Raw genomic sequence first — 54,286 nt, 5'->3', positions numbered from 1 at the left:
TTTTGCTCTGATCTTAATTATTTCTTTCCATTTACTAAATTTGGGATTAGATTGTTCTTGTTTTTCTAATTCTTTGAAGTATAGCATTAGGTTGTTTATTTGCAATCTTTCTATTCTTTTGATGTAAGTGTTTATTGCAGTAAACTTCCCTCTTAGTACGCTTTTGCAGTATCCCACAGGTTTTGCAATGATGTATCTTTATTTTCATTATTTTCAAGAAATTTTTTGATTTCTTGTTTCTTCTTGGATCCATAGGTCATTCAGGAGCATGTATTTGTATAGTTTCCAGAGTTTTGCTTGTTATTGATTTCTAGTTTTAATCTGCTGTGGTGTGAAATGATACTTGAAATGATTTCAGTTTTTCTAAATTTGCTGAGGCTTGATTTATGACCTAAAATATGGTCTATCCTAGGAAGTGTTCCATGTGCTGATGAGAAGAATATATATTCTGTAGTTTCTGGATGAAATGTTCCATAGATATCTGCCAGGTCTAATTGGTTTAAACCATAGTTTAAATCGTGTGTTTCTCTGTTGATTTGTTGCCTAGATGACCTGTCCAGTGCTTAGCGAGGGGTGTTCATGTTCCCTACTATTATTCTTTTGGGGTTTATCTTTTTCTTTAGGCCTAATATTGTTTGCTTTGTCTATCTGGTTCCTCTGGTGTTGGATGCATATATATTTATGATTATTATGTCTTCTTGCTGGATAGATCCTTTTATCATTATATAGTGGTCTTGTCTCTTTTTATGGCTTTTGGTTTAAAGTCTATTTTATCTGATATTAGAATAGCTACTCCTACTCATTTTTGGTTTCCATTTGTGTATATCTTTTTCCATCACTTCAATCTTTGTGTGTGTCTTTACAGGTGAGATGAGTCTCTTATAAACATACATAGTTGGGTCTACCTTTTTAATCCAATCAGTCTGTGTCTTTTGAGTGGGGAATTTAATCCATTTACATTTAGGGTTGTTATTGAAAGGTATTGCCTTACTCTTCACATTTTATTGATTTTAGTTTGGATGTTTTAAGTATCTTTTGTTCCTTTCTTCTCCTTTTGTTGTCTTTGATGCTTGTTGCTTTTTTGAGATGGTAAGATGTAGTTTCCTTCTCTTTCTTGTTTGTGTTTTTGTTCTACTAGTGGGTTTTGTTCTTTATGGTGTTTTTGTGGTAGTGGTTATTGTTTTTCAGATTCCAGATGCAGGACTCCCTTGAGGATTTCTTGCAGGGTTAGTTGTGTGGTGGTGAACTCCCAAAGTTTTTGTTTCTCTGGAAAATATACTATTTCTCCCTCATTTCTGAAGGATAGCCTTGCTGGGTATAGTATTCTTGGCTGGCAGTTTTTTTTCTTTTAGTATTTTGAATATATCATCCCATTTTCTTCCAGCCTGCAGAGTTTCTGTTGAGAAGTCTGCTGTTAGTCTGAGAGGGAGTCCCTTATTGGTGACTCAATGCTTTCCTCTTGCTGCTTTTAGGATTCTTTCTGTCTTTGAGCTTTGCCAGTTTGACTATAATGTATCTCAGATATGATCTTTTTGGATTGAATCTGTTTGGGGCTCTTTGAGCCTCCTGAATCTGAAGGTTCATGTTTTTCCCTATACCTGGAATGTTTTCTATTGTTATTTTGATGAGTAGATTTTCAATGCCCTTTCCTTTCTTCTCCCCTTCTATAACACCCATGATTCAAATGTTTGTTTGCTTAAGGTTGTCTGGTAGCTCACTTAGATTTTCTTCATTTTAAAAAATTAGTTTTTCCTTTTTTTTTTTTTTGTCTGCCTAGGTTACTTTGAAAAGACTATCTTTGAGATCAGAAATTCTTTCTTCTGCTTGCTGTTGTGTTTTTTTATTTCATTGAATGAATTCTTCAGTTCCATGGATTCTGCTACATTCTTTTTAAAGTATTAATCTGTTTGTAAGTTTCCTCCTTCATACCCTGGATTTTTTCCCCCTTGTTTCATTATGTTGTCTAACTGAGTCTTATCTCATTGAGTTTCCTTAAGATTGTTGCTCAGAATTCATTTTCAGTCATTTCAAGGGTTTCTCACTCTTGAAGGGTATGGTATTTGAGAATTACTGTATTCCTTTGGTTGTATCATATTTTCTTGTTTTTTCTTATTTCTATTATATCTACATTGGTGGCTGGTCATCTGGTAGAACAGTTGCTTCTTCTATTCCTCTGGAGTAGGTTTTGAGAGGAGAGACTTCCTCTCTTTTTCCAGTCTCTGCTGGTTACTCTCTTTGTGTCAATGCAGTTGAGTGGGTGGTGGGCTGCCTGCACAGCCTGCAGTGGCTATTTCTGTGGTGGTGAACCACCTTTGCAGTGACTGTGGCAGTGGCTATGGTGGACCACCCACACAGAAGTGGTGTTTTGGGCATGTCCCTGCCTTCTGCCAGGTGATGGGGACTGCCCAAGGCTCTTGCCCAGGACCCCAGGCATGGTCCTTGCCTTCTCCATTTCTTTTTAACTGTTAAAACAGGATGTTAAGTGAGACTGTTTCTGGTTCCCAGGAGTTGGTGATGGGGTTCAAAGATGAAGACAAAGAAGTGTTAACTACCTCAGGTTCTAAAGAGAGCTACCAACTGTTGGATTAGACACCTCCTTCATAAGCATTAAGCTGTGGCTTAACTGGTTCTCCTACTTGCATCCATCATTTGAGCCCTCATCCCCACCCATTTCAAGTAGTGTGAGCCATCATCCCAGTGGGCTGTGCAGTTGTTTTTGCAAGGAGCATTGCCTCAATGAAAGGGAGGGAAGGGAATGAGGGAAGGGAAGCTCAAAGATGGAAGAGGATTTCCAAGAGAGTGGAGAAGCTTAAAAAAAAATCAGGATTTGGATATTTTATTCTCTTATTGCATGCCTGGCTAGGCAATAGACATAGAATTTGTCCTGCACCTTTTTAAGCAGGGGAAATAAGAGTTGGAGGACAATGGCAGGGTCAAGAGAGGAGGGTGGAAGTGGAGCAGGATTTACTCCCACTGGTCACTGTGGCAAGGATCCCACAGGTCAAGTTGGCCCTGAGGAGGGTAAATGAAATTGAACCAAGAGGGCTGGCAGGAGCCAAGAGGGATTGGGAGAGGCTGGACCACAGCTGGAACTCATGCATGGGCAACTGTGCAGGAGGGAGGCTCCCCACTTAGAGCCCTCTGCAGAACTTATGTGCTCACAAGAGAGCCGGTGCCTACAGTCAATCAATGAGACCCAGAGAAGGACAGCCAGCAAAGAGAAGACTGCACAGTGGCCAGTTAAGTAGGAGTCTCTTGTCCCTTTCCCACTTCCTCTTCCCTGCCCAGAGGAGCTATAGTCCACAGGGGAAAGGAGGAGACAGTGTCCCAGGAGCAGACCATGCCCTAGCACCCCACTCCAGGAGAGATGGGGGAGGAGTAACAGAACCATCCATGTCATTCCTTCACTTCAGTTCCCTGGAGTCACAGCTGTCAAGTGATGAGGGAAGGGAATGCTTTCAATCAGATATGATGTTGGAACTTTAAGTTCTGTAGCCTTTTAATAACTAAAGGAGACCAGGAGGTTGAAGACACCACCCAAGATATTGTTAGGATACCTGTTATCCGATGGGCAGTGACATATATCAGGGGGCAGTGAGGGGCTAGTTGGTTAGCTCAGGGGGTTAGAGCACAGTGTTATAACATCAATGGTTTGGATCCCCATACCAGCCAGTTGCCAAAAAATAAAATAAATAAAATAAATTTTAAAAAAGGGCAGTGAGATGTATTTTAACACAGTTGGCAGCAGTGGTTGGAGAAAAATAGAACCATTTAAAATTTGTACCTGGGCTGGCCAGTTAGCTTAGGTGGTTAGAGCATGGTATATAATGTTTGGATCCCTGTACTGGCCAGCCACAAAAAGAAAAAAAAGTTTGTACCCATTGAGTTGAGATTGTTTAATAAAATGGTTACATCATGTAACTTCTGGATCATCTTTTGTTCCAGCTAACGCAGATGTTGGTATCAATTTTCTATTATTGTATTACAGACAGACTGCCACAAATTTAGCAGAAAGACACACCCATTTATTCTCTCACAGTTCTGTAGGTCAGAAGTCTGGGTGGGTTTGGCTGGACTCTTCATTTAAAGTCTCACACTCAGGATGTCAGCTGACCTGGGTTCCCATCTCGAAGCTCTGGGAAAGAATTCCCTTCCCATTCATTCAGGTTGTTGGTAAAATCCAGTTCCTTGCAGCTGTAGGTCTGAGGTCCCTATTTTCTTGTTGGCTGTTAGTGTAGGGCTGTTTTCACCTCCTTGAAATCACCAGCATTCCTTCTCATTGGTCCCCTCCATCTTCACCTTTTCCCTTTGCTATATCTCCCTGAGTTCTTCTGTGTTTTTTTTTTTTTCTTTTTTTCTTTTGTTGTTGTTGTTGTTTTGGTGGCTGGCCAATGTTCTTTTGTTTTTAAGGGCTCAAATGATGACAGTGGGTCCACTTATATAATCCAGGCTAATCTCCCTAATCTAAGGTCAACTGATTGGTCAACTTGCTGGTTAGATTATGGACAGATGGCTGGACATGGAATAGTTACTGGGGACCAGAAGGAGATCATTCCTTGGGAATGGAGACTGTGCCTGCTATGGTAAGACAGAAAGAGCCTGGATCCCTGTGAACTTTGTGGAGCAGAGCCACCATACCAGCCCTGGACTGCTCATTTCTGGACTTTTACATATAGGAGACAAAATCCTTTTTAAAGCTGCTCATTCTCTCCCTGCCCCCTCTACCTCAATCCAGTACTAACTGATATATTTCTTTAGGTACAGCTAGATCACAAATTGGAAACTTCCTTTAATGTTTGCTAGTTGAAATTTCCAAGAGCAAGATAGATCTGTCTGGCTCTATCATTTAATGCCCACAGAGGAGATGGCTGGCTCTCACCAGAGACTTTGTTCCCTCTTCATAGATCAGAGTTGTGGTTGAGAAGTAGCTGTCCAGTCTGGGACTGTATTTCCTAATCTACCTTACATACAGGTAAAACTGTGTGTGTCAGGAACCAAAGCCCATAAGAAGCACCTGTTCTCACTTCTCCATCCTTTATTTCCCTGTTAGCCAGCTGCAAGAGGACTCTATGGCCATAAGTGGTGGAGTAATATGGGAGGAGATTGGGATTCTGAATTACCAAGTAGAAAGCTGCCTGCCAAGTACCACATTGAAATGTAATGTGGAAGAGAAATAAGCATTCCTTTTGTTAACACCTGAAATTTAGAAGTTTATCTGTTACAGCAGTTATCATTATCTTCATATAGTACAAATCTATATATTGGGTTCACCTTCTCAGCCTATGGACTGGCTGCCTGTGGTAGACTGTCTAACTGTTCAACAATACCTGGTTCCCCTCCCTGAGGAAGGATTATACTTCCCTCCCCCACACCTTCACCAAGATATTCGAGGTAGGAATAACAACTTAGGTGGGGTTGTGGGCAGGTAGGTGGAGTGATCATGTTTATTGCCTCATTACCTTTTGCTTCTGACCATTGGCACCCTCCATAGTCCTTTGCAAAGACTGAGCAGCTGTATCACTTAGGATTCTTTTGATTGCAAGTGTCATAAAATCAATTCAGACTGGCTTAAATATTTCTTATACCCAGACTCTCATGGGCCCCAGAAGTGTTATCTAGGTCTGGAATGCATACACAGTGGTATAAAATACACGTGGGTCAGAGGACAGATATTCTTTGCCTAGAATGAAACTCAACATTGTTTTTCTGCTGGCTGGTGCTACTGTCTTGAATAATAATGACCTTCTGTCTTGAAGACCAATGGGTTCCAACTTTCCTCATCAGAGACTCCAGATTCCAGACCCGTCGTTTGTGCTGCCCACAGATGCCTGTAGCCCCCACCAGCCTCTGCCTCTCTGGGTGCAGATTCCTGGCTTGAGTCTTGTAGCCACAGGCTCACCCTGGCTATACCCACCTCCTGGTGCTCCCTGGCTCTCCAGAGCCACTTCCATCAGTTGTGACTAGCTGCTACCTCTACCCCACTGTGATGGGCAGCCTTCGTGGGGCTAAAACACTGTTTTTGCTCCTGCATTTGGCAGGCAAAGCAAAGTGGGTGTGATATGTCAAACCCAGGCTGGCCACAGTTGCTGGCTGAGCATGAGCTGGTCGTTTGCCCACTAGGTGGCATCCTCGGAGCCTGAGGAGAGTGGAGGGCTTTCCTGTTAAAAAAGCACAAAGGAAATGCTCTTTTGCTTTTCTTTTTCCTTTCTATTTATTCCATCTACCACCATCCCCACCCCTGCCCCCACCACAATCCTAAACATAATATTAAAACAAGGCACCTTTCTAATGCTCTCTCCCAGGAGGACTCCAGCTTCTCAGTCACCCTTGATCAGAGTAAGGCAAGAAGGCTGTCCTTTTATCTGGAGTCTGAAATGTGGCCAAGCCAGTTTCATTTGCTACTGGGTTGTAACTGGAGCCCACTGAGCACTGGTCATCCTCATCCATTCCCTCCTTTCAGCTGATTTTCTCTAGGGCCCCACAATTAAGAAGTTTAGCCACAAGGTTTTCTTTCTTTTCTTTTTCTTCTTTCCCCTTTTCTCTGTTTGACTCTTTCCTTAAGTTTGCTCCATTTTAAATTTACTTTGGAGGGAGGAGCCGTAGAAGACAATCTCTACTATCAAGTAAGCAGGATTTAACTTCAGGGACTACACAGTGCCTGTCTATGTAGCCAGAGGGCACGGCTTAATCTAAGAAGTGAGAGGTTACAGAGATTTGCTCCCACAAAGTAGAAACTAAAGCTATGCCAATAAAAGACATTGCCATTTCCAGGGAATTCAAAGCAGTTTGTAGTTTAAAAGTGAATTTCTAGATCAGCTTGAAGGGAAAAAACAGGCTGGAGTTTTGCCTTTGGCTTCCTTTTTGCCTTAGTGTCCTGCACTCTGTAACCCATCTTTTCTCAGGCCACATCTGCCTGGAGGTAAAAATAGGGTCAAGCATTAGCAGAAAAACCCTGTTTCTTCGGGGCTAGCCAACTTTGCTATCTGAGAGAATTACAGGCCTGGGGAATTCACCGTTTCCTCCAGCCAGACTGGGATGCACTCTCCAGCTCCTGCTGTGATGCCCAGTGGCCATGGCGTGGGATGTGCTCTCTGGGGTCTGCAGACCATGCCCCAATGGTGACTTCACTAGCACAGGGATGTGCCTCACACCATGGTGTAACAGAGCCATTTTCTTGATTGGACCCCCCGTAGTTTCCTTCTGCTCCTTCCTTACAAGGTGTAAGCACATAAAAAACCTAGCCAACATTCTTTGTCCTCCTCTGCTCACAAAATGGTTGAGTCTGCTTTGTGCCCTTTTCTTTGTTTTTGTTCCCTGAAATTATCTGGGGAAATAGTCATCTCTCCAGCTGGTTTGTCCCTTGTAGGAAAGTATAAGGCAGCTTGATTACTATGAGAAGAAAATAAGATCCTTGGTGCTTATTCTGCCATTATTGTGAATTAGTTGTAAACATTTTTGAGCAATCCTAACAGAATGGGGTAAAATGTGTACTCGATTTATTTATCTTCCAGTCTCTGGTCCCAATTACTGAATCCCTCTTTCGCACTAGGTAGTGGACCCCTTAGTGACAGCATAGATTCTATTACTTGTTGATCACTCTTGATTAGTAAAGACATTCCAGCTTTTCAAAGCTGCCTGCTTTCCCCCCTTGCCAGGTGTGTGACTCAGGGACCTGCAGTGGCAGGGGCAGCGCCATGAACTGCTCTGTTCCTTTTCCTCTGCCCCTTGCCTCCGAGTGGAGGGGCCTGTGCCTCCTGAGGGGTCCCTCCTCTCCTTTAGTCTCTGGGCCCTACCTGCTCTGGGGTATTGGCCTCAACTCTCAACCCTGACAAAGCTTTTCTCTCCTCTCTGAGAATGTGGCAGGGTTGGAGGGCTGGTTTGAAGCTACAGCTGGTGGTAGAAGAACCAGTTCTACCCTCCCACTGAACCATGAGCAATGTGAGTGACCCAGTGGTTGGCAGCTCTCTTCACAATGTGGGGTGCCGCCTTTTTGTCTCCAGCACTGGATCCTAAGCGCCAAATTGGGGGCAAACTGGAAACCTCATTCATCAACCTGCTAGAGTACAAAACCATCCCCCACACCCTCTTCCTCCCCTCGCCCCTGACACACACGCAGTTGCTCTGAGGACCAGGAGAGCAGGCAGACCCCGAGATGTCTCACCAAGCCATGTCCTTCTGCCACTGGGTCTGTCTGTTCCTCTGCTCACACCTGCTGCAGTGACCAGTGGGCACGATGATGGCCAGGTTGTCCTGGCACTGGAGCAGGAGACTCTGAATCACTGACATTAGGATAACTTTGTCTTTTTCACCCATTTCTCTTCCCTTGAGGCCTGGAAATATATTTATGGGTGGAGAAAGATATCTTCAAAAGTTAAACACTTTGAAGCCATCATCATTAGAGTCTTTGTTTTAGTTGAACTTAATCCAATAACTTGAGTTCCAGGTGGAAGTCGTGGCCCTTTCCACAGAGCTGTTGGACTCTGCTCCCCACACGCCCCCACTGTGGATTCCACACTGTTATGTGGTTACCAAGCCATGCCAGCTTGTACTCTAAGTTTCTCAGTATGTAGTCAAATGCCTTCTCTTCTTAACCACCTCCCCTTCACAGATTTCTGGTACTATCTTTTAGGAATAATTTAAGGTCTCCTTCAAAAAACAATCTCAGCAGGACATTTCCAGCTGAACATAACAGATTCCTGTTCACACTAACTTGTTGTCCTTGGACGATCAACTGTCTCTTCTCAGATGAGATTTTTGTCAAGAGGTACCTTGGTCCCTATGCACGTTTATTCATGTGGGTGCTACCCGTAGGCTCTTGTGGTAAACTGAATAACAGCCCCCAAAGTTGTTCATGTCCTTATCTCTGGAACCTATGAATATGTTACCTTACATGACAAAAGGGACTCTGCAGATGTGATTAAACTAAGGCTCTCGAGATGGGGAGGTTATCCTGGATTATATAGGTGGGTTCAATGTATTCATCAGGGCTCTTAAAATGGAAAGAGGGAGGCAGGAGAGTCAGAGACTGACATGTGATGGAGGCCATGAGCCAAAGGATGCAGACAGCCTCCAGAAGCTGGAAAAGGCAAGGAAACAGTCTCCTAGAGCTTCCAGAAGGAACACAGATCTGCCAACCTCTTGATTTCAGTCCACTGAGACTGATTTTGGAATTTCTTACAGAATTGTAAGAAAACACATTTGTGTTGTTCTAAGCCACTAAATTTATAGTAACGAGTTGCAGCAGCAATAGGAAACTACTACAGCCCTCCAGATGTGTTCAACTATTATTAAAGAATCTTAGGGTGACCATGATGTGGGCTTGCAAGATGGGGCTCTGCTCGAGCTGTTGTATCAAGGCCAAGACTTCTTGGGCTCTTGCATGTTGCTTTGCTTACGGACCCCTCACTGGTCTGGGGCTTTATGACCTCATGTCAGGAATCTCATCAGCCTGTCTAGGGTCAAGTGTCCATCTCTGTGGCCCAGGGGATGAAATGCCCTGATTGACCATACCTGCTGAGGCAGGTGACCACCTCTGGAATCAGAGGGTAGACTCATCCCTCCAAATTACATTGGGCAAGAATGAAGAAAGAATATTTTCTCAAAGGGAAATGAGGGTGGTGTGACCAGAAGAAGAAAGAATAGAAGCCAGGCAGGCATAAAACACAAATGTCTATTATGGAGAACAAGGGAACAAGGAAGAGTAGTTCTAAAGTGGTTTTATTGGAATATTAAAACAACCTTGCATGCCGCATTTATTCTTCAGCCCCAAATATAGTGAGATCCCCTTTATTAATTTGCTTTACATCATTTGCTCAGATTGAAAGATTTAAGATTCTGGCAGGTAAATCTGATGCATGTATGTGTGGTTTCCTTTATATGTAAGAGATAACAGAATGCCCATAATGCCTAGAAGCAGAGTCCTTTGTTGTGACTGGAACATTCCCTGTTTAACAAAGTCTGCTTTATGTAATAGGTACTTTTCCCATCCTACAGGCAGCAAATCACCTGAATCACTTTGCTTTCAAACAACCCTCCCAAACGATGCCCACAGAGCAGACAAAGTTACAGAGTTCATTCTAAGAGAAGGGCTATTAATAGGCTTCGATAAAGAAGAATTCAAACACATGCAGATCAAGAAAAAGGAAAATGATCCAAATGAAAGATCTAAGATGTGAAAAGGACTCATGCACAACTGTAGTGTTAAATACGTTAGTATATCTAAGCAAAAATCAACTGAATACAATTATTAATAATGTGCAAATTGTTGGGTTAAAAAAGAGAGATTTAAAATACTGGATAACACTGATATATATTGGAAGGAAGATGATCAGAGTAAAAGTATTCTAAGGTTCTTACATGATTCATGAAGAAAGTAAAATTACGAACTTTTGAAATGGTAAACTATTCATGCTATTATATCAAGGGTAAACAATGAAAAATAGCCAGAGGTATAACTTATAAGCAGAGGGGGAAAAAACAGAAAAACAACAGAAACACAAAAATGTAAATTAATCCAGATCTTCTAACAAGAAAGGAAAAATGGAACAAATAGCACAAAATAAGATGATAGAATTAAATCCAAATATATCAGTAGTCACAATAAATGAAATAATGACATCCTTTAGTTAAAAGACAAAGACAAAGAAATGATAAATTACAGCTATAGGCTATTTATGTGAGACAAACCTCAAACTTCAGGATACAGAAATATTATAATTCAAAGAGAAGAAAAATGTATCTCAGGCAAGACTAATCAAAAGAAATGTGGAAAGCTGTACTATCAGACAAAATACTACAGGCTATTAGACAAAAAGGCAAAAAAATTTTGGTCATTATATAGTGATAAAAACTTTAAATCACTAGAAATATATGAAAATTACAAAATTGTTTACCTAATCATAGAGCAAAAGTTAACAAACTACAAGGAAAAATGAACAAATCCAGCATATTTAGAATTGAATGATAACAAAATATTGTGTGTCAGCACTTAAAGTACATGGCTAAAGAAATTCTCTTAGGGAAATATTCTTTAAATGCTTCCATTAGAAAGGAAGAAAAGCTAAAAATTAATGACCTATGCACACAGCCTGAGAAATTAGAAAAAGGAACAGAGATGAAACTAAAAAAAATTTTTCTTTTTCTTTTTTTTCTGGCGGCTGACCAGAAAATAATTTTAAAGTAAAAGGGATGAAATATATATGGGAGGAGAAATTAATGAAGAAGTCAAAAGCAATCATATAATTGAGAGTATTGACAAAGACAAACATTTTCTGAAAAGCTTAATGATCGCTTCTCAGCCTTTTGGCTAAGATCAAATGTTGAAAAGCTTAATGAAACTGACAAACCTCTGGTAAGATTAATCAATAACCAAAGAAGACACAAATTAACTCTATTAGAGAAAAATGGGGAATGCAACTACAGATAAAACAGAAAAAAATAAGAGGATATTATAGAGAAATTACACAAATAAATCTGAAAACAAAATATATGGAAATTCATGGAAAAATATAACTAGCAAAAACTGACTCAAGAAGCCATGGAAAACTTAAAAGTTTTATGAGTAATACCACATTAACAGATAAAGAAAAACATGATCATCTCAACAAATACAGAAAAAATTCTTGATGAAATGAAGCATTCATTTAACATAGAAACTCTTAGCAAGCTAGCAGTAAAGCATTTCCTTTAATGTCAGGAATAAGTCCAGGATGCCTGCTACCAACATTTCTTTTCCACACTGTACTGGATATTCTGGCCTGTGCAGTATATAAAAGAAAAGAAAGAAAAGGTATAAGATTCAGAAATTAATAAACATAGCTGTCATTATCTATTGATAGTGTATTTGTCTATTTAGAAAACACTAAATAACCAAATTATTTGAATTTTAGGAAGTTTTCTGGGATACAAAATCATTACCAAAAAGGCAGTCACATTTCTATATATCAATAACAATCAGTTAGAGAATGTAATTTTTAAAAGATGCTATTTATAATAACCACAATATAATGCACTTAAGAATAAATCTATCAAAAGTTGTGTGTGTCTGTTATGAAATTTAATTGAAAGATATTAAAGATGACCTGTGCTTATAGTTACTATAGGCAATATTGAAAAGGTGTTAGGGTTCTTCAAATTGTTGCACAGATTTAATGAAATTCCAGTAAAAATTCCAATAGGATTTTTTTTGTGGGACTTGATTAATTGATTCTAAAATTTATATGTAAGAGAAAAGGGCTAATAATAGCCCTTTCAGTCTTAAAGAAGAACCAAACACAAAAATCAGTTCAAGGTAGATTAAAGACTTGAATGTGAAAGGCATAAAACCTTAAAACTTAGAAGCCAATATATGGGATATATGGGATACGGAAGAATTTCTTAAAGAAGACACACAAAGAAACAGAAACCATCAAGAAAAATATTGATAAATTTAAGATCTTATGTTTTCAAAAAAGATCATCAATTGAGTGAAAAGGTAAAGATATTTGCCACACATATAATCAAACAGAACTTTTATTTAGAATATGTAAAGAATACCTAAAGAATCAAAAGAAAAAGACAACTCAATTGAAAACTGAACAAAGGGCATTATTTTGGCATTTCACAGAAAACACGAATGGTTCGTAATAATTTAAAAAGATGCTAAACCTTATTTAGCATCAGGGAACCTTATTTGTAAGCAGGAAAAAATAAACTAAATACACAATAAGATACTATTTCATACCCACTAGACTGGCAAAAATTTTAGGCCAAGTGACAGTGAGATTATGGAATAGCGTACACTGCTGGTGGAAGTGCAACTTGGTATGACCACCCTGCTTTACTCAGTAAAGTGCAACAAGTACCCTATGATCCAGCAATTTCATTTCTAGGTATAAAGCTTAGAAAAACTCTTACACATGTGCACCAGGAAACAAATACAAGAATGTCCATAGCAACATTGTCCCTAAAAGTAAAAAACTGAAAAAAGTCATATGTCTATCCCCAATAGAATAAACCATCCAAGGTATATTCATGCAATGGAATAGCACTTCAGTTGCAATCCATCATCAAAGGTGATCAAAAACATGAGGGCTTCCACATAAAGCTGTGCTTGCAGGTTGTGCCAATGGGTTGAGTTGGCACTAAAATATATTCCATGCTCCACATGTCAAGCTGTACACATTGACTGGCACAGGGATGCTCATTCCTGAAGGAAGGGGTAATGTTTTTTTTTAACTGCACAAAGTCTCCCTGTGGTTTAGCTCTGGACCTACAAAATCATAATGTTGAATAGAAAGACAAGTCACAGAAGTATATCAATTCTGTATTATTCCATTTACATAAAGTAAAAAACTATTTAAAACTAAACAATAAGGATGCATGTATATGTGGTAAAACTATGTAGAAAAACAAGAGAATGGTTGAAACAAAATTCAGAATAGTGATCACCTCTTGTGGAGGGAGGCACATCGAATTTGGGAAGGGTTCATGTGGGGTTGGAGAGCTCTAAGGCAATGATAATGTTCCGTAGCTTTGGCTGAGTAGGGGTACTCAAGTATAATGTTATTGTCCTATTTTTTCCTATACATGTATGTTAAAAAAAAACCTTCCTATGTAATCCACAATAATTGGTTATAAATATAAGGGACTCTATCCAAAAGTATTGCCTGAAAGAGAAGGGATCCCAGCATAGGACTGGACAGGGTAGATAGACAGGAATTTAGGGCGAAGGGTCTGAGTATTAAGTGGTCACACAAGGAGAGACCTTGACTGCCTCCTGTGCGATGAAGTGGGAGGAACACAATGGGATCCTTCAAAAGTACTTCATGAAAATCAGCTTAAAGCCACAAGATACCACTTGGCTAAAAAATTTTTTTTCTGACAATACCAAGTGTCACCAAGAATATGGAGCAACTGGAAATTTTGTGCATTGCTAGTGAGAATACAAAATGGTATAGCCACTTTGGAAAACAGCCTATAAGTTTCTTATAAAGTTAAACACACGCTTTGCTGTAGATTGGATGCCCCCCCCAACCTCATTGAGGCTTAACCTCCACTGTAGCTGTCGAGGGTAGGAAATCCTATTATGGAAATTGCAATGTGGGGCCTTGAAGAGGTAATTAGATTGTAGGACCATGCTGTAGAGAATGGATTAATAATGGTGGTCAGGGGCTTGGTTCTGAGGGCTTTAAAAGGAAACTAAATGAGGAGGTTAGTGTCTCTCACTGTTTCCTCCATTTTGCAATGTGAGACCCTTGGGTCACTGTCACCATCAGATGTGTTCCCTGGACTTTGGACTGTCCAGCCTCAGAAACTGTAAGCAATAAATTTCACTTTCTTTATAAAATACCCAGTTCCATGTATTTTGTTATAAGCTACAGAAACGGACTAATATACCCTCACCATATGATCTAACAATCCTACCCGTAGGATTTACCCAAGTTAAATGAACTCTATGTTCACACAAAAATCTGCACGCTAATGTTTATAGTAACTTTATTTTAATAGCAAAAAACTGAAAACCCCAATTTCTCTCAATGGAAATGCATAAATTATGGTAGTTCATACAAGTGGAATGTTATGCAGTAATAAAAAGGAATGAACACTGATACAGACAATATAGATGATTTTCAAATGCATTATGAGAAAGAAGCCAGACTCAAAAGACTACATATTATATGATACCATTTAATGATGGAAAAGACAAAAGTCTAGAAACAGAAAACAGAGGAGAGGTTGCCAGGGGCTGAGGTTAAGGGGAGGAGTTGAGTACAAAGGGACATTGGGAATGTATTGGGGTGATGGAACTATTCTAGATCTTGATTGTGGTGGTGATTATATGACTGAATGGGTTTGTCAAAACTCATAGAAAACTAAAGACAGTACACTGTAAAGAGTAAATTTCATTGTATCTAAATTTTACCTTAATTTTTTTGGCAGCTGGCTCCTATGGGGATCCAAATGCTTGACCTTGCTGTTATCAACGCCGTGCTCTAACTAACTGAGCTAACCAGCCAGCCCAACCTTAACTTTTAAAATCCTCATTTCCTCCCCACAAATTGTCCCATACAAAAAAAAAAAAAAAAAAAAAATCTCATGGAGCAGGGGCCCTGATGCCAAATGGCAATTTAACAGTTATGTAAAATTGTGCCAGTTACTTTAACCCTTCACCCCCTAGGCATGACCCTGAATGAGGAAACACAGTAGCTAGGAAAATGAGCTGAAAGAGTAAAAAAAGGAAGAGGACCTCACCCCATGGCCAGCCTCACTCCCCCTGCCACTGTGTGCTTGCAGTCTGAAATGGTGCCAGATTGAGGGAGGCAAGAAACCCTACACTTTATAAAAATTTGAAGCCTTGCTTATTATGTTGAGCTGGACTTTTAATTGCTAAAATGAGACTGTTCTTGTGCCTGAGAGGCCAAAAAAGCTGTGCGATTGGCCTGAATTCAAATAGGGGCATGGAAAAAATCAGTCTGCGGAGGGGATTTGAAAGAACAGTGGGAACAAATACTGATAGTCAACTCTGTACCCCATAACTATGTATAATAAATTACATTTCAATTTAAAAAAATGAAAGAACAGTGGGAGAAAGAATAAAATGACTTTGTGATCACGAGTCCAGTTTGTTTAATATAATGGTTACACATGCAATCAATATGCAAATTACTCTTCTCTACTCCTTACATTATTTGTATTCCAAATGAGTGAGATGGTATGATTACAGCTTACTAGCATATAGTAGAAAGTGGGCCCTGTTTCCTCATGAACCGGCACCCACACATTTCCTGAGAAGTTTGTTGGGACCACTGTACAGCACAAGCAACAGGAAGGTGTGACTCTGTGATCTTAGAGGCATTCAGATACCACAGATGCCAAGTGATGTAAGATCCCTGCTAGAAGGAATATTTGTCTGCCACAAACAACACTGTAACCTCAGTGCCTAGAACAGTGCCTGAGACAGAGGGAATATTCGAGTGACAGAATGAATGGCACTCCAAGATGCAAGTAGAAAAATGAGAAACAGGGATGGCTTTTCTTTCTTAAGGGCTCAACTGAGGGCTGGCCCGTGGCTCACTCGGGAGAGTGTGGTGTTGGCAACACCAAGTCAAGGGTTAAGATCCCCTCACCGGTCATCTTTTAAAAAAAAGGGTAGAACTGAAAATTTTATTTAATTATAATCAAAATGATTTTGTAGATGAGGGGCTCAGGAACCTATAGCAGTGGGTTGAGTCTCAGCTTAAGGGGTGCTAAGCATCACCTAAAGTCAGCTCGTGGCAAGTGAATGGGCTGTGGGTGATTCAAATAACTGTAATCAGAAATCTCTCTCTCTGTATGAAACACAAACTGGAAGAAAGTTTTGTTCAAATTCTCCATCGAGAATGTTTTTATTTATTTATATTCTTCCTGCATACTCTAAAATGCACAGTGTGAACTTCCTTCCTTTAGAAACAGTTGTGAGCCTGGTCAATTTTATCTGAGATCTTCGGAAGGTCTTCGGAAACATTGCCTTAGGTTTCAGCTAAACGAGTCACAGAGATTGGTCATGAACTACTACAAAATTACAGGAGATCTAGTTATTATCCAACAGTTACTAGAAAAGCATTGAGAACACCAGTCATACAGCCAGACAGACAGGGTAGTGAAAGAGCAGATGCTATTTAAGGAATAGGATTTCCATATATATGACTCTATATACAGTATCAGAATTCTTCTACAGACAATAAACTTTATGCTTAAATCATGATTTTAAGGGCACTCTAATAAAAATACAAGTCTCACTAATATTAATCTTTTCTCTTTGGCTCACAAATGCACGAAAATACCATAAACAGTATTCAGCAATTACTTCATTAATATATAAATAAGATACATAACAAATGAGAAGAAAATACAAGATGCCTCTTTAACATGGTAAATCTCTGAATATAAATAAGCAAATATTTCACTGATCTACAATTAAATAGTCATTAAAATCATTACATGTACCTCCCTCTCCCTGCCAAGGTCAGACAACAGTAATATACACAATCTACACAAATTGATCTCTAAAAAATGGAGCAATAGTACACCTGTAACAATGACTCTGCTACTACTTTCCCCTAACAGGACACTAATGGGGAGGGTGTGACTCTTGTCATCTACTGGTGCTTTTTCTCATTCATCATTACTTTGGGAGGGAGAACACTGACAGTGAGATCAACTCCCACCAACAGCATTTCCCTTGGTCCCTAGGACACAGCATTTTGAAAAACATCTTTCTTGTGGTTGTTGGGCAAGCTGGTTCGCAGCATGTTTAACCCCTCAATAACTGCTGAAAGTAAAGTTAATTCTCTTGGGGTGGGAGACATGCTTTGATCTATGACTAAGCCACACTCACTATACATATATATATATATATATATATATATATATATATATATATATATATATGGAGAGAGAGAGAGAGAGGTATATATAACTGTACATATATACTGTGTTCCTAATGTGCAACTTTTTAAAAGGAACATTATTTCCTTGCTAGCTATAACAAACAAGCTTAAGTAAGGTTTTAACAGTATTCTTCAAAGATATTATTTTTCTTCCAATGAAATGGCCTATGTGTGTCAGCAATTTGTAGGAGTTTGTTCTAGAATGCCAGAGAGGAAAGGGAATTCCCATAAACTCATGTTTTGCCAAGGCTGATTAGAGATCCTGGCCCAGCCTTTCTATCTCCTCAATGAGGAAGTCGATGTCAGACTGGGCAGCGGCTGGGTTTGAGATGACCATCCGGAAGAAGTTGGCCTTGTCTCCCTGAGGCTGGTAGCCAACCATGGTTGTGCCTGACTCCATCATCAGGGCTTTGATTTTTGGAGCCACCTTGTGATGGAAAACACAAAACAAAACTCAAGACTGATATTAACACCGTCTCTTTTTAACAATTGCCAACTTGCTTTTTATTATTTGTGTTTACACTAACATAAACGCAAAGAAATATTTTATATCCTGGTGGCTAATATCTAATGACGATTTAAGTCTACTCGGTCATAGGTTCCCTTATAAAGTACCGTGTGACTGAATTTTGAAAGTCAGTCACAGAACAATGGTGAGAAAAGATATGAATAAAATTAAAAATACTCTTATAGGTGACAACACAAATTAAGGCTTCTATATAATCCAGAGCCCAGAATACTGTTTGGCACATAGATTATGTTAAACAAGTATTTGCTGAATGATTGGATGAACAAAATATTATGTAAATTAAATATAATACCAGTAACTCTGAATAGTATATATATGAATAATAAATAAATATAGAAATCAACAGCTAGAATGAATTAGCATTAAACTGTAACTTAATAAAATATGATAGACATGGTTTAATATAGAATGTTCCTGTAAATACATATATTATTAAATTGCCCTGCATAGAGCCCCTTTAATGAAGAACACCAACCAAAGACAGGGACGCATCCTTTAGGGGTTGCTGTGGTATCTGAACCACAGCAAGCGGACAGTGCAGACCCAAGAAGGATACAGCAAGATGGCTCCCCCCACCCCCTTACTAGAAGCCCAGGCTCCCCCCACCCCCTTACTAGAAGCCCTGGCTCCCCCGACCCCCTTACTAGAAGCCCAGGCTAACTCTTTAGTTTCTATTTCTCCCCCATTAGAAAGGCACATTGGAATGCGGATGTCCAGACCAACCAGAGAAATTGCAGAGGATTAGATGAGATAAAGAGTGAATCCATACCCTGTGTAGTTTTTCCCGTCTCTCGGGGCCATCTGGAACACCCCTTAGGCTTTGTGGAATATACCAGAAACAGACATTTGTGTGCTCAGGCTGCAGAGATTTTTAACAAACAAGCAAACAAACAAAGAAAACAAAGAAAATGATCAGAACGTGAAAGAGAGCTGTTCCCAAACCCATATGCACCGTTGGTGGAAGTCTCTCAGACCAAAGAAAGAAGCCGAATGTCCATCTTGAAGGCAATGTTAACTTCTGCACTAGGGAGGACAATGCCTTCTCTATACAATCATATTCTGGCAAGAGAGCTGTTCCCCCAATTTTCTAGATAATGAAAGTTTCCACTTTTAAACATTAAAATGTTAAACATAATTACATTTGGGTAATTTAAAAAGATGCATTACCCATCTTGCTATTTTGCAGTGCCTCACATACAGAAGATGCTTGAAACATAGTTTACTTTATTTATACTGATTATTGAGTTTATTATATTAACATTGAATCTTTTATTGATGACTCAGGGTTATCATAATGAACATTAATACTGGTTCTAAACCATAAATCAAGGCTTACTGAGATGACTGAAACCGTTTAGTGTCCCTCCCCTAAAGATTCCTGGGCTTTTAGAGTTCCTCTGTATTCTTGCCATAGTTTTCAGTTTCCTCCCTAGTTGGTGTTTGTCATCGCTGTGCTTGCCTGTAACTGGCTTCAGACATCATATTGTTTTTGGCCTGCTATCAGAATGTTTAAAGTAGTGTGTCAATGATCAGAATACTGTATCACTGATTTTAAACTGCTCAGGGCTCTTTTTTGCTCATTAGGTGACTTTCAGGTGTGTTTCTAATAGTTTAGGTTGCCTGATCAATAGACTATCATTGGATGTAGATGATGTTATATTATACTGGGTTCTGAGTGGGTTTTCTTTTATTCAACACTGGCTTCTATTCTATCTTTCTTTCTTTAACTCTGAGCTCCATTAGGCAGAAACAGTATCTACTTTGGTCAATACTATATAACCCACTCCTGGTGTGGGGTCTGGCACACAGTGGGTACTCAGTAAATTTTGGTATAACGAATACTTTACTGTGTGCAATGTGGATACGAACTCAGAGCAGAGACAACTTTATCTGGCTGACTTCATAATGAATCTACGTAAAGCCTAGGTTCTAAAAGAACCTCATTTTAGAACCAATCTTGGGAGACAAGAATATTGCCATCCTATAAGCTTGGAACTGAGAAACACTTTCTCATAGAGGTTCAACACAAGACAAACCTGAGAATGATGGAGGATTCAGACCTGACAAGGAGAGACCTTTTGTCTACATAGGGCTGGCCAAGCGCTACAAGGTCGTGGAAGAGGTGAAGGGAAAAGTCATCCCAATGCTACCAGCAGAAAAGTTCATGGACTTGAAAGGAATTTAAAAAGTGTATAAGAATAAAAATTCCGTTTCTGGCAATGTGGGAAAATATGACTTCCGGAGCTTCCGTCAATAGTTTTTCTGGAAATGCTGTATATACAGTTCTATGATGATAACCTACCTCGCCATCAAAAACCATTTCAAATCCTTCTCTGTTTTTAATCTTGGTATAGAGGTATTCAGCCAGTTCCAGGCATTTGTTGATCTGATTTTCAAATCCCACTGTGCCCTGTTTTTAAGAGAAAAGTTATGTTTGTTGATGTTAGGTTGTATTTCCCTGTAATGAGCATTTGGGAAGACTATGCTGCCCTTGTCTATGGGAAATTTACAAAAGAGTATTCGTGGAGATGGTTAGGAAGTACCATCTAATTAAATGTGTACAGCTTCTTCACAGATCTGCATGCAATAAAATAAAATAAAGTGTGCCTGCTTTCTCTTTTGAATGCACCCTTGTCTCTGGGTAGTTATTCTCAGTAGGGCTTTTAGCTCCCTGCTAGCTTTTCATAGCCTGGACCTGAAGCCTATTTCCGGTTTGCTTTAGGATACTGCTACTCAAAGTGCCTCAGTCTGTAGACTGAGGCCAGTCCACAAAGTATAAACAGTCGGCCGAGAGATAAATACAGAAATTGAGATTAAGCAATGAGACACTTTTATAGCTATTTGACAGAGTAATTTTTTGTTTATTAAATCTAATAAAGAAAATAGTGGCCTGCACTTCATATTTTTTAATTTCATTTTTGTCTTTTTTAGCAATTTATCTTTATTGTATTGGCCCATGATAGGTTAAAAAAAAAAAAAACAACTTGTTCTTCATCATAGATACTTTAGAAATACTGCTTTATAACCCATCTTGCCTGGCAATAAGTCCTGACCAAACGTTCCCCACCCTCCCGGGCAGGCTACCTTCCACATAACATTGTATTACCCCTTTTTGGTGACAGGCAGGCAGGCAGATGGGGAAACCATTAGTCTCAGAACATGCTCTGAGTTTGCAAAAGCTCCAACTACTGACAAACTGGTTGAGCATGAGTTTCAAAAGCTAGCATGGCTGGTTAATGACAGCAGCACGAGGGCTGTTGAGTGGGTCGGTGTTAATAAGGAGAGCAGATGCACAAAGCTGGCTTGAGGATTGCTAATGAGCCTGAGCCTAGTCCAACAATGGCAAAGCATGAGCCTCCCCAAGTTGTGTCACTGATGACTGAACACTCTGGCCAGTCCACCTGGGAGTGAAGCTTGCACCAGGGTCCTACTTCAGCAACCAATATACTATGGCCAAACCTCTGGCAAACAGTTCAAGAGGTTATTGTTAGGCAAAACGAAGACACATATTACTGAGACGGGCCATGTGGTCATAACATTTCAAAATGATAGGGCTCTTTATTTTGTTGCAATCTATAGCTATTCATATGCTTAAAATACCTATGATTACTTTGAGGTAGAAATCAAATTCAAACTATTTCTATACTAAGACAAAATGACTAGGAAAAAATGATTAGAAAAAATGATTAGGAAAAAACTGATAATCTGCCAAATTTTTCCTACAGAAGAAATATTTGACTAGATTATTTTACTAGAAAACCTTGTTTGTATATTAGGTAGACCCAATCTTAAACATGGAAATTGTTAAAAATTAATTTATAGTAGGTAAATAAAAACAATGAATGCAATGTGATGGTGTGAAATCAAAACTGCCTTTACTTGATTGCATAATAATACTTCTGAAACAAATAGCCAGATGGTAACCCTTTCCCTCACTCTTATTTTGGGGGAAATTCCAGTAGTTGGCTTTTTCCCTAGGTACAGAAATGCAAACCAAGAGGTTGATAAATGCAGACACAGCACGTTTCAGTCTAGTGGTAGGATTTCCCAGAATAAAGTATACATTGTCCAGAGTAGTATATAAAGTACAAATAATGGGAAAGCCATTGTTTAAATAGAACTTAAAACTGTCATATATATCCCATGATGAGAAGCCTCAAAATGGAACTTAGGATCCTACTCAGAATAATGCAGTAATTTTATCTTCTCTTTCTCTATATCTGTACTAACTAATTTCAGCTTCCCTAAAGATTGTTGTGGAAATCCTTATCTTGACATAATTTTTAGGTGTTATAAGAGAAAGCTATGAGAACACCTTATCATAATTCAAATTGGGGAGACTAAATGGAAGGAGTGAGAATTTGACATAAGGGGTAAAGTTATTCCTTTCACAAAGAAATATAGTTAACTGAATTACCTAGATATTGATTACACACATAGTGAACTATCTGTGATGTATCTTCGCCTCTCTTTTGTCGGCCTGTCTGTGAAAATTACATTTCTGCTCTATTTTCTGAATTTCCCCCTTCATACCTTTGCTTTCCACATCAACCAGAACTTGAAGATGTCCACGTGGCGGCCACACTGAATTGCCTTGTCCCCAGTGTCGTAGGAAACATCATACTGCTTGTCTGGCTGGAAGAGGTATCCTGCACACATCTGGTTGCACCCTTGGAGTATACCCTATAATGGAAACCAACATGGTGCATCTGTATTCACAGACCAGAGATGTGGATGGCTCTGAAAAGGGGCTGGCTGGAAGGAGGGATTTGGGACCACACTCAACCTTTCCCCGATGTCTTTGTGAGGCCTTGCACTTATTCTGATGTCCTTCTCTAAAACCACTCTTGAAAAAACTTTTGCCCCTTTCCCTCTGTCTCTCAGGTTAGAAAATGAACATTGGTCTCAGATGTCTAAACAAGGGCCCCACAGTCCCTCGAAGGGGCATTTGGAAATGAGTTGGTGTTTTGGGTTGTTTCGAAATTGGGAAGTGCTATGGCATTCAGTGAGCAGGGGTTAGGGATCCAAACTTCCTCAGTGGGTGGGACAGTTCCATGCTATGAAAAATTTTCCTCCCCCAACTTCCCTCACCCCGAAAGTCTTCCGACCTCTCCAGGATCTCCTACAAAGTTATTAACAGGGACTCTATGTGTGAGCTGAGTAAAGAGCCTGCGCAGATTCTGGTTCCTACGGGTTGGAGACAAACTTTTTGGAATGCTTCAGCGCACGGAAGTTTTACTGGAACGACAATGCATTGGAGGGCAGGGTGCTTTTATTAGGTGCTGAAAGGAGGGAACGTAGCACTAACCTATCTACAGAAGCTTTCTGGACAACATTCTTTTTTGCCCTAAGTTGATATTTGTAGTTTCTGTTCTGCCTAATTTATTTCAGCTCCTGGGATCACAAATTCACACTGAGAACTCAAAATATATCACAGTGGGCAATTTTGTCCTCACTGAGGACAAGATTGATTGGGTGTCTCATTAAATCACTCTCACTTCTGTTTCTGCAAACATGGAAGAATACTCAAATAATTCCCTTAAAGGTTCTGTCACTGACAGGCCCAGAGTACCGAACAGGAAAAAGGACAGTAGACAGCAAGAACCAAAAGGAGAAACTAGGTTAGCTACAAGGGACAGCAATGGCTGTCTCATCATGGGGTTGCCAATCTTGTGAGTTAGCCAACAAGGACTGTAAAAAGACTCCCACGTTTCTTTCTCTTTTTTGGGGGGGTTCGGGGGTGGGGTGCAGCTGGCCAGTACAGGGATCTGAACCCTTGACCTTGGTGTTATAACACCTCACCTTAACCAACTGAGCTAACCAGCCAGCCCTAGACCCCACATGTTTCTCTTCTTGTGCCTTCTAAAGGACGTGCAGTGTATCTCTGGAGGGAGTACAAACCTTTTCCTTGACGAGAATGGCAGAGCACTGCAACAGCACGCCCATCATCTTGTGAGGGTTCCAGGTGACTGAGTTGGCCCTGAAAGAAACACATGCTATGTGAGGAGAAGGTGCAGGAATCAGAAGACACAACAGTTCTCTTGAGGAAATCACCACCCATCTCAATTCAAGTAGGTAAATGTTTTCGACGCTTATTTCTCTAAATTGACCAATCAAGTAGAAAACAAATATTTTGCAATCAGTCTCAGAGTATTGCAGACTGTATCTTCTAAATAGCTGCTATTAAAACACTGAGTTGTAACCAATTAAGCTCTCTTTGTAACCAATTCAGCTGTTTTGTATCTTACTTCTATTATCTGTCCATATATACTGCCTGATCATGTTGCACGGTGGAGTTTTTTAAACCCAATCTGGTTTTGAGAGCTGCTCAATTCACCAATTTTTTTTTCCTTGCTCAAATAAATTCTGCTAAATTTAAAATAAATAAATAAATAAATAAATAAATAACTTCTATTAATAGTAGCTAACATTTATGAAGAACTTATTATTTGCCCTATTGTTCTGAGAGCTTTTAGGTATATCAATATGGTATCATGGTTAAGAACTCAGACTTTGAAGCCAAACTGCCCAAGTCTAAATCCTGGCTCTGACATTTGCTAGCTTGGGCATATTACATAACTCCTTTGTGCCTCAGTTTTCCCATCTGTAAAATGGGAAGTGTCTTCTACCTCACAGAATTGAATAAAGGATAAAATGAATTAATAAACATAAAATGCTTATAACAGTGCCTGGTATACATCTCACAACAACCCTATGATGCAGGTACTATTATTAATTCTGTTTTAGATGGAGAAAATGATATACAAAAAGGTTAAATATAGTACCAAAAGTCACAGAGCTGGGAAGTATTGAATAAAGATTCAAGTCTAGGGAATCTAATTGCAGAGCCAGCGCTCATAACCATTCCACTAGACTGCCTCCTTCTAGACTTTAGCTTCCTTCTTCCTTTCTGTTCTTACTTATAGAATAGGCTGGCGGTGATGATCTACCAAAGCAGTGTAAAGAGTGACACCTAAAAACAAGGATCAACTGGGCTGTTCTAGTCTTTGACTGCCTAACAGCATTGTTTAAATGCTAAATGAGCATAGTTTTGCCAGTTTGGGCTGCAATGAAAGCTTAACAAGCATGGTGTCCTAGCAACCACATCATTCTGTCAGACATGATTAAATAGTTAAGGAGCACACTAGCTAGGACATTACAGAAACAACTAGGTGTAATGTATGATGATTAAAACTTGGGTAACTTGCTTCAGGGCTTTACAGACTCCTTCTCAATGGCCTGGCCCACAGCTGGGCTCTGCATTAATTCCTGTGAAGGATCTCTTCCCCAGCATAGCAATTGGCTTGGAATTATTCTGCCTCTGCTCTCCCTAGAGCTAAACTCTTGCTGTGAATTTTTAACCTCTTCGTCTTGCTTAAGTCTTATTGGGGGAAAATAATTTAGTGTATATGTGCACTGTGTTTCAAGGGAAGAGAGGAAGGCCTGAAGTACTTTTCCCTAAGTGCATAATAAAGAAAACACTTGTGAAAGAGACCTGTGAAAAATTCCAAGGAAAGTTAACTAGGTGCTTATCTTACTAAAAAGCATCAGTGTCAAGCCATATTTAAAAGGTAGTGAATTTCACGAATTTTCCCATTGCTATCATTTACCAAGTTATGAAAAAATTATATTTAGATCTCATAAAATGTCTTGAATGGTTTTCTGAATGTCCTAAAGTTCTGAAGTAAATGATTCTTTGCTGCTACAAATGGAAAGTAATAAGACATGATATGAATTCAATTTCCTTTAGAAGACATATGTGCTTTAAAATGTTAGGAAAGTCTAGTGCAAAATATTTCAAGTATTCCCAGACTCAAAGATGGAAAATCAAAATTACCTGAGAAATCTAATGTGCAGTTGGGCTGACTCATTGACATTTAATGTATTATTCTCCAAGTTATAGGGTCATATAACTACATGTCGAAGAGCCAGTTTCACCTACCTTGACACTGACCTTTCAAGAGGGAGATAGGAATTTGAGGAAGCACAGTAGAAGTAACAAAAGCTAGAGTCCTGGTTATGAACATGTAGCCCACTGGAATGTAAACTTAGTAGGGCAAATCTCTTAATTGATAACACCTTCCATATACTGCCTGATTTTCCTGCATGTGTCAGATATGCAATTTTTAGAAAAGCGCCACAGGTGGCTGGACAGAAGGCAGGTAACCAAACATTCACATCCATGCCTGCCTGGCTCATGATAGGTGCTTAGTAAATGCATGATGAGTGAATAAGTGAATCAATGTCAGTTCTTTATGGATCAATACTTAGGAGTCTGGTCAAAATCATATTTGGCTTAGAACACCCACTGAATCTGAATGGTGAAAAGAAAATAAGTTAGGTGAGCTGAGTATCCTGCCCCTTTACCAGCAATAAGTGTAATGAGGAAGAAGAGTGGAATGAATCAGCAGCCCTTCCTGCACTCTTGAAAAAACTCTGATTTAACCTCCAATCCCTGTACTGTTAGTTTCTCTTCTCTCCTACCTGTGCACCTGCAACTTCATCTATTGTTATGCTTACCACATTGTGTTGTAACTACAGATGCTTCTCGACTTACAGTATTATATCTGATAAACCCATCATAAATTGAAAATATTATAAATTGAAAAAGCATTTAATACACCTAACCTACCGAACATCATACCTTAGCCTGGCATACCCTAAATGTGCCCAGAACACTTATATTAGCCTACAGTTGGGAAAAAACCATCTAATACAAAGCCTATTTTATAGTAAATTGTTGAACAGCTCATGTAATTGATTGAATACTGTACTGAACCTAAAAAACAGAGTGGTTGTATGGGTACTTGAAGTACGGTTTCTACCAAATGGGTATCGCTTTCACACCATCATAAAGTTGAACCATCATAACTTGGGGACGTCTGTATTTGTTTACGTGTCTTTCTTTCTAAATTACGAACTAATTGAGCACTTGTTTGACTGGGAATTTGATCATACAATACATGCTCAGTAAACACTTGCTGAACTAAAGTGAGCTTAGTCAGATTGAGATACATGGTGGGAATCAAGGCAGGGGGAGGTGCAAGCTGACTTCAGAGCACAGCACGTTTGATGTTCTGGATGGAAGGAGGCCCAGCAAAGTCCGGTCTGTACCTTTCTATGCCGCTGAGTTTATGGCGGTGCTTCCTGGACATGAGCAGCCCACCGCCCCAGGCAGCCTGTGAGGACAGAGAAAGGAGAGGGAGAGGGAGCAGTGACATTTAAGAATCCCAAATCAGTCACTCCACACCACTAGTAAAACGAGAGACTGCAAAAGGTGAAAAACATAAGCTTCTCTGACAAAATGAGCCCACACTGGTCGTTCAACCTGTGGCAGTTGTGATTATTCACTGTTTGTCATGTCCCTCCTAAAAGTGCGAGTGCCATAGATAAGTGGGTCTGAGCCTGTGGTGGCCATGGTGGCAGGACCCAAAGGCCCAAAGTACCATAGACAGGCAGAAACACTCAGTGAGGCCCTGGCATGGCTCTGGAAGCTATGCAAAGGACAGTAGAATTCTAATAGCTTCTGAAAAACTCCAAAAGCAACAGCTTCTGCTGGGTTTGCAGGTCCTACAACAGCTCCTGCAACAGCAAGGTATTTTTGTGGGTACATGATGCATGTTTACCAAAGAGTTTGAGATGCCACATGACATAACAACAGGCTTTGTTAAGTTGTTTGTTCAGTAGCAGGGCATATTACCCCACTGTCCAGCTGTGAGACGTTAAACCCATAAGAGAATGGACAGAGAGAAAGGAAAAACCACACCCAGTCACACATGTGAAAATGTACCTTTCATGTTCCTGGGAAAATTTGGGACTAAATCTCTTAGTTGATAATGCCTTCCATATACTGACTTATTTCTTCTAAATGTAGCAGATATGCATTTTTTAAAAAAAATTGTCATATATATTTGGGCTAAAGGCAGGTATCTAAGCATTTACATTTTTGGCCACTTTCTATACATTGTATCTTATATATTTTTCTCTCTGAAATCAGTTACATATTTACTCTGTGGCTATTTGCCCAAACAGAGCTACCTGGGAAGGTGATGGAGACCATATTCTAGGACGAACTACAGAAGACAGCAATTGGCCAGTAAGGAATGGGGTGAGTCCCAGAGGATGTACCAGGCCTATGGTGTGTGCCTGTCATGAACAGCCAGCTGGGGGCCAAAGAAGAGCTGGAACTAATGTGGAGTGGAGAGAGGGCTGGCTGGGGCGTCGAGAGAAACTTGAGGCAGATCATAAAGCAGAGCTGCTTCCACCCCCCCGAGAGGACTGGCCACTCTGTGAATAATCGCACTTACATCAACATGCAGCCAAAGGTTATATTTCTCACATATATCTGCAATCTCCTGTATCGGATCAAAAGCTCCGTAAACAGTCGTGCCAGCAGTTGCATTGATATAAAAAGGAACATATCCCTACAAGTTAAGAGAGAGAGGCTGATTAGTCCAAGCCGTTCTCATTTGTTCATTCCCATGTGAAGCAGAACTGCAGCAGCATTTGTCTCTAACCGTGATCAGCTAAGTGGGCATGGTATTAGATATTATGTGTGGGGTAGTATTCTTTGTTGGTTCATTCACTCATTCATTTATTTATTCAACAAATATTTTTTGAAGACTTTTGTGTGTTAGGCCTTGTGTAGATGCTGGGAATATAGCAGTGAACACACCAGCTGAAAAAGCCTGTCACTGTGGAGTTTACATTCTAGTGGGAGGGTGTGATAGACAATTAACAAAATTAAATAAGCAAAATATATAGTATGTTTGATAGTGATAAGTTCCATGGCAAAAAATAAAGCAGGAAGAACTGTTTGGAGTGATGGGCAGGTAATTCTGAATATTATCTGGACAATGTTCTTTTTAGGTGCTGTATCATTCTAAGTGCATCGATATAATAATTATACTGAAGCACGGTTTGGTTATTTAAAACAGGTCGACACATTGTGAAAGCTGATACACTAATAGTGGACACGGTGAAATTTTGACATGAACAAGAAATAAATGAGGAAGTGGAGTAATACAGCTAAGTTTGGAGAAATCTATGAGTCTTAGGTTTTTCAGAAGCTCAGCTCCACCTCTGCTCCTTGCTCATTCCTCACAATGTTTACATCCACCTCCTCTGCTGAGACCCCAGCAAACAACTGTCACTAGAGAAGGAGGTACAAGAATGTAACCAAAACAACAATGTGTTGGTAAGTTACCTGGAAGTGACTTGTGGATATTTCTGTTCTATGACATTTTTTTGTTTGTTTAATAGAGTTTGTTGAGGCTGGATTTGCCGAGTACCATGGGCCCTCTGCCAGGGTATGGAATCCTTTGCTAAACAGAATCCTAAGCTAAAATTTATTTGTTAAAATGAGATTATACCTAACAAGTAGCAAGTGAAATGCTCAATTAAGCTGTATCTTCATGATGCTCAGGTAGCTGATTTATTGAAGAACACTATAGTAACCATTAGGTACAATGAAGACAGGACAAGTGGTTAAATGACTGAATTTTTCATTAAAAAAAAAATGACACTGTGTAGACACAGCTTTAAAGCCAAATCATTTCACAAGTTAAAAATAAGCAATTATCTGAGAATAGAATTTTAGAAGCACAATAAAATGATTTTATATTATCAAAGACTTTTATTGTCTAGGGCAGAAAATAGGTATTTTTAAAAATTTGTATTCACTAGAGTTTAGATGCACAACTGAGTACATACCTTTTGCTTGGCTTCAAGAATTTTTGCCTCAAAATCAGCTGGAATTATCTTCCCCCTGTAATTATTGCAAAAGGAAAGAAATTAAAATGAAAAATCAATGAAATTGCACATGAAAAAAACTTTAGCAGCAGCATTTTCAACAGACCATTAGCAGCTTGGCACACTGTACTGAGCCAGTCCTTAAGCACAATAAAACAAATTTAACAGATGAACACATTTAATACATTGAGAACCTAATATTAACTCTTTCCTGCCTACCTTTCATTGCACTTTATCAAAATCACATTGTCGGTTCCAAAGCCAAGTGCAGCCCCAGCTTTCTTTATGGAATAGTGACTCTACAACATACAGAAGCTTAAGGTTAGAAGTTAGATAGAACCTCGGAAAACACAGGAATGCATGAGCAAGAGACCCCCCACTCACGTGTTCTGAGGTGAAGAGGACCAGTTTGGGCACGGCTGCCATGCCCTTTGTCTTAACTTCCGGGAAGTATTTGTAGCGAGCTGCCATGATGCTGTACATGTTGGATACGGCGCCCCCTATTGGCGAGTGGACACATAAGGAGGTGTCAGACCCTTTCATTATTGTTAACAACAAAGCCTGAGCTGGCCTCTCAAGGGACAAGGGAGGTCAGGATGGGGAAGGATAATATCCGGACAAGTTTTGCTGGCTTTTCTATTATTGTGGCTTCCCCCAACCCTTTGCCCTGAGAATACAAGTAGTACATTTAGTACCAGAACTAGCTTGGCGATTTGGCTGGAGCTGATTATGTCATATTCACCAGTGCCCTTCCCACCTGAGGCCTAGACAGAAATATAAGAGGAGGCCGAGGCAGTGGCTTCAAAGGGGTAGGTGAGTTACAGCCTTCTTCTACTTTCAGCTCCATCTATTTACTGAACAAAGATGAATTGTTCCCTGAGTTCAGAAAGCCAGAGAAAGAGAGGGTAATGGTGCCGACAGAAGAAACAGTGACATTGCTTGGTTACCTGGCTTGGTAATCTTCCAAGAACAGCCCAACTGAGTTATTGAGTCATTTAGGAGAGTTCTAAGGTTATTAAAATAATAATAATAAAAACTCTCATGTTTAACTTAATAAAGACACAAGGAGAACTGAGGTAGCTATTTAGTTATGCCTGGCCAACCCAAACCAATCACTTTTACATTAATTATCCTGACAATTAAACAGGCAAATTTGTGGTCTGCTTGAACTGCTCAGACAACTGCAATTCTTATTTCTTCTCTTTCCCTTGTACACAATTATACTATCTCTATCACCATCTATAATTCCTCCCTACCTCTAAGAATACCCACCTTTATTTTAAGATTCTTATTGTATCTACTTTGAACTACAAATTCAGAGTAGATTTACTACTTTGGCTGAAATCAATTAGTTAATTGATAATCTTGATTCACTAATCTATAGCATAATCAAACTGCTGTTGACAGAACGGAGTTGTTTAGCATGATCCAGACACAGCCTTTGTCAGTTTGTACAGATTTAGGTACAGCCTTTGTTAGTTAGTTCATATAGAATGTAGTTCCTGCTAGCCTTCACCCTGATAAAGATAGGAAGGCAGAATATAAAAGAAAAAATTTTTTAAGGTCATCATTCTTCCACAAACCCACACTGTATTTAGTGTTCCCAAGGGTCCATACTGCAAACCTTGAGAAGAGTCAGGGGAAGAGAGGAGAAACCTACCAGGAGAAAATATCCCATCACCATCTTTACTTGACCATCCAACTATCTCTCTCATCTTCTTAAGCGTTATTTGCTCCATGAGGACAAATACTGGGGCAATTTCATATGTAAACCTGAAAAGGTGGTGAGAAAAAGGATGAAAATAAAGAAGTCAAACCGTTTAGTTTGGGAACACAGATGACTGGCTTAGTATTTGCACTTGGGTTCTAAAAAAGATGTTCAAAACCACTAAAATGATTCATTTCCTGGAAATGCATTAAGTTACCAATCATAAAATGTCAGAAATTAGCCTAGGGTAGCAAGAGAGGTGGTGGCGGAAGTGCCTGCTCTGTGATACTTCACCAACGAAAGAGATTCTCATCTGAATGGAAGGTCTTAGGTGTGGTTCACCCAGAAGAATAGAAGGAAAGAAAATGACTCTCCTGGGTCCCTTTTACCTTTAAGATCACAGGACAACACAAATGTTAATTGAAAAAAATGTATTATAAGCTCTACATAAAATTGGTTTGAATATTTTAAAAAAACCTGACTGCCAGTTTCATACTTGTAGAATGTATAAAAGCCAGAGCCAAAGTCTATCTTTTAAAAACAATGTAAACATATGAAAGCTAACTGTGAAGATAATTGGAAATATTGACCCAGGTTTTAAAGATCTTAATATAATTATCTACATCCTTTTTCTACTGATAATCCCCAAGGCCCGCTATGTTTCTATAATTCTCTGAAGTCAATATCTGCCACGAATAATTTTAAGTGATGATTTTCTAATTACAAATTATAAATTATAAGAAGATGGTCAACTGGCATACACAGCTAACTGTGGGCATCAGACATTCTGGCGGGTTACATGTCTTCTAGAAAACTGATTTAAAAGTAGCAAGCCATGCTCTTTTCAAAGCAATTCAAAACAGAGGCCCAGCCTGATAGAGTAATCATTGGAACAAGATTGTGGTACCAAAAACAGGGACTAAAAGAAATCAAGGAAGGCCCATCCACAGAAAATTAAGCCAGAAAACAAAAAGATATTTACTAAACTTTGAGCCTTTTAGTATTTCTTGTTTTTGCTTGGCCTTCTTAAGCATTAGAGCCCTGTCTGTGGGTGGGACACAGATCATCCTTGCTGAAGAGAGATGCCTAGACACACTCTGCCGAGTGATATTGGAAGGCTTTATCATTGGTTAGGATGTTTGGGCTGAATGCCAATGTTGAAGACTAATGGGAATTCTTGCTTGCTTAATGATTTAGAAAAGCTATTTGCAAGGATGAGATAACTAGTACTGTACATAAGACACAGGTGAAGCTACTAAGTTTTAATCATGGAGGAAAAAAGCAATCACATTAATCACATGGTGATAGAAGAGGACAAAAAGATCCTGGAGGATCCTCAGGATACATCTGTTGGTAAAAGAGTTTTGTTTTCAAAAGAATATGTCCATTTTCCTTGGGAGGCCACTGGAAATTTAGGAGGAAGACCCTTGGAAACCATGTATTCAGTTACCATCACCTCTGGAGGTCACAATCATGCTTTGGTTCTGCTCTGAGCCCCAGCACCGTAGCAACCAACACTCCCTCATGTCTGATGGCCTGATAAAGGAAGAAGAAGAGAAGGATTCCTGGTTTAGCCTGTGCTGCTGAGTGTAGCAAGAGGCAAACTCATGATGGGCTTCTAACCATTCTTGAAAAAATATGTTATCAATGGTCTCACTGATTTTTAGAAATGTTGGAATGGCAAAAATGTTTGCATGGTGAAGAGGTATTGGTGGCAATGTGTGTGCTAGAATCTCACAATACCACATAAGAAAGCTCTCTCAGGTAAAGCAAGGAACAAATGGAATTATATACCAAAATACTGGAACTGTATCAAGGATCAGATAAAATTTGAGTTTGAGTCAAGTCAGTGTTAGATGTCCAGGTAGTAATTACATGGGGAAGGGAGAGGGATGGTACTGAAGACCAGGGAGTTGGTCCAACCCCATACTGCATGATTTGAATCAACTTAGGTCCCAGGTTTGCATGAATTAGCCTCCCTATCGAAGGACCAGGAACATGGCCCTTACTCTCAGGATTAGGATGAAGAGTCTACAGAGTTTGATCATGAGACTATATGATCTCCTCTATTTCAGGTTGCTTATCTATGCCAGGTACCTGGTTCCTAAACTTTTCTTTCAGTTCTGTTCAACAAATACTTATTGAGTGACTATTCTCTGCTAAGTGACATCCTACATACTGAGGAGACAAGGACATGGTAGGACACATTCCCAACATTGAGGAGGAAGCTTACTAGGATGAATCCAGCATCTGTTTCTTGGCCTTACCTGCATCCTGTTTGACAGTCCCTGCCCGGGTCTGAATGACCAATTATGCCACAGCTAACACCAAGCTTATCCTGACTCATGAGCTTAGTCCTGACATCCTCTCCTGGAAGGTGGCAGGTGTGTCCAGGGCTGTTGACTTGCAGCCAGGCCTGACAAATGGGCTAGCATGTTGTTTCCTGTTCTTGACACATCTTGTGACGTGCCTTCCCATGCTGGGCCATGTTTACAATCGGGGATCTGCCTGCACTTAAAGCCTTATAGAAGGCCTTGAAGTTTACGTACAGCAGTTGTTCTTAACTGGGGTCACAGACCCCTTTGAGAATCCTAATAAAGCTATGGTTCCTCTCTCCAGGTTAAAAAATGAGGGCAGGCACATCACTTTGTATACAATTATGGGAAATTCTCCTCTTGCAACCTGGATCCTAGTTTAGGTACCCCTTCCCTAAATGACAGACTAAACCAGATGAAGTCAAGAGATCAAAGGTCAAACATGGATTTGGAATAAGCTGGTCAGATGCCAAAGCCAGAGTATAACATTACATTTCAGAATCAGAGAATGAGAAACTAAACCTGCAAAAAGCTCTCGGGTGAAGCATCAGAACGTGGGATTGGAAGTAAGGATCTAAAACAATAAGATGGTGACATTCACGAAGTGACACTAAAGGAGAGTTCTGAGCCCTTCTATATTCTAAATAGGGAGGTGAGTCAGCCCTTCCTTAGTGGTTTGACTCACCTTCGCAGTGGGGTTCACTCAGAACTAAGGCAATTCAATTGTCAAGAAGCTGTAGTTTTCTTGTGGCAGAGTCTGCTGGTTGCTAACCATATCAATTTTCCCTTGCTTCATTAAATTTTATTTAGGGTTGCTGTTCACCCAGATCAAAGACTATATTTTCTAGCCTCCTTAGGTGTGGCCATGTGGCTAATTTCTGGCTAAAAAGGTGCTATGGGAAATGTCGTGGGAGACTCTTGAGCAGGTTTCTTAGTAGGAAGGAATATGTCCCCTTTTTGCCCTTCCTTCCCTCCCTCCTTCCTTCTTTCTTTTCTCCCTCCTCCCCTCCTCTCTCCCTCCTTCCAGAATTCTGAAACACAGAAGTGATGGCTAGAGTTCTTCAGCACCAGACTGCACCATTAGGCAACTTTGAGGGTGAGAACCATGTGCTACAATATAGATCAGAAAGGCACTAGGAAACTGGATCCCTGGTGACTGTCAAACTGGGAACTTCCTGAATGAGAGAAAGAAATAATCTATGTTGACTCTATCTTGACACTCCTCTTAGATTTCCTCTCTTTACAGGTATGGCAGGGGGAGCTTAGTGAGACCCTCTGTTGTCCAGAGATGATGAGAGACAGAAAGAACTGGGAGGCTGAAGCAAGGGGTCTCAAATAGCAATGGTGTCCTGGGGGGCGGCTGCCTTTCCTAGGTGCATACGTTGTAACTTGTATACACGAGGCATGTGGGACTGGAGCCTTTTTAACTCTTCAGAACCACTCTGAAGGACAAATATTACTATCCCCATTTTCCTGATGAATAAACTGAAGTTCAGAGAAATTCAGTGATTTGTGTAAAGATCTCACAGTTTAGAATCAGGATTCCAAGTCCCTTATATCACAGCTGCTTCTCTATGATAAGTGAGAACTGCTTACTGCAGACTCTTCTCTAACCACCTGCCCAGTAGTATAAAATGACTGATAACTCCCATAGAAAATTTCTCCTGTGTAATTTCTATGCAAATAAAATGCTAGATGCTTAAAATCATAACCTCATAACCGAGGGTTGTGATAGAGCTCACCATTAAGATTATGTATTGTCATCAGGTGTTTGAGGGCAGGCTGCATTTACAATTGGGCGCTGCTCAACCTGCCCAATTGTGTTTGGTGGCCCTGTTTTAGAAGAAAAGAGCTGTACGTGCCATGGACAACTATACATTTGTAAAGTTTTCTTTGGATCTTTATTGGGTCCTTGCTTGGAAGACTATGTCTCAAAGCTATATGCTTAAGCAGGTGTAAAAGTATGACTGTAGATGTTCTTCCTATTCTAACTTTACACTTTGCCACTGAAATCGGAATAGTGGATAGTTCTTTCAAAACGACTAAACTGAAGAATATAGTTACAATTTTCTATTACCAGTGCCACCCAAACTCAATGAGAGTGCAGGTCAAGAAAAAAAAAAAAAAAAAAGAGTACATCACTAATTAAATCCTGCTCTGCCAAAGAAAGATCCTTTTGCCATTCTTTCCTGCACCTATTTTGCACACCATTCCCAGTTGAAGAAGGAATTGTCACAAGGGAGAAAATTCTGTCTGAGCTCCTGACAGTGCTGCCACATTTCATGATCTTCCAGGGAACTGTCTTAGAACAATTTCTTGATAATAGTTATTACTTCTTCAGACAATGCCTTGTCTCTAGAACTGACAGAAACTATTTCACTATTTTAAATAACCTTCTCTATTGATCTGTTGGAATCGGATCATATTTTATAAATATCTTCTGTTGAGTACAGCTGCAATTACTGTGTGTCATTTAGTTGGACTGGCCTTGACCTCAGATGGCTGGGACATATTTTAGTGTTTCATGGCTGAGCTGAATTAAGGGAAGAGTAAGGGACTTTGATTTTATGAACACATACAAAAAAAAGGAGAATTTGTGGGATTTTTCTGGTTGAAAAAAAAGCCTTCTAGTAGAATGGCCATAAACGGTTCAAAAGGGTGAGTTCCTTTTATCTACCCTGAGATTGGCTATATAAGGAAATTGCAGCTGAGAGACCTGGAGAATACATAGTTAAAGATGCTGGGTGAGTTCAGTGCCTATATTAATATGGGTACTTGGGCCTTAATGGATATATACCTTTTACTATACTTTTCTTATTTATTTTCTAAATAGCTGAATTAAAAAGTAACTAAAACCAACTGTATTTTCTAATTCAAATTGTTCCTTACTAGTGCTAGATGCTACAATTAAGCATTAGTGTCTTTTTTCAAGTTATAATTAGTGTATTATGATGTCTATGCTTGCTGGTATATTTTTATCTCACAAATCATACAGTAAAGATTGCTTTTTTTTTTTTTGGCAGCTGGCTGGTACAGGGATCCGAACCTATAATCTTGGTGTTATAAAGCTACGCTCTAACCAACTGAGCTAACCGGCCAGCCCCACAAAGGGGAGCTTTCTGTTTGAGGAGACCATCCTAGCAATTGTGTCTTTGACCTGAATTCCTCTCAGCCCTTCAGAGTCTCACTGATCCAATGTGGACACTTGGTGAAGTTAACCATGACTTGAGAGCAGAGAGCATGAAAGCCATTTTAGTATTTCAATCAATTTAATCTTTTATGCCTTTCAGCACTAAAGGCTTTACTTGTCATGGTTGCTTTTTAAAAATTGTCATTGTTGTTTTAAATTAGCAAACAAAGCACAAATCCTTAATTAAAAGAAACTTTTCTGAAAGTAGTTAAGTATTTTGTGTCCCAGCATTAAACAGCTTTGGAACACACATAAATCAATCTATAATTTTAAAACGTCCTTCAGGTTTTGTGGCTGGTAGTAATTTGTTTAAGAAAAATAGAATACCTTGAACTTTAATAACATACATTCCATCTTGATGTCAAATGGAATTTCTCATTTTAAATAATACCACCCTTTCACTTAAATTCATTTTTCAGAATCTACTTTACCATGAATGGAAAAAGTGGGTGGCTATTTTCTGAATATTACCACAGCGTCTAATACCCATATCATTCTTATGTAGTTATTTTTGAATTATTGTAAGAAATTTGTTTCATTATTTTCCCCTGGATACTTTCATAAAATGTAGTGTCATTGTCTGGGTATATAGATAGTGGTAAAACATTGTCATTAGTGTTGAGAAAAACCTATTCTGTTGGCTATGATGACCCTTTATCAACTTGTATCCCGTCCTTGTCTTCAAAGAGGGCACATGAATATAGAGGAAACTTTGGGGTGACTGTAAGAAGACTACCTAGGTAGTACTTGCACCCCCCAGGACCTTAGAGTCAGTTTCATATACATTTACAAGAACTTAGAAACAAACAAAGGCTTTGTCTATACAAACAGGTATGGGGGGGAAATGTCAAATTCAGCAAAACAGTTATTTTGAAAGGAATACATAATGTGTCAGCAGCAGCTGAATTTTGTTTCAGAATTTTTAGTTAAGCAATAAGTTGATCAAATTGATTTAGGACTTCATGAGAGCTTTAATTATGAAGAAAATATTACTTAAATTATAAGGACCAATGTGCTTGGATGGGGAAAGGAACCAAGACCATATCGCCAAACGTGACCTCTTTAGATACACCATTAAGAGAAATGAGGTCATTTAACATGGAATTTCACAGTAAAATCTGAAAGCTATAGTTATTATTGTTCATGACCATACTCTCATTAAGTTGCATTATTCAATTCAAAAATAGTTTATCAAGCATCTGCTATTAGACCAGAACTGTGACAAACCTCAAAGACTTTAAAAGAAAAGATGACCAAGGCAATTTTATTAAAATAAAACTTTAATAAAATAGAACCACTGGAATTGGGCTTTTAAAGCAACAAGCCATAGTCATATATCATGATTTCTTATATAAAAGAATATGTGGGACTTACATATTGGTATTGGCAGTTGACGTTAGCCATTCACCTGCTAAGCCAATGATATCCAATCCAGTAGAGAGCTGGTTGAAAAATCGAGGATGACCTAGAGAGGAGAGTAACAGGCAAGCATCAAGGCAAACCCAGCTTTTCAGGCTATCTTCAAAGTAAGAACCTGCCCCATTGGGCCAGTTGTTGGGGTCCCCACCCTAGTCTAACAGGGCTCCCCATGGATACCAGAGAAGAAAGGGCAGGCTGACCCACACTATACCAACCTCTGGCATTAACAATGGCCCCCAAACTTCTGTGTATCTAAAGTATCACACTTTTAAATTAAAAAAATCCTGTATCATGAAACATCATGCTTTCCAATACCTTATTTGTTTACTTCTAGATGAACTTCTCTGTCACATTAATTGTTTTCATTACAAAAGGGGATGTGGTAATCCGGATTTTTTCCCCGTTGCAACTTTTAATTTAACATCCTAAGGATTTTAATCCCCAAATCAAGGTTTGCTGATGGAGGAGAGGCTGCCGTCTCCAGAGAAGGTTCTTGGCTCTGTGGACTAAACCAAGCTAGGGGAAAGTGCCAGCTCTGATGCTGATGCTGATGCTCAGGGCATTCCATCACTCTCTGGGTCTCTGTGACAATTATGACATTAAGTATTGGTGCGTTCTGTCCATATATAGTCAGGTGACTGTTAAAATAAGTGTATTGCTGAGATGACCTAGCATCTCTTCTGTGAAATGGGCAGACACAACTTCATTCACTCATTGAGTTGTTGGTGAAATAACTATTATTACATAACTCTAAAGCCCTGTGATGCCCACAAGGTGCTTTAACAGGCTTTGCCTTAACAAATTTGGGGTTGTTGCCAAGTTTTTCTGGCGTTCACCAGAAAACTCAACTCAACTCCAGACTTGGCTCAGTCATCACGAAGGAGTCAACGCAATAGATTATCTAGGGATGTGTGACAGAGAACTGGTGTTAGAAAGATATGCTGACTGCTGTGTTTCCAGTGGAAATTGCCTTTGCCTCTAAAATAACTGTCAGAGAGCTAGTGTTTGAGTGTTCTTGCTCTAGCTCCCCTCTCTGAGAATGTCTGTTCTTCTCCAGGTGTGATAGGGCCTCACTCAGAACATCTGGACTATGGCTTCTTACCAATCCCTGCATCTCAAAAGTCCTAAAAAAATAACAGAATTTTAGGGCCAGCCTGTGGCTCACTTAGGAGAGTGCGGTGCTGATAACACCAAGTCCATGGGTTGGGATCCTATATAGGGATGGCCGGTTAGCTCACTTGAAAGAGTGTGGTGCTGACAACACCAAGCTAAGGGTTAAGATCCCCTTACCGGTCGTCTTTAAATAAATAAATAAATAACAAGAGTTTTAGAAAAAAACAAAAGAAGCATAAATAGTAAACTTAGTATAAGTATGGGGCCAGATTCCAGATGTTCATGTAGACTATTCTAAACAACTTAAAGTATCTATTTTACTCTACTCAGTGAGAACAGAATCTGTGAGATCTCCTACAACGCAACTAATATTGTTGAAGTCCATTAAATTATATGTGTGATACCCATTTGAAAACTTTTAACAGCAAACATTTCAAGACAGGACTGAATCATAAATAAATTCAATAACACTATTTGATAAATATCAAAAGCACACAGCATTGCAGAGACAAAAGATGGACAATGACAGAGAGAATGGTACAAAGTGAAACAGTCCCTCTTTGTCCATGAAAATGTAAAGAACACAAAGTCTCCCCAAACCTTACTTTTAGCTTAGGTCTACAACCTTATGCACCCAAAATCTTATACCAGAATTTTTTTTTTTTTTTGTCTTTTTCGTGACCAGCACTCATCCAGTGAGTGCACCAGCCATTCCTATATAGGATCCGAACCCGCGGCGGGAGTGTCGCTGCACTCCCAGCGCCGCACTCTCCCGAGTGCGCCACGGGCTCGGCCCTTATACCAGAATTTTTACAAAAACAAAATAACCCAGTTCAAATTTCAACATCAACTCTCCATATTCAATGAAAATAACAGATGACAGACATGGTACTTAGCAGCACGTGACCTAAAGTCAAGTACAGGGAGAAAAAAAGTTATTTTTTAAAAGTTTTTCAACAAATAAACTGTAAGAAAAAAAAAGATGAAGGGAGAGTCTATTAATTAGGAGATACATCAACCAAATGCTATGTGAAGGACTTATTCAGACCCTGATTCAAATGAATTATAACAAAGTAAAACATTTATGACATTCACGAGACAACTGGAAATTTGAACATTGACTGAACATTTCATGATACTAAGGAGCTGTAAATATTTTTAGGAATAACAATGATGTGGTTTTCTTTTAAAGAGTTCTTGAGGATAAAGAGCATGTATGGATGCAATAATATTACATTGGGGATTTGATTCCATGGAATATGGAAGAGTGAGAAGTGGATGAAGGTAGAGGTGAAACAAAATTGGCAGGAGTGAGTGCTGGGTGTTGGATGTATAGGGTTCCTTATACAATTCTATAAGTTTAAAATTTTCCATAATAAGTTTAAAAAAGAACAACTAAGAAAGTCTGGCATACCTACATATCACCTAAGTAGCTGCTGTGGTTGAAGGCTGAGTAACACCTTTGTTAGTTCATGCAGAATCTATATATGCTGGTTCCTTTTTAAAGAAGTCGTTTGTTAATGTGTACAGAAATTTCCAAATGCCATCATCATCCCTTCACAGACAATACCCAGATGAGTATGTTTTCACTATTAAAACCTAATTCATTACTTTGGCTGAGCAATAATGCATTAATATCCTTAAAAAAAAATTTTTTTCACTGTGTGTAACTACATGCAGGGTTTACCTATCGCTCCTGTACCTATACCTAAATGACAGACAGACAACCAGGAGCTGTGTTTTGGTGTGGCAGCAACAGTATACTTGTACTGGGGTCAACCCCTGAGATTCAGCAGAAGGTTTCACATTGCTTGGAAGATTGTGAACTCTGTAAATGTGTATACATGCTCCCGGAAGCTGCTCTGAAGGACAAGGAAGGACGGCTGCAGGCTCGATATCGAAGTAGATGCATACGCTGAGCTAATGAAAGCCTGTGCTCTCTCTGACCATGAGATGCCTCAGTTTTGTAGATGATATGAGGTACTATTATGAGAAAGTTATGTATTTTTCTTTGAGGGACACCACCATTCTCGGCTTTAATGATAAAAGTACATGGTCCCCATCTCTCTGAGAAAGTGTACGTAGAGTGAACTGACAAAATTAAAAACACTGGACCAAAGCAAGTCAAGCAAAAATATACATGGGGAATTCTGACTCTTTTGAATCCAGCCAAATAACAGTACTTGTTCTCCATCGGGAGACCATGATAAGATATAACTAAATGACTGCTTTTCTTTGAAAATCAAAAACACACAGACTTCGTACATATGGAGCCTTCTCCAACCACAAGTTATTCCAGTGTTGTTGGCAGACCTCAAAAGCTGTTTGAGATTTCTCATTTAAAAAAGCTTCTTTGGCTAGCCTCATTATTTCATTATAACACTTTGTTTTTGACATCCAATAGCCTTACTCAGCTCTATCACCACCAGCCTCCCCAGTCTTGGTCTTAAATCTATCTTCAAATAACTGAGAAGGGAGAGGGGAAATAAAGGAGAAGGAGAAAGAAGAAAAAAGAACAAGGTGCTGCCAGTTGTGGCCTTGGTGGTTTCCCCTGTGGTGGCACCTATGCCAGGGATGGCCAATTCCTATAGATGTGTCTGCCCGGGAGCTCAGGAAAGCCAGGCTGTGGTGGGGGGAGAGAGAAGTCGCTGCTTCACTCGGAGGCTTAGAACAGCTCAGCCAGAGGTTCAAGAAGTCCTTGAACTTGAGGCAATTGGAAAGTAACTTTGGCCAGGATTGCTGATTTAGAGAGGGCTTCTGTAATATGAAAAGGAGGCAAGAGGGCATCCTCAAGGACTCCCAGTTTTTAACAAGATTTGGTGACTCAGAGTGTCTAAACTCCAGAAGGTGTAGAAGCAAAGGATGCATGTGTGACTTTTTGGCCTAGCCAATAGAAGGTGACATGAGTTGAATTGTGTCCCTCAAAAAGACATGTCCGAGTCCCTAATCCCTCGTTCCTGTGGATGTGACCTTATTTGGAAATAGGGTCATTACAGATGTAATCAAGTTAAGATGAAGTCAGCTGGATTAGGGTGGGCCCTAATCTGAAGACTGGTATCCTTATGAGAGGAGGGAAATTTGGACACACACACACAGGAGAATGTCATGTGAAGGTGAGGGTATAGACTGGAGTGATGCAGCTACAAGCTAAGGAACACCCACACCACCAGAAACTGGAAGAGGCAAAGGTGGATCCTCTCCAAAAGCCTTCAGAGAGAGCACGGCCCCACTGACACCTTGATTTCGAACCTCCAGCCTCCAGAACTGTGAGAGAATCAATTTCTATTGTTCTAAGCCACCCAGTTTTTGGTAATTTGTAACGGCAGCCCTAGGAAACTAAAACAGAAAGGGAGGGAAATGGGCCCAATTCTCCCCGATGTTGGGGACAGGGAAGGGTAGGATTTATCAGATTTATAGGCATGAAAACAGAGGTGAGAAAAGAAGTAGGGAATGAGTCACTCTGCTCTCTTTAGGTTGTGAGTAGCCTAAAACTAAGAATGACAACCCTTTATATAGAACTTGATCTAGCACCATGTATTTGTATCTTTTAAATCTGCTTCTACAGCAATAAATGATGATGAGCTTTTGCCAGAGTTGGGGCTTCCCATCAACTGTTACTGCTCAAGGTTGTTTTTGTTCTTGTGGTCACTAAGCACTTTGCTGCCTTCCCTCCCCAGGGTTGTGTTTCTCCTTCTGCATGAGTTTGCATCCTCACAACTGGCCTGAGCGAGATGGAGGGCAAGGTTGCACTGAATGTCCACCTGGCTCTCCTCCTTACCTGTGCGGACCCCATATTTCAGGGTGTCTCTGCAGTCAACCAGGATCTGCTCCAGGGACTCGGGGTGGTCAGAGAGCTCCAAGTTGAAGCCCTCCATGCCTTCCAGCAACTGGTGTGGGTGATGGAAGTCCAACACCTTGGTGGAGCGATCAAATGTCTTGCGGACATAGTTGAGGAGTATGTCTACCACTTCCAGCAGAAACTGCACGGTTTGCTCCTCCCCGTTCTTAGCTGGAAGCAGGTCTGAGGAGAGAACACCAAATGGTTACCACCTGACTCATGTCTGGATTTCCTAGGGCCAGAGATCCGTAATATCAGCCATGTCTTGACGAGCCTAATTTCATTCCAGGATATGTATACGCACTGAGTATCTGATGTACCATATCCCCAGAAAAATGCACATATGCACTGACACTGAAGCTTTGTGTACAGTTTCTAGGGGCTCACAGGCTTTCTGAGAGTTAGGCTACTCACACAAGGAAGGAAGTGCTTTGAGAAGCCATGGGCAACCTGCCTTTGTGGTCGTCCATTTGCAGGCTGAGTGGGCACCTGTGAGGAGTGTGATGGAGGGGACTTCTGTCATACTCCCCTGTGGCCAGGTGTGTCCCAGTACATCTGGTCTAGTGTTATGATGTGCTTGATCTGTTGATGGCAGAAGGTAAAGGCTTTGGGGGTAGAGGATGAGGTTCCCCCTGAAGAGGGTGGTCCTTCATGATGTCCTCAGACAGGAAACTAGCACTGGAAGATGGGGCTTAGGAAGGTGGGAGAGGGGACCCTTGGCTCTCTCTTGACATCATCCTTTTGGGCTTGGACTTTGAGATGTCCAGAGATGTCTTTGGGCCATGGGCTCTGCTAGGCACAGTCAAGCTGGGGGTGCATGTGGGGGGCGTTGGCCAAGAAGAAAAGCTATAGGGGCCCCAGTTGAGGTTGCCATAGCTCAAGATCAGGAAGCACTGTACATGGCACTCTGTGTCTAGTCCCTGGATTATCTCTGAGGTCCTAGTGAAGTCTTGTTTACTGTTCTGGTCTGGCTTCTGTGACGCTGTGGTGAGTTAATGAGTTTGGGAGAAACTGGTAAAGCACCTCCAGTGTTATGGGCACAGAAGGAATTAGTGAAAGATCTCCAAAAGGAAAATGAGTTTCAGGACAGTCTTTGGTTATAAGGCCCAGCCATACAGCTTCCAAAATTGTAAATTTTTTTTTTTAAAATTAGCCAATCTTGGAGGATAATAATATTAATCACTAGAATTCTTTGGATTCCATGCATCCATATTTGTGCCTGAAGGTGTGTTTAGAATGGACTGTTACTTTAGCTTCCTTCATCTAGCTTCCAAAATGATGGAGAACTGGGCAGTAAGGAAGGAGGGAGTCTGTTATAGTCCAATGCTGGAAAGCAGTTTCGTGAGGATTCAGAAAGAACAATGACATTTCTTGGTAAAAAGAAGTAAAATTTCAGGAAAGAGTCAAGATACTCAAATAAGGAGACCACTGGACGGCACTTGGGCTGGGAGTGGGGGGAGGGACTACCTCGCGCAAACAGGTTGGAGAAGTCGGTCTCTGTGCGCCGGAAGTGGGTGTCCCGGTCGCTGTTTTCACAGGACAGCAGGTTCTTGGAGGACTGCCTCTCCTTGAAGGCACTCACGAGGCGACTCTTCTCTTCCAGACTGTTGGTCCTTTGCAAGAAGCCTATGGCATGAGAAGCTGGGTCAGAGAGAGCGCTCTGAACTACACAGCCACCGAGGTCAGCTGCTGGACCAGGACGACTCTCCAAGCAGGGCTCTCACTCCTGTGAAAGAAGCTGTGTCTGTGTTTTATACATAGTGTCTCTGACTCTGCTCGCCTTCAGGCAGGGAGGGGGCAGTGCCAAGTGTCATCAGTGGCACAGACCCAGTCATGCGAGAGAGAAAAACAGTAAGTGAAGCCCGTTCTCCTCTCTGAACGTGACAGTGAACTCAGAATTAAGTCAATTGGACAGCTTCCACTCCAGTAACCAGCCCCAGGATGAGGTTTTAAAGGAAGAGACACAGTCAGAGAGGATGCTGCCAGCTCTGGGTTTAGGGCTGTGCAACCCGAGGGAGAAGGGAAGAGGACAGCAGAGGGAGGAGGAGGGAAGAGGACAGCAGGGGGAGGAGGAGGGGCGAGAAGAGCAGAGGGAGGAGGGTGAGGACAGCAGGGGGAGGAGGAGGGGCGAGAAGAGCAGAGGGAGGAGGAGGGGTGAGAACAGCAGGGGGAGGAGGGTGAGGATGGCAGAGGGAGGAGGGTGAGGACGGCAGAGGGAGGAGGGTGAGGACGGCAGAGGGAGGAGGGTGAGGACGGCAGAGGGAGGAGGGGTGAGGTCCAACACTGGGGATTAGGGAAGATGCTTTTTTCCTCGGGTAACACTCACAGGGTTGAATGTAAGTGTAATTTTTCTGAGCCAGACCTGAAATGCAGCTTTTCCTGTACCACCCCCTCTCCTTGAATGAAGGTATTGAGGAAATAGACAAGAAAGTGTAAAATCATATGTGTGCTGATATTTAATTCTGTAACTACTTATTAAGCACCTGTTGTATGAAAGCACTTTGCTAAGCATTTAGGACAGGGGACGGATAAAGATAATTGAGACAGATCCCTCACCCTCCAGGAACTTAAAGTCTGGCAGATGGTGGCCAATGTCGTAATAATGATAGAAAGTCATCCAAGAACTCCACAGGGATGAATCCTGAGCCCAGTGGGGGATTCAAAGCGCCTCACCTCTGCCCCTCAGATGGGGTGGAAATCTCTCCCACCTGAGGTGAGCAGTACAGACAACACCAGCAGCAAACCGGGAAGCAGGTTGAGCAGAAAGGGCTGGAGAATGTGCCGACTAGGAACACCCCTCCACACACCTCCACCTATCTCCTTAGGGGCTCCCTGCCTACAAATCCACTCTTTCTCTCAGCATATTCTCCAGTTCAGCCTCAACCTTAGCCCATAATATAACACATTGAAAGGAGGAAGAAAGTTCTGAGCTTCTTGATGACCCCAAAGCTGTCTTTGTAGATATCAGGATCCTTGGGTAGTCACACTCGTCACAAGGCAGGCTTGGAAGAAAGTCCCAGGAGGTGCCAGAAAGGGCAATTCAGCTTTACTTCCCTGGGACTGCAATGCAATGGTGATGGGTGGGAAAAGGAGGGTGTTAGAGGAAGAATGTGGTGATTAGCGTCCTCCCACACACAGGAGCCAGGGTCTATTTTTGGAGGGAAGAATAGGCAGGCAGAGGCAGCAGGCCCTCCATTGTTCCCAGCACCTTTAAAACTTGTCACCAAAGTCCAAAAGAACAGCAGAAGGGGGAAATACACTATCACAGAGCTCCACACTTGGATATAAAGATGAGTGGAGTGTCTTTTCCCTCACCTCTTCTACTTTCTGAATCCCTCCTCCAAATCATCAGAGTCCAGAGCAAGGAGCCAGCACTCATTTGCCAGAGGCATGCAGAATCACCTGGCTCCTGAACTCGGAGACTGCTCCCCTTGTCCCAGAACAGTGAGCTGTGGAATTTGCCAGACCAGAAAGACCAAATCCAAGCAGCTTAATGTGGGTGAGGCCATACCCAGCTGAACCCCACTCTGCAGTCTCTGACCTCTGGTTGGGCTTCAGACACACTCCCTGGGAAAACCTTAAGTCTCCCACCTTGAAACCCCTTTAGAAACCCCTTTCCTCTGGTCAGCTGCAGGGGGCAGGACTTTAGTTTAAGTTCTGGATGTTATCTCCAAGAAAGATTTTGACACAGGCTCTCCCAGAGATGTCCTGATGGGGTTGAGAGATGATAATTATGACACAACTTTAAACCTGCATCCCATTCTGGGACAGGAGGTATAGTGTACTAGGAATCAGAATTTTCTCCAAATCCTGTAATTATGTTATGAATAGCACACTTACATTGCATTATAATGTGTTAAAAGCCATTAAGTCAGTAATGTATACATTTAATGTATATTGTCACTTTGTTTAGAAATATGTTTGTTTTCTGAAATATCAGATCCTCAAGAAGGGTAAATGATCCAGACCTCTCTTGGCTCTGAGAGGCCCTGGAGGAAACTGTTTCCCCAAGGATGGGGAGGTGGTGGATGACATCGAGGTGGGTATTTTGACAACTTCCCTGGCTAGCAAGGGGTCTGGAAGCAGGAGTCTCTGAGACTAAAGCAGAATGTACTCTCTTTTGCTCTACACCCCAGGTGTGAGGACATAGTTGAAGTCTGAAGGTAACTGGTACAGCTGTACATTCTTAGAGGCAAAGAGGAGAGCTGAGGAGGACTGAAGTTGCAGCTGTGTTTGGTCTGGTTGTAGCCCTCTGGCTAGGCTCAAGGGGAGAATAGGAGGTGAGCCCTGTTATGACTCCATGTTTGGGACAAGGGCAGCTCCTGCTGCTGCTTCCTCACAAGCCTAGGGGGCCCAGTGAAGTGCCTGGCTGCAGCCAATTGTTTCCAAGTGGGGCTTTGAGCTGTCATGGAATAAGGGTGCATGGCAAAGGGGCACGTGGAGGCAGAAGCCCAGCACATTCTCTGCTCACCAAACTGTGGCATGAAATTGCATCTGCTTAGAAGAAGGGGCTCTTTTTCCAATTTTTATGGGCTAACAGCACACTGCCAGATCCGCCCCCCACCTCTTTTTTTTCCAAGAGAAACCAGAGATACAGAATACCCGAGGTCTCTGTATTTTTAAAAGTTGGCAACTGATTAAAAAAATTACACACACTCACACTGTGTGGACTAAATAAAACGGCTCAGGGGCTGTAAATGGTAGCAAGTTTGGGACCTCTACACAGATGGGGGCGGAAGCCCAAGGACACATTGGGAAGTTAGCAGAGCCTAAGGCCAGAACTTAGGGATCCCTGTGACTCATTCTATTTAGGTCATGCCACCATGCCTGCAGCCACTCTCTAGCTCTTGGCAAGACACTGGGTTTCTTCTAGCTGATTAGTGTCCCAGGGGGGTTCTGCTGCCCCAGCTAAGGGTACCTACTGGTCGGATCCAGGGCTTTCTTGCAGCTTTACTCCCTGGCTTTGGATCCAGGGCCCAAACCAAAGACTGCACTTTCCCTCCACTAGAGTAAAATGGGAAGCCAGAGTTGGCACAAAGTATGAAAATTAAATCCTTCCGGTATTGTTTCCTCTAAGAATCAAACCTAATAGGAAGGAAGCCTCCTAACCTGTGGCCCTAAACGCAGAGCGTTTTGGCAGAAGGCAGTTTCCCCTCAGACTACCCTGTCCTCTTCTGTCACACGGGTTGCAACTTTTCTGAAATTAGTGTTATGGAGGGGGTGTGTAGAAACAGGGAAGAAATCTCTGAGGATGGTAGCTCCCAAATGCCCAATAGCTCTCCCTCAAGGCACTGGCTGGCAGCGGGTGAGGGGGAGTTGATGCCAACTCTCCTCCTATATTTGCGGACTCATCGATGCCCAACTCTTTCCTGCCCCTTTACTCTTTCAGGACACGCAGGGTATGTCCCCAGAAGGGGCGCTTAGACCTTTTCTTCCGCTGACGCCGACCCGGAGGGCCTGCAGCCGGCGCAGCAGGGGGAGGGTAGGGGGTGGGCGAGGGCTGCAGGCCGGGGACGCAGGGAAGGCAGCCTCACCCTGAGCTTGCCCCCACCGTGTCCTCGGACGCGGCGGGCGCCCAGGGCTCACTCAGTTCTGCTTGCTCGGCTGCATGACAATGACGGCTGCAGAAGCCGAACGCCATGGCCGCTGAAGGGACCCGACGCGAAACGCGCCATTAAGCCCGGAATGGCGGCGGGGTGGGGGTTGTGGGTGCGAGGGGGCTATTTATAGAACAAAGCTCGGCTGCCGCTGGCCACCGAGGCGCAGGGACGCGGCCCTGGCCTTGCCCCACGGGCCTCGCGTGCTGGGGAGGGAGCCAAACCCCCGGGCCGCTCCGCGGCAGGGCCGGGCTTCCCCCTGGAAGATGGCTGGGTCTAGGAGGCGAGCTCCCCTTCGTCGCCGTAAATGCTGGGTCCTGGGATCAAGGGGACAGAGCCCCAGAAACACGGGGGCGGGCGGGGGGCGAGGGCGCGGCGCGGCCAAGCGGGGAAGGAGGTGGTTCCCACCAGCTGCTGAATGACTCCTCTCTGCTCAAACTCCAAACTGTCACCGGCCTCGGGAACCCGGGCCCAGAGAGCACCCACTCTCCGACCTGCTCCCGGCGCTCCCGGGGCCGGGGCCGGGGCCGGGGCCGGCGTCTGCCCCGCCGCTATCTCCCGCGCGCAGCGCAGCCGCTGACGGATGGCTCTTTAATAAGCGCCTCGTTAATCTTCCCCCGCCGCTCCACCCCCTGCCCGGGGACATCCGTATTTTCTGGCAAGATAAGGCTGGAGAATTTTAGACGGTGAAATGTAGCAAGGAAAGCAAATCCTCATTGTTCAGCCGGAGCCACTCAACTGTGTCCCTTCGAATAAATCTCCTTTTTTCCTTTAAAAAAATTTATCCCCAGGGCGTTTTCATTTCAGACCCTCACCTCTCCAGAGAGCAGTTCTCTCCAGCTCCTGGATCTATTTTCCTTCCTCCCCGGCAAATCGTGACACCCCCTGTCCTCCCACCCGCTGAGGCCGCCCGTCCCCACTTGCCCCCTTCTCTTCTCTTCGCCTTCAAGGATACACTCGGCAACCGCTCCTGCCTGAGCTGTCGGCACCTCCCCCAGGGAGGCCACCGAGGGCCGCAGGAAATTCTCAGAGGACGACGTCTGAATCCGCTATGACATCTCAGCACAGAAACCTCGGCCCAGGAGGCCGCCACTTTCATAGACCGGGGGTGGGGGTGGGGGATGATGAAGGGGAGGAGGACGACGTGTGAGCCAGTCTTAGGCAGACACCGCGCCTTTGGTCTGCTCTCTGGTAAAGCCAGGCCAGTTCACCTGTTCTAGACGACCTTCCAGACGCTCCCGCAGAGCTCGCGGGTCGTAGCGGCCCTGGCGTCGGCCTAAGAGATCCGGGTTGCCGCGCGGGGGCGCTGTGCCCCTGCTTGCGCGCCCAGACCCGGCGCCCGCGTTCCTTCTACGAGGTTTGAGGGGGTCAGGGACCCCACAGGAAAAGGCCCCTCCGGGCCGGGTCAAAGGAGGGCGGGGGAGGGTCAGGGCCTGTAGGGGACCGCCTCTGCCCGGCACAGGGGCTGTAATTACATTAGGAAACTGGACCCAAGAGCCGGGATCCCCTTCCGCGAGCTTCCCACTCTCCCAAACCCACAAGGCCCGTGCGCCGCGCCGGGCCCCTGCCCGCCCTTTCACTTACCGCAGATCTTGAGCCCCAGTTTTCTGGTGCATCCATGGGCCACACCGCACCAGGTGTCATACGCTAGGATGAGAGAGAGCGAGAGAGATGCGGGTCAGGAAGGCTCAGGCCGTGGGGACTGGGAGGAGGGCACAGGTTTTCTTGGGGGAGGGAGAGGTCTTCTCTAGTGCTCCTCATTAAAAGCTCTTTCCCGAAAGGAGCAAGGAGTCAGATCTGTGGGTCGACAGGCAGATTCGGGCCCTCCTTCCGAGCTCCATCACACCCCCTTCCTGCTCTGGCTTCAGGTATAGAACGGTGTCTATGAGAAACGGGGCACCCAGACCCTGCCGGGACCTCCGAGGGGCAACCGCAGAGATGAGGTCGGGGTGGGGCGAAGGCTGAGCCCATGCGCAAAGGGCCAGGCCCCGCCGCTCAAGTTGTCCAGCACCAACCGGCCAGGCCCGGCAGACTCGAGGGGAGACCACAGCAGCCCAGAAAGGGAACACAGAGGCATCTGGGACCGAAACGTCTCATAATTTCTTGGCGGGTCTCCAGCCGAGTGGCAGCTTAAAATAAACTGGCATGAAATGGGGTCGCAGAAGAGTTCAGGAATTAATTGGGTGAAAAATAGTATTTGACTAGATGATCGGGCTCGCATGGCTGCTCTTCAGTCAGACTGGGGAGTCGGGAAGACAACAGTGCGCCTCCCGTCCCCATCCCCAGACCCCTCTTCCCAACCTGCCCCTCGTTAACCCTTCCCTCGGACATCTCGGGTCTGCAGCAGGCTAAGGCGAATAAAATCAAGCACCTTTTCTTTGGGTCCGAACCGCAGACCCAGGGGCTGCCGGATTTTCCTTCTTTACCAGCTGTTCTCAAACCCCTCAGGATCTACCTGTCTTCGGGATTCAACTTCCAGCAAGGAGCAGAAAGCAGCCCGGTGCTTGCGAAGCCCTCGCGCGGGCTGGCGTGGTCGGCCCAGCGTGAAATCCCCTTTCGATCCCTCAAAGCAAGGGCCTCCAATCGCTTCCATCCCCCACCCCATCCCACCCCACCCCGGCCCTCGCCTCCAGCCCGGCGCGAGTGTTGGCTGAGATAAGGAGAGTGACAGCCATTAAACCCAAGGCACAGCAGAGCCCCAGCAGAGAGAAGAAACAGTCCGATGTCGGTGAGAAAGCATGTCACAGATGCAGTTCCAGTGAAACAGGAAATCGGTGCAAAACAAAGCCCTAATATAATAACACCTCAAGGGTAGAGAGCTATTTCCACTCGATAAAGTGCTTTGCTTTCACATTAAACATCATCTCATCTAATCCTTATAACAACCCTATGAAACAGGAAAGAGGAGTGTTAATCTAAGACTCATTTTACAAAGAACATTGAGGCTCAGAGAGGTTAAGAGAGTTTTCCAAGGTCACTCAGCGGGCAGGTTAGCGGGCAGGTTGGATTTCAGACACAATGCACTATCTTTCAAAATTGGGTGTTACAGTGAAGGAAAGGGAAAGAAAGATGGGGAGAAAGAGTGAGAGAGCCTCTTTGATATAGCAGGGGTCGGGAAGACCTAGTTGCCGAGGTCAAGAAGGGCTCCATGCCCAGTTCAGGGGTTGCTGGAGCAAGAGGGAGAGTAAGGATGTGCGGCTGGGAAGGACACCTCCCAGGAGACCTCGAAGGGGCAGAAGTGCAGTCAGCTGGACGGGCGAGGGAGTGTCTGCAAGGGAGGGTGGGAATGGAAGAGCGCGGGGCGTGCGCCTGCAGCATGGGGTGCGGACGCTGGGACTGGGCTGCTGAGGGCTGGAGACTGTGTTGCTGGGACAGGTGCTGTTTACTCTTCCCGGGCTGGATCCTTGGCTCCCTCGCCTCCGCCTCGGTGGCTTCCGGGCGCTCCAGGCCACGGGTCATCGCCTCTACTAGGTGGAAGAGCCCGTAGGCATTTGCTCAGGGCATTTGCGCCCGACGGCGAGCAGCTACTGGGAAGTAGGGTATCGGGGCGCGAGGGGTGGGTGAACTCAACTGCCGCCCAGCACAGCCGGGCAGCAAAAAGGGGGCGGGAAGTGTGGGGAGGATCGGAGAAGGAATCCATCAAGGCCAAAGCAACGAACAAAAGGCGCGCAGGCCTCGCGCTCCCCCCCGGCCTGTTCCGGCCAGCGCCGCGCCACCGGTGCCCAGCTCACGTGCCACCAGGCTGGCGGCTCTCCCGAGCCCCTCTTTGTTATGTGGGTAATTGTAGCCCGCCTGGGTGGCGGAACAGGGAACTGAAAAGGAAACTGGAACGCGGCCTGAGGGCTCGAGGCCTCCTGCCCGGGAGCCCCTGCTCGCGCCAAAGGGTTGGGGAGGGGGCTTTCCCGATAACAACCCTCCCCGCCTTCGTTGATGAGGACAATTATTTTCTCAAGCTTATATAAAAGTGCCATAAAAGCGCAGCAGTAAGCATTCCTTCTAACCACACTTTGCCCCCCTAAACCCCTCTTGTATAGAAATTCTGGGGCCGTTACTGTCTGGAGCTGATAGATTTTTGCGGGGTGGGGTGGGGTGGGCAGACACTTCACTTCAACACGGAAAAAGAAAAAATTCCCTTATCCTCCTGCTTCTACAGACGTAGGAAATCGATCCGAGACAGATGCTGGAAATGGGTTGAGGAGCCCATCAAGCTAAGGGTGGGGAAGCATAACCCCCCTCTTGTATCTGGTACCCCCTTTCTTCCCCTCTCTTCAGGACTTGTTACACCCGCTGACAGGTCTCTTGCCCGGGAGAAAGGAGAGGGGTGCACTCTCCTCCCGCCCTGGCAAACCTGCTTGCCCCGTCCCAGTTCCCCACCTCTCGCCACTCAGGATGCTGCCCCCCCCTTTTTTGTCTCCGAGATGTAATTAATTGTATGAATGTCGAGGCTCAGTCTCAGTTTTACGCACTTTTCCCGCCCCTGGCTTCTCCCTCACTCGTCAATAGCTCGACGCAAATTTGGAGCAATTAGGGACCCTGAGCTTTTTCTAAACGCTGCAATTAACGTCGAAATTTCCGCTGATTACAGACTTTGAGCACAGCGCAGGAAGAAAGGAGGAGGTCACATCTCAGCTCAACGAAAGCCGGAGACAGAAGACTGCTTTCCCACTGGGACTCCCGGCTTTTCACACCGCCCCCTGCCCCGATCCCTGTTACCCCACCAAATAAAGAAATCATGCACGACACAACAAAAACAGCACTGTCGCCGAGCACCCCTCCCCCGCCGCGGAACCCCCAGCGAGACCGCCGCCGCTCAAACTCTGCTTGGTCCTCGCTCTCCGGTGCCCTGGGAGTCATCTAGCGTCCCTGACAGCCCAATGCCCTCTGACAGGGACCCGGGTCAGGGCCCTGTTTATTTCCCAGCCCCCACCGTCTCCGCGCTTCCCTTTCCCTTTCCGCCAGCGCAGCCTCTCAAAGTCTCAGCGCCCCCCATCTTCCCCTCAGTCCATTTGATAGGAAGCCGGGGCGGGACCTACTTGTGGGGCGCAGGTTGGTGGTATTGGGGTCCGCTCCCGCGTTCGAGGAGGTTGCGGACGGAGAAGGGGTCGAAGACGCCATCAGCTCTGTGGTCTCGGGGCCTCTACTGTCCAGGGTCCTCGGCGGGTCGGCAGCAGGAACAGGCTGCAAAGAGAAGCGAGAGCTGTGCGGGAAGGGCTTCCGGGCTACTGCACACGCGAGGCGACTGAGGGGCCGGGGGCGCCGACGCTCCCCTTGAAGTCCCGGCGGCGGAGAGAGAGAGGAGGAAGGGCAGCGAGCCGGCCGGGTCCGGGTGCGCCGGGGGTTGGGGGGCGGAGGAGACGAGCGCGCTAGCTCGGGGACAGGGGCGCAGGTAACGTAGACGCTGGCGGCTCTTCAGTCTGG

General features: G+C 42.9%; 1 protein-coding gene across 1 annotated transcript; it reads right to left on the bottom strand.

Moving 5' to 3' along the window:
• Positions 1 to 17,661: 17,661 nt before the first annotated feature.
• Positions 17,662 to 54,007, bottom strand: GAD1 (glutamate decarboxylase 1). The gene is made up of 16 exons (XM_063098845.1): positions 53,902 to 54,007; positions 50,453 to 50,515; positions 44,739 to 44,897; positions 43,212 to 43,454; positions 38,276 to 38,366; positions 31,349 to 31,461; positions 30,073 to 30,188; positions 29,908 to 29,987; positions 29,650 to 29,704; positions 28,245 to 28,361; positions 27,052 to 27,116; positions 23,839 to 23,917; positions 22,471 to 22,620; positions 20,240 to 20,347; positions 18,707 to 18,796; positions 17,662 to 17,835 (listed from the first exon to the last, which is right to left on the bottom strand). Exons 1-16 carry the CDS (start codon positions 53,981 to 53,983, stop codon positions 17,662 to 17,664), a joined length of 1,785 nt encoding a protein of 594 aa, XP_062954915.1. The 5' UTR covers positions 53,984 to 54,007.
• Between the last annotated feature and the right edge of the window lie 279 nt (positions 54,008 to 54,286).

Source organism: Cynocephalus volans, chromosome 1 (assembly GCF_027409185.1).
Source record: "Cynocephalus volans isolate mCynVol1 chromosome 1, mCynVol1.pri, whole genome shotgun sequence".
NCBI lineage: Eukaryota > Metazoa > Chordata > Mammalia > Dermoptera > Cynocephalidae > Cynocephalus > Cynocephalus volans.
Note: the sequence above shows the minus strand (reverse complement) of the source record. Positions and strands in the feature narration are given on the sequence as shown.

Coding starts and splice junctions, on each gene's coding strand:
- GAD1 (XM_063098845.1), bottom strand. CDS start 53,983: ATGGCGTCTTCGACCCCTTCTCCGTCCGCAACCTCCTCGAACGCGGGA. Junction 44,898..50,452: donor ACTGGGGCTCAAGATCTGCG/GTAAGTGAAAGG, acceptor CTCATGCCATAG/GCTTCTTGCAAAGGACCAAC. Junction 20,348..22,470: donor GGTTGATGTGGAAAGCAAAG/GTATGAAGGGGG, acceptor TCTTAAAAACAG/GGCACAGTGGGATTTGAAAA.